This window comes from Scylla paramamosain, chromosome 19 (genome assembly GCF_035594125.1).
Source record: "Scylla paramamosain isolate STU-SP2022 chromosome 19, ASM3559412v1, whole genome shotgun sequence".
NCBI classification, from domain to species: Eukaryota; Metazoa; Arthropoda; class Malacostraca; order Decapoda; family Portunidae; genus Scylla; species Scylla paramamosain.
The window spans coordinates 5,394,958-5,467,046 of NC_087169.1; the positions used below are offsets into that span (position 1 = coordinate 5,394,958).

The 72,089-nt window shown below is 38.9% G+C and overlaps 1 long non-coding RNA gene across 1 annotated transcript; it reads right to left on the reverse strand.

The window, feature by feature from the left end:
- Positions 1-22,815: 22,815 nt before the first annotated feature.
- On the reverse strand, positions 22,816-55,399 carry LOC135110047 (uncharacterized). The gene is made up of 3 exons (XR_010273060.1): positions 55,355-55,399; positions 37,907-38,111; positions 22,816-23,196 (listed from the first exon to the last, which is right to left on the reverse strand). It is a non-coding gene; the product is annotated as an uncharacterized LOC135110047 (long non-coding RNA).
- Positions 55,400-72,089: the final 16,690 nt, after the last annotated feature.

Below are 72,089 nucleotides of genomic sequence, written 5' to 3' on the forward strand. Positions count from 1 at the left end.
TCTAATGAGACGAGGCAAAGATCTTCACGGTGAAGAAGAAAAAAGAAGAGGAAGAGAGAATAGGTGAAGCACGCACACACACAAGAAAAAAAAAAAAAAACATTTTTTATTGGTAATGGTTCTCGCCTTCATCGTCATGGCCAGAGGGTAGGGAGAGGTTAATTATCACACAGTACCTACAGTGTGGCTTTATTATGAGGAACGAAAAATATAAAAAAAATAGCAAAAAAATAATTAAATGAATAATACTGATGGGATTCTTTGGGTTGACTGACCCACTATGACACTTTATCGAGTGGTTAATCTAGAAAAAAAAAAAAGGCACTTGAAATTCTGGTATGGCATATACACTTATACTCCGTTACTTAACACTACGAATACACAAGAAAATAATTACTTTTATAACTCCTCAAGAGTACCATTGATTCTGGGCACCGTTATACCCCTAAATAGCGTCACAGCCTTCATCCATCACTTCTCTGTGGCAATAATATTGCTCACAACACATTCACAGTAGACTATATTTGACTAAAGAAACATTACATGGCTAACACTTTCCCAAGACTCTGTGGCCTGTCTCCACGTGGGACCAACACCGGCTATTTTATCTGTTGCCAGAGGGAAGGGAGACGCCATTCTCTCAACACGTACAGTCACTATATCTTCACTAGAGACATGAATAATAAACATGAACACAGTAATATTCACTTCTAAATAAAGGAAAAATAAAATATTTCAGAGCTACGAGACCCACCTGTTGCCAGAGGGAAGGGAGACGCCATTCTGTGCTCTCCCCCTCAACACCCACCCCCAGGCCTCTGAAGTTATTGGAACCTTAGCTAGTTCTCTCTCTCTCTTCTTTCACAAATAATTTTACTAAACCGTGAGTTTAAATAAAAATGCAGGAATAATTGGCTAGCAAGGTGAGCATATAGGCTGGACATTAGTTGAAGTTAATAATTGAATTCTAAATCACTAACATATTTTATAAGCTAGGGAATGACACCTTATGAGTTACTGGTAGGCTGACGCAACATGATGTAATCCTATTATTCGTATTACCACTGATTAGAGAAAACCACAGTTGAAATAAGTAAAGACTATTTATAACAAATGTTTCAAGACTTCTAAATCACTCCCACGAATACACGCCTTATAAATATACTTTTTTCATATAATCACTAAACCTTTAATTACCGCTATTATCCTCCTCTTCACCGCAAGCTACAAAAGAAAACAATTATTGGGGAGACTCAAAGAAACACAGAAATAATAAAAAGGAGCGTTACATAGCCAAAAATATCTCTAATAACTTTGCTTCCTCTTCTTTCCCTCCTCTATTTCAACCAGATGGCACCACTGCTATCACATCTATTTCTAAAGCTGAACTCTTTGATCAAACCTTTGCTAAAAACCCTACCTTGGACAATTCTAGGCTTGTTCCTCCCTCTCCTCCACCCTCTGACTACTTTATGCCACCTATTAAAATTCTTCACAATGATATTTTCCATGCCCTCGCTGGCCTAAATCCTTGGAAGGCTTATGGAACTGATGGGGTCCCTCCTATTGTTCTCCGAAACTGTGCCTCCGTGCTTGTACCTTGCCTAATCAAACTCTTTCAGTTTTGTCTGTCAACATCTACCTTTCCTTCTTGCTGGAAGTTTGCCTACATTCAACCTGTTCCTGAAAAGGGTGACCGTTCTAATCCCTCAAACTACCGTCCTATTGCTTTAATTTCCTGCCTATCTAAAGTTTTTGAATCTATCCTCAACAGGAAGATTCTTAAACATCTATCATTTCACAACCTTCTATCTGATCGCCAGTATGGGTTCCGTCAAGGCCGCTTACTGGTGATCTACTGGCTTTCCTTACTGAGTCTTGGTCATCCTCTTTTATAGATTTTGGTGAAAGTTTTGCTGTTGCCTTGGACATATCAAAAAGCTTTTCATAGAGTCTGGCACAAAGCTTTGATTCCCAAACTACCCTCCTACGGTTTCTATCCTTCTCTCTGTAACTTCATCTCAAGTTTCCTTTCTGACCGTTCTATTGCTGCTGTGGTAGACGGTCACTGTACTTCTCCTAAATCTATTAAAAGTGGTGTTCCTCAGGGTTCTGTCCTGTCACCCACTCACTTCTTATTATTCATTAATGATCTTCTAAACGAAACTTCTTGTCCTATTCACTCCTACGCTGATGATATCACCCTGCACTTTTCCACGTCTTTTATAGACGTCCAACCCTTCAGGAGGTAAACATATCACGCAGTGAAGCCACAGAATGCCTGACTTCTGATCTTTCTAAAATTTGTGATTTGGGCAGAGCAAACTTAGTATTGTTCAATGCATCAAAAGCTCAATTCCTCCATCTATCAACTTGACACAACCTTCCAGACAACTATCCCCTCTTCTTCAATGACACTCAACTGTCCCCCTCTTCTACACTGAATATCCTCGGTCTGTCCTTTACTTATAATCTGAACTGGAAACTTCACATCTCATCTCTAGCTAACACAGCTTCTATGAAGTTAGGTGTTCTGAGACGTCTCCGCCAATTTTTCTCACCCCCCCAGCTGCTAACTCTGTACAAGGGCCTTATCCGTCCATGTATGGAGTATGCTTCACATGTCTGGGGGGGTTCCACTCATACTGCTCTTCTAGACAGGGTGGAATCAAAAGCTTTTCGTCTCATCAACTCCTCTCCTCTAACTGACTGTCTTCAGCCTCTCTCTCACCGCCTCAATGTTGCATATCTAGCTGTCTTCTACCGCTATTTTCATGCTAACTGCTCTTCTGATCTTGCTAACTGCATGCCTCCCCTCCTCCCTCAGCCTCACTGCACAAGACTTTCTTCTTTCTCTCACCCCTATTCTGTCCACCTCTCTAACGCAAGAGTTAACCAGTATTTTCAATCATTCATACATTTCTCTGGCAAACTCTGGAACTCCTTGCCTGCTTCTGTATTTCCACCTTCCTATGACTTGAATTCCTTCAAGAGGGAGGTTTTAAGACACTTATCCACCAATTTTTCACTACTGCTTTGACCCTTTTATGGGACTGGCATTTCAGTGGGCATTTTTTTTATTAGATTTTTGTTGCTCTTTGCCAGTGTCCTTCCTACATAAAAAAAAAAATATTCGCTGTCTAAGATCTAATTTTCAATCAGTAGAACATCACCTCTCTTCTTCTAAACCTCATCTTCTTTTCCTCACTGAAACTCAGGTGTGTGAGGCAACTGACAGTAGCCCCTTTTCTGTTCCCTTCTACTTTCTCTCATTTTCATTTTCTCTCATCCTCATTTTCGATCCAAAGCTGGATGCTGCGTTTATGTGCGCAATGACTTAACCTGCTTTCGTGCCCACGCTGTTGAATCTTACAAGTTTTCCACCATCTGGTTACGACTACAGAGTCACTCTCAAACTAAATATATCTATGTTGTATACCTCTCACCTAACTCCTCTGACTATAAGAAATTCTCTGACTACTTAAATTCCAAAGTGGAGAACATTCAGACCCTCTTCCCTTTTGCAGAGATCTCCATTCTTGGAGATTTCAATGTTACCTAGTCATACACTTTCAGCTCTGTCTGTCAACATCTACCTTTCCTTCTTGCTGGAAATTTGCCTACATTCAACCTGTTCCTAAAGAGGGTGACCGTTCTAATCCATCAAACTACCGTCCTCTTGCTTTAATTTCCTGCCTATCTAAAGTTTTCGAATCTATCCTCAACAGGAAGATTCTTAAACATCTATCACTTCACAACCTTCTATCTGATCGCCAGTATGGGTTCCGTCAAGGCCACTTTACTGGTGATCTTCTGGCTTTCCTTAGTGAGTCTTGTTCATCCTCTTTTAGAGATTTTGGTGAAACCTTTGCTGTTGTCTTGGACATATCAAAAGCTTTTGATAGAGTCTGGCACAAAGCTTTGATTTCCAAACTACCCTCCTACAGCTTCTATCCTTCTCTCTGTAACTTGATCTCAAGTTCCCTTTCTGACCGTTCTATTGCTGCTGTTGTAGACTGTCACTGTTGTTTTCCTAAATCTATTAACAGTGGTGTTCCTCAGGGTTCTGTCCTATCACCCACTCTCTTCTTATTATTCATTAATGATCTTTTAAACGAAACTTCATGTCCTATTCACTCCTACGCTGATGATACCACCCTGCACTTTTCCACGTCTTTTCATAGACGTCCAACCCTTCAGGAGGTAAACATTTTATGCAGGGAAGTCACATAACGATTGACTTCTGATCTTTCTAAAATTTATGATTGTGGCAGAGCAAAACTTGATATAGTTCAATGCCTCAAAAACTCATTTCTTCCATCTCTCAACTTGACACAACCTTCCAGACAACTATCTCCTCTTCTTCAATGACACTCAACTGTCCCCCTCTTCTACACTGAACATCCTCAGTGTGTCCTTTACTTATAATCTGAACTGGAAACTTCACATCTCATCTCTAGCTAAAACAGCTTCTATGAAGTTAGGTGTTCTGAGACGTTTCCGCCAGTTTTTCTCACCCCCTCCCCAGCTGCTAACTCTGTACCTTATCCGTCCATGTATGGAGTGTGCTTCACATGTCCCGGGGGTGGGTTCCACTCATACTACTCTTCTAGACAGGGTTGAATTGAAAGCTTTTCGTCTCATCAACTCCTCTCCTCTAACTGACTGTTTTCAGCCTTTCTCTCATCGCCGCAATGTTGTATCTCTAGCTGTCTTCTACCGCTATTTTCATGCTAATTGCTCTTCTGATCCTGCTAATTGCATGCCTCCCCTCCTCCCGCGGCCTCGCTGCACAAGACTCTCTTCTTCCTCTCACCCCTATTCTGTCCACCTCTCTAACGCAAGAGTTAACCGGTATTCTCAATTATTGATTCCTTTCTCTGATAAACTCAGGAACTCCCTGCCTGCTTCTGTGATTCCACCTTTCTATGACTTGAATTCCTTCAAGAGGGAGGTTTCAAGACACTTATTCATCAACTGTTGACTACTGCTTTGACCCTTTTATTGGACTGGCATTTCAGTGTGCATTTTTATTGGATTTTTGTTGCCTTGGCCGGTGTCCTTCCTACATTAAAAAAAAAAAAAAAGAAAAAAAGGAGAACAAATTTTGAGGGATTGAAAAGGTATCTCGAAGGAATTGACTAGCAACTGATGCAGGGTGAAGTCAGGTCCGGGACGGAAGTGAGAGAGATAAGGCAGGATAAGGGAGGTGTGAGGTGTGAGGGTGTAGGGCAAGAGGAGGGAAGAAGTGTTCAGAAGGATCGGAGGAGGGAGAGAGGGGAAGATATGTGTGACTATGTTGGAGAGTCAGGTCATGATGAGATGAAGAGGTGAGGTCGAGGCGAGTAGATGAAGGAGTGGGGAGGATGGAAGGGACCGAGATGAGAGGTTTGGGTGAGGTAAATGTAGATGAATTGTATAAATATTTCGTAGATAAATTCCATACAAGACAGTTAGCAAACATCCCATATAGAGCAAAAAGATCACAGAAAAATGACACTAAATTGATGACTGTTAGGTTAAAAACACTATATAGAGTGGAAGAGAAATATATATAATAGATTAAAGGCAGGGGAAAAGGTTTTAAGGCCTCAATATAATGATTTTTTTTCTTTATTTAGGAAGGACATTGGCCAAGGGCAACAAAAAAATAAATAAATAAATAAAAAAAAAGCCCAATGAGATGCCAGATCCAAAAAAAGGGTCCAAAACGGTAGTAAAAAAAATTGAAGGATAAGTGTCTTCAAACTTCCCTCTTGAAGGAATTAAAGACATAGGAAGGTGGAAATACAGAAGCAGGCAGGGGGTAGCAGAGTTTAACAGAAAAAAAGGGATGAATGATTGAGAATACTGGTTAACTCTTGCATTAGAGAGGTGGACAGAATAGGAGTAAAAGAAGAAAGTCTTGTGCAGCAAGGCCACGGGAGTAGGGGAGGCATGCAGTTATCAGGATCAGAAGAGCAGTTAGCATGAAAATAGCGGTAGAAGATAGGTAGAGATGCAACATTGCGGCGATGAAAAAGAGGCTGAAGACAGCCAGTTAGAGGAGAGGAGTTGATGAGACGAAAAGCTTTTGATTCCATCCTGTCTAGAAGAGCGGTATAAGTGGAACACCTCCTCCCTTCCCCCCAACATGTGAATCATACTCCATACATGGACGGATAAGGCCCTTGGACAGAGTTAGCAGCTAGGGAGTTGAGAAAACTGGCGGAGACATCTCAGAATACCTAACTTCACAGAAACTGTTTTAGCTAGAGATAAGATGTTAAGTTTCCAGTTCAGATTATATGTAAAGGACAGACCGAGGATTTTCATGTAGAAGAATATGGGATAGTTGTCTAAAAGGTTGTGTCGAGTTGATAGATGGAGGAATTGAGTATTTGAAGCATTGAACAATACCAAGTTTGGTCTGCCCCAATCAGAAATTTTAGGACCCCATCAGTTCCATAGGCATAGAACATTCAGGAAATTAATGAGGAAAGCTAAAAGCAATTATGAATTAAAGATAGTCAGCAGATGAAGACGAACCCCAAGGTATTTTATCAGGTATATAGGATGAAGAATAAGGATACAGTAGATCCATAAAAGGCAGCAGATGGGGAGCTGGTTAGTTTTTTGGAGATTAGTAAATTTCTAAATGAGTATTTTTTAACTGTCTTCACTCAAGAAAACACACAGTATATGCCGAATAGTAAGTATATGTTTAGAGCAGATGAGAATGAGAAGCTGACGGATATTTTCATCAATAAAGAGATACTGGAGCAGGAGATAAATATACTAAAAAGTTCGAAACACCAGGACTAGATGAAATATATTCCAGAGTACTTAAGAAATGCAGAGAGGTTATTAGTGAGCCGTTAGTTTCTGTCTTTAGGAAATCACTTGAGTCAGATGAGGTACTAGTAATGTGGAGGTAGGCTAATGTAGTACCCATCTTTAAGAAATTAGATAAAACTTTAACTTTTAATTACAGACCTCTCAGCGCAACTTGTGTTGTAAGTAAAATAATGCAGTCAATAATAGCACAGAACATTAGGAACCATTTACACAAACATAACTTGATAAATCAGTCATAGCATGGGTTCACGAAGGGGAAGTCTTGCCTGACGAACATAAGTTTTTATAGTAAAGTGTATGAGGCAGCAGATAATGGTGATAGTTATGATATCCTATATCTGGACTTTAGTAAAGTGTTTGACAAGGTACCCCATCAGAGGTTCCTGAGAAAGGTGAGGACACACGGGATGTATGGGAAGGTGTTAGGCTGGATAAGGTCATGGCTAAGCGACAGGCGACAGAGAGTTGCAATAAACCGGTGTAAATCCGAGTGGGGTCATGTAATTAGTGGGGTGCCACAGGGATCAGCATTAAAGCCATTGTTGTTTTTTAATATATAGCAATAACTTGGATAGTGGAATTAGTAGTGAGGTTAGTAAATTTGCGGATGACACGAAGATAGGTAGATTAATTAGGTCAGAATCGGATGCTATCGCCTTGCAGGCAAATTTAGATAGGATGAACGAATGGACGGACAGATGGCAAATGCAGTTTAATATTAACAAATGCAAAGTTCTTAGCGTAGGTAGAGGAAACCCACACAGTAGGTACACAATAAACAACGAAACTGGTAGCTTCAGGGTACGAAAAAAAAGGAGTTATAGTTAGCTCTGAAATTCGTCTAGGAAAGCAATGCATAGAGGCCAGAAACAGGGTAAATAGAGTATTAAGATGCATTTTTAGGAATATTGAAAGTAGAGGGCCCGAAGTAATATTAAAATTATATTTGGCGCTGATCATACCTCATCTAGACTACGCTGTGTAGTTCTAGTCCCCATATTACAGGAAGGATATAGGTCTATTAGAATCAGAACAAAGACTAAAGGACTAAAAGGACACAGGGGATGAGAAGTATTCTTGCAGCTTCCTTTATTTCTTATGTTCTTATGTTCTTATCAATCGAAAACAATGAGACTGTGGAAAGAAACAGACTAAGATGGTACGGACACTTAATGAGACAGACACTGGAATGGATACCACAGGGGAGAAGACCAGTGGGAAGACAAAGGAGGAGATGGATGGAAGGTGTCAAGGAGACGGTTAAGAGAGGACGACGTGAATAGATAAGAACTTTACTTGGACCGTAAGAGATGGATAGACTATGCAGGGAGAGCTACGGTGACTGACCGGCTGTGATCTAAGAGGCGCCGGGTAAGAAAGGTGAGGAAGACCTGTTCTCCAACCCAACACTGTGGCGGGGTATCCTGCAGGCCCAGCACTAACATTGCCTCCCGACCATTTATTCCGGCTTCTTTAACTCCAGCATCCCCTTGGTGAGACACATGGTGATGGGCCAACACATGATCATCAGCCAAAGTACCTGCCTCCTTTAGGCTTTTAATCCTTTTCTCTCGGAGCAACGGTACAGGTTATTTCTCGTCCACATTCACAAATTGCCCCTTTATCATGAGCTCTTTTAACTGACGATAGGAGGTGGCCTGCTTGCTAGCAATCCACTTATCTAGTCTCTTCGAGATAACGAGCACATTCGAGGCAAGCATCCCCAAGCCTCTTATTCCCTCTTCGAAACTGTAGCCTATACGCCACCGTGCGCACCTCATATGCTCTCAGGTGGTCAACTCTTCATAATCCTCTTAATCCTCCATTAACATCCTTCAAGGGGCTTACCATTCAACATTCTACCGACAAGGCCAGAATGTATCTTTTTTTATTTTACTTATTTATTTATTTAATTATATATTATTTTTTTTCTTTCTTTCTTTATTTATTTATTTATTATGTAAGAGAGGTGCCGACCAAGCACAACAAAAAATACAACAGAAAGAGGCCGACTGAAAAGCCGATCCTGGAACAAGTTCAAGTCATAGGAAGGTTGAAATACAGGGAGTTCCAGAGTTTACCAGAGAAAGGGATGAATGACTGACAATGACTGAGAATAGTTTTGTATTTTAGAGGCAGACAGAATATGGGTGAAAGAAAGAAATTCTTGTGCAGCGAGGCTGTAGGGGGAGGGAGGTAGGCAGCAAGAAAGATCAGAAGAGCAGTTGGCCTGGATATAGCAGTAGATGACAGCAAGAGATGCAACATTGCGGCGATAATAGAGAGGCTGAAGACAGAGGAGAGAAGTCAGAGGAGAGGAGTTAAGAAAACGAAAAGCTTTTGATTTCATCCCGTCTATTAGAGCGGTATGAGTGGAACCTCTCCACAGATGCAAAACATCCTCCATACATGGACGGATAAGGCCTTTGTAATGAGTTAACAATTTGGGCGGGAGATGAGAAAAAATGACGGAGATGATTCAGAACTCCTAACTTCATAAAACCTGTTTTAGCTAGAGATGAAATGTGAAGTTTCCAGTTTAGATTATAAGTAAAGGACAGACCGAGGATGTTCAGTACAGAAAAGAGGTACGGTTGAGTGATATTTAAGAAGAGGGGATAGTTTTCTGGAAGGTTGTGTCTAGTTGATAGATAGAGAATTTGAGTTTTTGAGGCATTAAACAGTACTAAGTTTACTCTGCCACAATCAGAAATTTTAGAGAAATCAAAACTCATACGTTTTGTGGCTTTCCTGCATGAACTGTTTACTTCCTGGAGAGTTGGAAGTCGACGAAAAGAGGTGGAAAAGTGCATGGTGGTATTATCAGCGTAAGAGTGGATAGGACGAGAAGTTAAGTATAGAAGATCATTAATGAATAATAAGAGAGTAGGTGCTAAGACAGAACAGTGCAGGGCACATGTACGCTTATACAGGGTCCTTCTGATCTCCTGTAACGATTAAACAAATGAGGTCGTCAACCTGTTTCACCCACCTACCGGTAAAGGAGTATTACAACTGCCAAATCACTTCAATTTGGTGAGAAAGAGTCGCAAACCATGTTGCACGGTCTCACAGCTATGACAAAGGACACAAACCTATGAGGTTTATAATAATCTGTAACTTACCTCCCACAATAAAACGGAGCCTCCTACACCGGCAGACTGTTATATCCTCCTGTTAGCGAGCACTATATTTACAGTCTCTCAGAGGATAGGCAATTACCACCAGTATATTGTGAAAGCCCAGGGAGAAAGGAACCGACCACTGCTCAACAGAGAATCTCTATAATATAGAGCAAGAGTATATTATACTCTTGCTCTTAAGCTCCCAACAGAACTCTGAATCCCAGAACACTTAACGGTGCATAACGACGATGACTCAAACACAATACAGTACAGCGTCCAAGGTCAGAAAATCACACTCGACTCTCAAATGCCACACAATTACAGCAGACGCAGTGACAGGCAAGAAGACTTGTTGTCTCCACGAGTCTAACTGGAAGAAAACATTCATTAAGTTCAGTAAATGCTGTTCATCCTACTTAATCGACAGGGACTTACTGTCGCTAATCCATATGGAATACTAGCTAATAAGAGCCCTCTAATATATATCTCCAAACTCCGTGCCAATGCTATGACCCTCGCAACTATCTAAGTACGTCCATCTTACATGACAAAAGAGCCCCAACTAACAATGGAAGCAGCATATCTCCCCGCACACTCTCATTGAGTCGCATGACAAAGGAAAAGGAGAGGCGGGGGTGGGGGGTAGGAGAGGGACGAAAGGGTGGGAGGAGGGACACGCTGTCGTTCCCTTCGCCACCCTTATGCACTAGCTCGCTTCACAAAGACGATTTTCTTGCAAAAATTATTATGGGCTAGCTACAGGGGTTGGGTGAAATCTGATTATGTTACAAGAAAAGTCAACTCTTCTACTGTATAATATATCGGACACCATATGACGGAACAAAAACAAGTACTGACATTTAACTAGGGAAGGAGGTTAAGCAGATGTTTGGAGTTTTTTTTTTTTTTTTTAAGTAACCTGGGCAAGGGCGGGCAGGCACTTATCACGCCTCAGGCATCTTTTGTCTTCTCTTGCTCTGCGTCCTTCTCTCGCTCTATTTCTTACTAATTCTGCAGCTCATTACACACACACACACACACAGATATATATATATATATATATATATATATATATATATATATATATATATATATATATATATATATATATATATATATATATATATATATATATATATATATATATATATATATATATATATATATATATATATATATATATATATATATATATATATATATATATATATATATATATATATATATTAAAACCATACATACCTCATCACTTATGCTTTCATGAAGAATCAAAGATTACTACTTTACCTGCGAATGACCATCCTCCTTCAACTTGGTTGATAGTATCATAGATAACCCAGAGACAAGGTAGAAACAGGTACATTCTGAGAAGAAAGAATTAATGGCATTAAATTATATGAATATTTTGAGAAGTTGACTGACTGCATGAACATGCTGAGCTTGATAAAATAAAGTTTGAAGCCTGTCGGAAGCTGGTCATTTTTAAACTATTGTTGAATTATAAACATGAATCTCTCATTAACTCTTTTGGGTACGAGTGCATGAGAAAACTCTATTAAGTAAGTGGACGACATGAGCTCCAGTGTATTCAGAGACACTCGGGTAATTAGTCATTTATTATCAAAAGTCGTTGCCGACCAGTAAAAGTAACATTATTGTATTAGTAAAGTGAAGTGAAACATTGTTTATTATTGATTTTTCTTCTGGAAATAAAAAAAAAATTATAATAATAAAATACCAGTACTACAGACAGAGTAACGATATTTGTGCTGAGGCCACGTTCTCGGCGCCACTGTCCTTATGCCAGAATAATGAATGTTGATGTTAGTGACAGGAATGACAAAACTCAATATTGACCACAAGTTTATTCACACAGAAAATATGATATCCAGAAACATTTCAGTACCATGTCCAATTATCTTCCACGCAAGCACTACCTCAATATTAACAAATGAAAAAGAAGTATAAAATCATACACGTATAACCAAACCGTTACCATACAGCAGAGAGAAGCTGCAACTCTTTCTTCATGGACGAAGTCAAAGTCAGTCATTGACAAGTGATAGATAAAACTCCATCAGAGACTCACTTCACACGAACAGCATAAGGTAAGTACGGAGAGTTGTTGCTGCCAGAGAGATATCTAGTAAGCAAAAGCTTCTTCCAGCATTAAAGTACTAATGCTGGAACCTTGAGTCGTGACGCTAGGTAGACGAAAACAACGGTGAAGAAGCTTAGAATCGTCTGAGCTGTTTTAGGTGTGTCTAAGCATGTACAGCTAGGTGAGAGAGAGAGAGAGAGAGAGAGAGAGAGAGAGAGAGAGAGAGAGAGAGAGAGAGAGAGAGAGAGAGAGAGAGAGAGAGAGAGAAGTAAATAAGTGAAGTTATGAGAAACCATCAGGCTTAAACGTGTCAGTTCCTGTATGAAACATACCTAGCTATTTCGACCTACCATCACTATCAATAAATTTGTCTAATCTTCTTTTGAAGCTCTTTAATTACTCAGCACTAACGCTGATTACTAAGTCTATTCCAATCACTTGCCTAATTCCTTCTTATCATTTTCTTAAATTTAACTTTTTTTCTCAAGTTTTTAACCCAGTACTTTTTGTTTTATTCCGATTCTGTTCCTCACAGTTCTGCTTACGACGCTTTTATATCCTGTATACCACTTAAAAACCTCTATCAGCTCCCCTCTTAACTTACGCCTCTCTAAGGAATGTAAATTCAAAAGCTTCAGTCTCCTATAATATGGAATACCCCACATTCCATTTATCTTTTTAATCGTTATCCTTTGAACTGATTTTAATAGACCTATATCTTTCATGTTATATGGGGACAAGAACTACACAGCATAATCCAGATGAGCTGTGACCAGCGACAAAAATATCTTTAATATTACTTCTACTTTTAAACCTCTTAAAATTGAATCCTAATAACTGAGTTGTTTTATTTCTGGACGCTACGCATTGTTTCCTTTCACCTTACATTTGTTAATATTACAGTGCATTTACCATATACTTACAGTGCCAGCGGATGAAGTTGTGACACACCATTTAAAATCGCATGGAAAAAGTGGGATTTTACAGGGATTTCATCCCTGTAAAACCCCACTGTGGAGAGTCACCTTGCTGCAGTGGAGGGGCTTGTAGTCGGCGGTGCCACATTCTTTGATGGCTCGCCTGTCGATGGAGGGTTCCGTGCCCGTTGGTTCGGTGGACCAAGCGCTCCCTATTGGGCGCCATATGACCAAGATGTTGCAGCACCCCCTCCCGCGCCGCAAAGGTCTCTCTCTCTCTCTCTCTCTCTCTCTCTCTCTCTCTCTCTCTCTCTCTCTCTCTCTCTCTCTCTCTCTCTCTCTCTCTCTCTCTCTCTCTCTCTCAGTTAATCAGTCAATTAACCAAATCATCTACAAAACCTACATGTTTTCGTCCAGCTCTAAGTAGTGAGCGATGGCAAATCTCCAACATTAATGTGATAACACAATGACAACATCACTTCAGTCCCTCAAGCCTCAAGGCCACACGAAACTACAAGGATAAAATTTTCCAAATCTGCCCGCCAACGGGTTTTCCCCTCGGTGGAGTATAAATATCTACAAAAAAAAATAAAAAAAGAATAAATAAATAAAAATAAAATGATGGGCCACCAAAAGCAAGGCAAAGAAGGCCCATATCGCCGTTCTGGGCCAAGTAGGAGTGGCGATTAACAAGATTGTTGCATTTTTTTTTCAATGTAGGAAGAACACTGGTCAAGGGCAACAAAAATCTATTAAAAAAAAAACGATATGCCAGTCACAGGAAAGTTTCCAAAGCAGTAGTAAAAAAATATATAAGTGTCTTCAAACCTCCCTCTTGAAATAATTCATATCATAGGAAAGTGGAAATACAGAAGAAGGCAGGAATTTCCAGAATTTACAGAGAAAGGGATGAATGATTGAGATTACTGGTTAACTTTTGCATTAGAGAGGTGGACAGAATAGGGGTGAGAAAAAGAAGAAAGTCGTGTGCAGCGAAGCCGCGGAAGGAGGGGAGGCATGCAGTTAGCAAGATCAGAAGAGCTGTTAGCATGAAGAGAGCGGTAGAAGATATCTAGAGATGCAACACAGAGGCAATGAGAAAGAGGCTGAAGACAGTCAGTTAGAGGAGAGGAGTTGATGAGACGAAAAGCTTGACGAGTTCGAGGAGAGGAGTTAATGAGACAAAAAGCACAGATAAATTTAGTTTGAGAGTGACTCTGTAGTCGTAGCCAGATAGTGCAAAACTCGAAAGATTTAAAAGTGTGAGCACGAGAGCAGGTTAAGTCGTTGCGCACATAAACTCAACATCCAGCTTTGGATTAAAAATGAGGATAAAGAAAGTAGCATGACAGAAGGGGGCAATAGGCACCTATCAAAACGATAATTACTCCCAGTGAGGTCTAAAGCACGGGATCAGGGGGTGCTGTGAACTTATCATTAAACCCACCTGTCACCTCACTGACCGTTCCCCTTTGTGTCTCACAACACAAGGGGACACTCACAGCCTGACCTCTAAAGACAACTCTCTTCCACACACAAAAAGCCCCACACAAGCACCTAATAGCACACACACACCCTTCACTCAAAATTTCAAAATTCATGGCGAATCCTACACCAGCCTCGGAGTCCCCATATGGGAAGGGGACCACCAATGTCCCCAGGTCTGACTGCCCTTCTGACGACGACCCTAAGTGTCTTGACAGCTCCGTCAACTTTTTCTTCATTAACTTCTGCAACATTCATGGTCTAATACCTAATTTTCAATCTGTAGAACACCACCTCTCCTCTTCTAAACCTCATCTTCTTTTCCTCACTGAATCTCAAGTGTCTGATATAACTGACAGTAACCCGTTTTCTGTTCCCTCCTACTTTCTTTATCCTCATTATCGATACAAAGCTAGATGTTGCGTTTATGTGCGCAACGATTTCACCTGCACTCATGCCTACGCTCTTGAATTTTCCGAGTTTTATACCATCTGGCTACGACTAAAAAGTCACTCTCAAACTAAATTGATCTGTGCTGTATACATCTCACATAACTCCTCTGACTATGAGAAATTCTTTGACTTTTTTTTTTTATGTAGGAAGGACACTGGCCAAGGGCAACAAAAATCCAATAAAAAAATATGCCCACTGAAATGCCAGTCCCATACAAGGGTCAAAGCAGTGGTCAAAAATTGATGAATAAGTGTCTTGAAACCTCCCTCTTGAAGGTATTCAAGTCATAGGATGGTGGAAATATAGAAGCAGTTTACCAGAAGAGTTTACCAGAAAAAGGGATGAATGATTGAGAATACTGGTTAACTCTTGCGTTACAGAGGTGGACTGAATAGGGGTGAGAGAAAGAAGAAAGTCTTGTGCAGCGAGGCCGCGGGAAGAGGGAAGGCATGCAGTTAGCAAGATCAGAAGAGCAGTTAGCATGAAAATAGCGGTAGAAAATAGCTAGATATGCAACATTGCGGCGGTGAGAGAGAGGCTGAAGTCAGTCAGTTAGAGGAAAGGAGTTAATGAGACGAAAAGCTTTTGATTCTATCCTGTCTAGGAGAGCAGTATAAGTGGAACCCCCCCAGACATGTGAACCATACTCCATACATAGACGGATAAGGGCCTTGTACAGAGTCAGCAGCTGGGGAGGTGAGAGTAACTGGCGGAAACGTCTCAGAACATCTAACTTCATAGAAGCTGTTTTAGCTAGAGATGAGATGTGAAGTTTCCAGTTCAGATTATAAGTAACGGACAGACCGAGGATGTTCAGTGTAGAAGAGGGGGACAGTTGAGTGTCATTGAAGAAGAGGGGATAGTTGTCTGGAAGGTTGTGTCGATAGATGGAGGAGGTTGTGTGATAGATGGAGGAATTGAGTTTTTGAGGCATTGAACAATACCAAATTTGCTCTTCCCCAATCAGAAATTTTAGAAAGATCAGAAGTCAAGCGTTCTGTGGCTTCCCTGCATGAAATGTTTACCTTCTGAAGGGTTGGACATCTATGAAGAGACGTGGAAAAGTGCAGGGTGGTATCATCAGCGTAGGAGTGGATAGGACAAGAAGTTTGGTTTAGAAGATCATTAATGAATAATAAGAAGAGAGTGGGTGACAGGACAGAACCCTGAGGAACACCACTGTTAATAAATTTAGGAGAACAGTGACCGTCTATAACAGCAGCAACAGAAAGGAAACTTGAGATGTTACAGAGAGAAGCTTAGAAACCGTAGGAGGGTAGTTTGGAAATCAAAGCTTTGTGCCAGACTCTATCAAAACCTTTTGATATGTCCAAGGCAACAGCAAAAGTTTCATCAAAATCTCTAAAAGAGGATGACCAAGACTCAGTAAAGAAAGCCAGAAGATCACCAGTAGAGCGGCCTTGACGGAACACATACTGGCGATCAGATAGAAGGTTGTGAAGTGATAGATGTTTAAGAATCTTCCTGTTGAGGATAGATTCAAAAACTTTAGATAGGCAGGAAATTAAAACAATAAGACGGTACGAAGGCAGAGTTTCGGAGAACAATAGGAGGGACCCCATCAGGTCCATAAGCCTTCCGAGGATTTAGGGCAGCAAGGGTATGTAAAACATCATTGCGAAGAATTTTAATAGGTACCATGAAGTAGTCAGAGGGTGGAGGAGAGGGAGAAACAAGCCCAGAATCATCCAAGGAAGAGTTTTTGCAAAGGTTTGAGCGAAGAGTTCAGCTTTAGAAATAGATGTGATAACAGTGGTTCTGGTTGAAATAGAGGAGGAAAAGAAGAAGAAGCAAAGTTATTGAAGATATTTTTTGGCTATATGCCAGAAGTCACGAGGGGAGATCTTGAAATGTTTTGACATTTTCTGTTAATAAAAGAGTTTTTGGCTAGTTGGAGAACAGACTTGGCATGGTTCCAGGCAGAAATATAAAGTGCATGAGATTCTTTTGATGGAAGGCTTAAGTACCTTTTGTGGGCCACCTCTCTATCATGTATAGCACGAGAACAAGCTCTGTTAAACCAAAGTTTAGAAGGTTTAGGACGAGAAAAAGAGTGAGGAATGTACGCCTCCACGCCAGACACTATCACCTTTGTTATGCGTTCAGCACACAAAGACGGGTCTCTGACACGGAAGCAGTAGTCATTCCAAGGAAAATCAGCAAAATACCTCCTCAGGTCCCCCCAACTAGCAGAGGCAAAATGCCAGAGGTACCATCGCTTAGGGGGATCCTGAGGAGGGATTAGAGCGATAGGACAAGATAAAGATATGAAATTTTGATTGGAGGAGCCCAACGGAGAAGAAAGGGTGACAGCATAAGCAGAAGGATTAGAGGTCAGGAAAATGTCAAGAATGTTGGACGTATCTCTAAGACGGTCAGGAATACGAGTAGGGTGTTGCACCAATTGCTCTAGGTCATGGAGGATAGCAAAGTTTTAGGCTAGTTCACAAGGATGGTCAGTGAAGGGAGAGGAAAGCTAAAGCTCATGATGAACATTAAAGTCTCCAAGAATGGGGATCTCTGCAAAAGGGAAGAGGGTCAGAATGTGCTCCACTATGGAAGTTAAGTAGTCAAAGAATTTTTTATAATCAGAGGAGTTAGGGGAGAGGTACACAGCACAGATAAATTTAGTATGAGAGTGACTCTGTAGTCGTAGGCAGATGGTGGAAAACTCGGAAGATTCAAGAGCGTGGGCACGAGAGCAGGTTGAGTCATTGCGCACATAAACGCAGCATCCAGCTTTGGATCGAAAATGAGGATAGAGAAAGTAGGAGGGAACAGAAAAGGGTCTACTGTCAGTTGCCTCAGACACCTGAGTTTCAGTGAGGAAAAGAAGATGAGGTTTAGAAGAGGAGAGGTGATGTTTTACAGATTGAAAATTAGATCTTAGACCGTGAATGTTGCAGAAGGTAATGAAGAAAAAGTTGAGGGGGGTGTCAAGACACTTTGGGTCGTCGACAGAAATGCAGTCTGACCTGGGGATATTTATGGTCCCCTCCCCAGATGGGGACTCCGAGGCTGGTGTAGGAGTCGTCATGATGATTTTTAAATTTTGAGTGAAGGGTGTGTGTGCTATTCGGTGCTTGTAGTTTTGTGTGGAGGAAGAGAGTTGTGTTTAGAGGGCAGGCTATGACTGCCCCCTTGTGTTGTGAGACACAAGGGGAAACGTTTAGTGAGGTCACAGCTGGGGTTCAGAGCAACCCCTGAACAGTGCTTTAGACCTCACTGGGAGTAATTATCGTTTTGGCAGGTGTCTACTGCCTCGTCCTACTTAACTTCCAAAGTGGAGCACATTCTGACTCTCTTCCCTTTTGCAGAGATTTCCATTTTTGGAGACTTCACTGTTCACCACCTGCTTTGGCTTTCCTCTCCTTTCACTGATCATCCTGGTGCCTTTACTATCAACTTTACTATCCTCCATGACATAGAGCAATTTGTGCAGCACACTACTTGTATTTCTGACCGTCTTGGAGATACGCCAAACATTGTTGAACCTTTTCCTGACCTCTAATCCTTCTGCTTATTCTGTCACCCTCTTTTCTTCGCTGGGATCCTCCGACCACAATCTCATACCTGTATCTTGTCCTATCGATCCAATCCCTCCTCAGGATTTCCCTAAGGTAAAGATGCCTGTGGCGCTTTGCCTCTTCTACGTGGGGGGACCTGAGGAGGTATTTTGCTGATTTTCCTTGGAATGATTATTGCTTCCGTGTCAAAGACTCGTCTTTGTGTGCTGAGCGCATTACAGAGGTGATAGTATCTGGCTTTTTTTTTATGTAAGAGTAACACTGGCCAAGGGCAACAAAAATCCAATAACTAAAAAAAAAAAAAACACTGAGATGCCAGTCCTATAAAAGGGTCCAAAGTGACAGTCAAAAATTGAATGCTAAGTGTCTCCCTCTTGAAGGAATTCAAGTTATAGGAAGATGGAAATGCAGAAACAGGCAGGGAGTTCCAGAGTTTACCAGAGAAAGATATGAATGATTGAGAATACTGGTTAACTCTTGCATTAGAGAGGTGGACAGAATAGGGGTGAGAGAAAGGAGAGTCTTGTGCAGCGAGGCCGCTGTAGGAGGGGAGGCATGCAGTGAGCAAGATCAGAAGAGCAGTTAGCATGAAAATAGCGGTAGAAGACAGCTAGGGATGCAACACTGCGGCGATGAGAGAAAGGCTGAAGACAATCAGTTAGAGGACAGGAGATGATGAGAAGAGTTATTGATATTAGTGGAACCCCCGAGAAATGTGAAGCATACTTAATACGTGGACGGATAAGCCTCTTATACAGAGTTAGCAGCTGGGGTGAGGGGATGATAAAAACTGGCGGAGACGACTCAGAACACCTAACTTTATAGAAGCTTTTTTAGCTTGAGATGAAATGTGAAGTTTCCAGTTCAGATTATAAGTAAAGGACAGACCGAGGATATTCAGTGTAGAAGAGGGGGACAGTTGAGTGTCATTGAAGAAGAGGGGATAGTTGTCTAGAAGATTGTGTCGAGTTGATAGTTGGAGGGATTGAGTTTTTGAAGCATTAAACAATACCAAGTTTGCTCTGCCACAATCTGAAATTTTAGAAAGATCAGAAGTCAGGCGTTCTGTGGCTTCCCTTCGTGAAATGTTTACTTCCTGAAGGGTTGGACGTATGGGAAAATACGTGGGAAAGTGTAGGGTGGTATCATCAACGTAGGAGTGGATAGGACAAAAAGTTTGGTTTAGAAGGTCATCCATGAATAATAAGAGAGTGGATAACAGGACAGAACCCTGAGGAACACCACTATTAATAGATTTAGGAGAAGAACTGTGACCGTCTACCATAGCAGCAATAGAACGGTCTGAAAGGAAAGTTGAGATGAAGTTACAGAGAAAAAGATAGAAGCTGTAGGAGGGTAGTTCTGAAATGAAAGCTTTGTGCCAGAGTCTATCAAAAGCTTTTGATATATCCAAGGCAAAAATTTCAACAAAATCTCTAAAAGAGATTTCACGCAGGTAAGCCATAGAACGCCTGATTTCTGATCTTTCAAAAATTTCTGATTGTGGCAGAACAAACTTGGTATTGTTTAATGGCTCAAAAACTCAATTCCTCCATCTATTAACTCGACACAACCTTCCAGACAACTTTTCTTCAGTAACACTCAACTGTACTCCTCTTCTACACTGAACATTCTCGGTCTTTCCTTTACTTATAATCTGAACTGGAAACTTCACATCTTACCTCTAGCTAAGACAGCTTTTATGAAGTTAGGTATTCTGAGACGTCTCCGCCAGTTTTTCTCACCTTCCCAGCTGCTAACTCTATAGAAAGGCCTTATATGTCCATGTATGGAGTATGCTTCACATGTCGGGGGGGGATCCACTCATATCGCTCTTCTAGACAGGGTGGAATCAAAAGCTTTTCGTTTCATCAACTCCTCTCTTCTAACTGTCTGTCTTCAGACTCTGTCTCATCACCGCATTGTTGTATTTTTAGCTGTCTTCTACCGCTATTTTCATACTAACTGCTCTTCTGATCTTGCTAGCTGCATGCCTCCCCTCCTCCCGCTGCCTCGCTGCACAAGACTTTCTTCTTTCTTTCACCCCTATTTTGTCCACCTCTCTAATGCAAGAATTAACCAGCATTCTCAATCATTCTTTCCTCTTTCTGGTAGACTCTGGAACTTCCTGCCTGCTTCTGTATTTCAACCTCCCTATGACTTTAATTCCTTCAAGAGGAAGGTTTTAAGACACTTATCCTTCAATTTTTGACTACCGCTTTGGACCCTTTTATGGCACTGGCATCTTAGTGGGCTTTTTTTTTATTTATTGGATTTTTGTTGGCCTTGGCTAGTTTCCCTCCTACACACACAAAAAAAAAAAAAAAAGAGGGAACAGAAAAGTGGCTACTGCCTGAGACACCTGTGTTTCAGTGAGCAAAAGATGACGAGGTTTAGAAGATAAGAGGTGGTGTTCCACAGATTGAAAATTAGATCTAAGACCGCGAATGTTGCAGATGTTAATGAAGAAAAAGTTTAGGGAGGTGTCAAAACACTTGGAGTCGCTATCAGAAGAGCAGTCCGACCTTGAGTCATTTGTGGTCTCCTCCTCAGATGGAGACTCCGAGGCTGGTGTAGGAGTCGCCATGATAATTTTGAATTTTTTGAGTGAAGTGCGTGCGTGTAATTAGGAGCTTGTAGTTTTGTGTGGAGGAAGAGAGTTGTCTTTAGAGAGCAGGCTGTGAGTGCCCCCTTGTGTTGTGAGACACAAAAGTAAACGACCACTGAGGTCACAGCTGGGTTTTTTTGGGTACGTTCACAGCACCCCCTGATCCAGTGCTTTAGACCTCACTGGGAGTAATTAAGGTTTCGGCAGTTGCTTACTGCCCCCTCCCCCTACATGTTGGCTGCTATTGGCCCACTACATTTCGCCTCCTTGTAGTAGGGAAAGACTCCATTGAAGACTGATGCTCTCATAAAGCGTACTTTAATAATAATAGTAATAATAATAGTAATAATAATAATAATAATAATAATGGTAATAATAGTAATAATAATAATAATAATAATGATAATAATAATAATAATAATAATAATAATAATAATAATAATAATAATAATAATAATAATAATAATAATAATAATAATAATAATAATAAAATCATTACGTTTTAGAAAATCAAGAAGGAAAACTCAGAACTCATGCATAATATCACAATTTGAGTGCCTTCACCTCAACCACAACTTTCTCCTTCCTGGCAGCCAACATAACCAGCAACATCATTTAATTTGACCCCAATTTCCCCAGAGAAATGATACGGGCCTTCTCCACCTTGTTTGTGGTGGCCCAGACCATTTTTGTATTTTTGGTAAAAAAAAAAAAAAAAAAAAAAAAAAATGTGAATCTTTACACTCCACAGGCCAAAACCCGCGGGCAGGTAAATTCAGAGACAAATTTTATCCCTGCAGTCTCGAGTAGCCTTGGTGTATTGAGGCGTACTATTTGGAACTGGGCGAAAACATGCAGGTTTTATAGAAGACAGAGTTCAGAATGGTTTACTGGCGTTTGTAAATGGTGGGTCGCAACTTCATCCGTAGACATTGTATCTGTCATTTCGTTCTTTTAATCCAAATCTCCATGCAGGGTGATGGCATACGAATCCGAAGTAAATAATCTACCTGTCTTAGTATCGTCCACAAATTTACAAATATTGTCACTTATCCCGCTAAGTCATTAATATCTATTAATGCCCCTAAAGCTGATCCCTGTGATGCCTCACTAACTACTTGACCCAACTCAGCCATTTATTACAACTCTGTCGCCTGTCGAATAGTCAAGACCTTATCTAACCTAACATCTTTCTGTCGTCCTTCTACAGTATGCTGGACGATTTTGTTGCATCCCTGGATTTTTAAGACAATCAGTTATCGGTTCAAGTGATCGCGCTGAGTGTTTTTTTTTTTTTTTGTGTGCATTATTTACATATATTCACAGTCACTCGATCATATACAAGTACCAGCCGTTAAATACAGCATCCTACCACAAAAATACATAAATAGATAAATAAATAAATGTAAGTCGGATTCTTCTCTCTTCAAATAAATTTAATTAAATATAATTTTATTACATAAACTTCTGGCACATATTAAGGAAAAGTTAAAAAACATTTTATTTAGTTATATTACATGCATCATTTATCTGTTGGTGCTGCTTCACAGAAGAGAGGTCAAAGGTGAATAAATTATTGTAAAATTTTATATTTATTGCAATGTAAAGCAAACAAGAATATCGTTGTAATTTCGACAACATTTTCATTCCTTCTTGGTTTACTTATGAATATAAAATCCATTATTTTCATTCGCTTTATTAATAATCATACCAGGCATATAGTCAAAATCCTTTCAAATTATATGTAATAATCTACTAAACTTTCTTAACATTACAGGGAGTTACGTAAGTAAAGCCTGTTTCTTAGAGATAAGTAATAATGTTTAGTTGATTGTAAAAACAGTTATAATTATTTATTAATTTATTAGTGTTAGACTAATTTACACCCCGAAGCCTGGCCGTGCTGACCAAGGTGTCTGTAAATTTTACTGTGGACAAATTAGATGCTGATAAGATACGTGGCTTGGAAAAATTATTTGACCCTATTTGAGAGTTGTTCATTGTAATGAGAACGATTGCACTGAATCGTCCTGGAAGAAGCGTTTGTAAATTGTGTCAACATGTGGGTTAAGTAGCAGGATCGACGGAGTGTGCCCATTGTTAACGTAGACCGATGATGTATCTATTTAGTGGGAAGAAAAGAGAAATAAATTAAATGAAAATAAATAAATGAATAAAAAAGTAAATAAATAAATAAAAAAAATAAATAAATAATAAAGTAAAACTTTAATGCCACAATATAACATTTCTATTGTAACTAGGTGGAAAGGTGTAAAAGAGAAGTGTAGTAAATTCGCAGTTCAATTTCGAAAAAAAAAGTCAGTTAGTAATTATGATAATTGTTGAAAAAAAAATACGAAAAAAAATATTAAGGAATACAACGGAAACTTATTCTTGATGTTTTCTCAAAAAGAATATATATATATATATATATATATATATATATATATATATATATATATATATATATATATATATATATATATATATATATATATATATATATATATATATATATATATATATATATATATATATATATATATATATATATATATATATATATATATATATATATATATATATATATATATATATATATATATATATATATATATATATATATATATATATATATATATATATATATATATATATATATATGTATATATGTATATATTGTATACACAGCCACAGTGTCATTACTTACAACAAAAGAAGAAAAAAAAAGGGGTCGAAAAGATAGACCAATGAACAAAATACGCATATGTGCAATTTCATATGTAAATATTATATGCAGATGTACAAGACAACTAAGATCCATTCTGAACCCATCATTCACTACAACTACAGATTAGTCAGGACATAAATTATCTTCATAACTTGAGAGAAATTTAATTGAAATATATTTTCTCTGTCTTTAAAAACGTGAGGCTAAGAGAGGTAGAAAGTGACGATTATGTGTTACATTATTAATAATGATGATGATGATGATGATGATGATGATGATGATGAAAATAATGATAATAATAATAATAATAATAATAATAATAATAATAATAATAATAATAATAATAATAATAATAATAATAATAATAATAAGTATTATTGTTATTATTATTATTATTATTATTATTATTATTATTATTATTATTATTATTATTATTATTATTATTATTATTATCATTATTATTATTATCATTATTATTATTATTATTATTATTATTGTTATTATTATTATTATCATTATTATTATTATTATTTTATTATTATTATTATTATTATTATTATTATAATTATTATTGTTATCATTATCATCATTTGTTGCTGATATTACTATTATTATTATTATTATTATTATTATTGTTATTTTATTTATTTTTTTTTATTATTTTTTTTTTTATTATCATTATTATTATTAACAATATTAGTACTGTTTTTTTTTTTTTTTATTTATTCTAATACAGAAACCTGCTGACTTATGATCCATAAAGATATAAAAGGGATTTGACGGTTCTGACGTCTGAACATCATAAAGTTTCCTCTTAGTTGCACACACACACACACACACACACACACACACACACACACACACACACACACACACACACACACACACACACACACACACACACACACACACACACACACAGACACACACATACACACACACATTTTTTTTTATGGAAGAGGCCCACAGTTCGAAAAAAAAAAAACACTACCAGAAAAGAAAAGTCAGATGACAGAATAAGTTTCTTTTCCTTCAATATTTTACTACCACTTTGGACGCTTTTCTGGGACATGGCATCTCATTGTTTTTTTTGTTTTTTTTTGGATTTTTTGTTGCCCTTGGCCAGTGTCCCTCCTACATAAAAAAAATAAAAAATACTTGAAACCTCCCTGTTGAAATAGTAAGTCATAAAAACGAGAAAATATAGAAACAGGTAAAGAGTTCCTGAGTTTACCAGAGAAAAGAATGAATGATTGAAAATACTGGTTAATTCTTGCATTAGTGAGCTGAAAGAAGAAAGTTTTGTACAGCGAGGCCGAAGGAGGAGGGAAGGCATGCAGTTAGCAAGATCTGAAGGGCTGTTATCATTAAAATAGCGGTAGAAGACATGCTATATTGCGATGAGAGAGCAACTGATAATGGTAATTTGAAGAGAGGAGATGACAAGACGAAAATCTTTTGATTATATCAAGTCTAAAATAGCGGTATGAGTAGAACCCCCATACATGTTGAGCATTCTCCATTCATGGAAGGATAAGTCCCCTGTACAAAGTTAGGTGTAAAGGGTGAGCAAAAACTGACGGAGATGACTCAGAACGTCTAACTTCATAAAAGTTGTTTAGTTAAAAATGAAATGTGAGGTTAAAAGTTTTGATTATATGTAAAGGACAGACCTAGAATGTTCATTGCATAAGAGGTGGACAGTTAAGTATCATTGAAAAAAGAGCTGATACCTATTTAGAAAGATGTGTTGAGTTGACAGATGGAGGAAATGAGTTTTTGAGAAATCGAAGAATACCAAGTTTGCTCTGCTCCAATCATAAATTTTAAAGAGATCAATTAAACAGTTCAATTAGAGTTAGATCATTTAGACGTTGTTTGGCTTCCCTGCGTGAGCTGTTTACTTCCTAAAGGGATAGATGTCTACGAAAAGACGTGGAAAAGTGCAAAGGTGTATCATCGGCATAGAAGCGGCTATGAAGAGACATTTGGTTTTGAAGATTATTGAAAATAATAGGAAGGCAGTGGATGATAGGAGAGAATACTGTCAATAGAATAGTGACTGTCTACAACAGCAGTATTAGATCGGTCAGAAAGGAAACTTAAGATGAAATTACAGAGAGAAAAATAGAAGCCGTAGGAGAGTAGTTTGGAAATCAAAACTTTGTGCTAGACTATATCAAAAGCTTTTGATATGTCTAAGGGAACAAGAAAAGTTTCACCAGTATCCCAAAAGATGATGATCAGGTCTTAATAAAGAAAACCAGAAAATCACCAATAGAGAGGGCTTGACAGAACCCATATTGGTGATAAGATTTAAGGTTGTGAGCTGATAGATGTTTCAGAATATTCCTCTTGAGGATAAATTTGAAAACTTTTCAGAGACAGGAAAGTAAAGGAATAGCACGATAGTTTCAGGGATTAGGAACAATTTGAATATGAGCAAACCTCCAGAATGAAGGAAAGGCAGATGTTCATATTGTGAATCACAATTTCGGGGAACAACAGGAGGATCCCATAAAGGTCCATAAGCACCGGAGGGTTAAGGCCAGAGAGGGCATGGAAAATATCAACGCGAGGTATCTTAATGGGTAGCATAAAGTAGTCACAGGTTGGAGGAGATGAAGGAACAGGCCCTCAACCATTCAAGATTTTTAGTAAAGTTTGAACGAAGAATTTAGCTTTAGATGGCATTAGATGGCAGTGGTACCACTAAGCTGAAATAAAGGAGGGGAAGATGAAGAAAAAAAGTTATTGGAGATTTTTTTCTTTAGGTGCCAGAAATTACGAGGGGAATTAAATCTTAAAAGGAATTTTTGGTCAGTTGGAGAACATATTTGGCATGATTTCGGACAGAGATATAAAGTGCATTAAGTTCAGGTGATGGAAGATCCAAGTACTTTTTGTGGGCCACCTCTCTATAATGTATAACACGAGAACAGATTGTGTTAAACCAAGATTTGGAAGGTTTAGATCGAGAGTGTGCCAGACACTTACGTGGTCGGTCAACAAAGACGAGTCTTTGACACGGAAATAGTAGTCATTTCAAGGAAAAGCAGAATAGTACCTCCTCAGGTACCCCCAATTAGCAGAGGGAAAACGCCAGAGGCATCTTCTCTTTGGGGGATCCTGACGAGTGAGTGACTGGAGCGATAGGACAAGATACAGATATGAGGATGTGATCAGAGAAGCACAACGGAGAAGGTAGGGTGACAGCATAAGCAGGTTTAGAGGTTAGGAAAAGGTCAACAATGATAGGCGTATCTCCACGACAGTTAGGAATGCGAATATGGTGTACCTAACAGTTCCTCTAGGTCGTGAAGGATAGGAAAGTTAAAGGCTAGTTCACCAGTATAGTCAGCGAAGAGAGAGAAATGCCTGAGTTGGTGGTAAACATTGAAGTCTCCAGGAATGGAGAGCTCCGCAAAAAGAAAGAGTCAGCATGTGCTCCATTTTGGAAGTAAAGTAGTCAAAGATTTTTTTTTTTTTTTTTTTTTTTTTGTAGCCAGAGGAGTTAGGTGAGAGATATACAACACATACATTTATTTTAAGAGTGACATTGTAGTCGTTGCCAGATGGTGGAAAGCTGCAGCTGATCCCACCTGTTTCCACTATGCATGTATTCTTTTCTTTGTGTATCAGTGACATAGAGAAAAGTTTTAGTCTACACTTCAAAGACATCTCATTTGCTATTAATAATACACTACACATTACAAACATCTATACGTATCACCACCAATCGAAGATAAGATAATTTATTCGTCAAGTTGTAATACAAAATGTAATACAAATTAAATTTATTTTGGCTTAAGAGCTCCCTAGTAGTTGCTTATACATAACATTAAAAAGTAAATAAAATCAGTAAAACAATAAAACAATAAAACATTAAGAAAAGAGTCATTACATGGGCTATCGTATACATGCAATATCGGGCTATTTCTGCCCTCATCATCAACCATCACATACAGTAACCATGAATACTTAAATCTAAAAATTATAGTGATGATAGATGATTGAAAAGGAGAATGCTTTTAGGTACAAATGACTTCCTATATCTGTCAGTACGCTGCATGGGCAGAGCTAACCTTCTACCAGATTTTAGATATGTGTAACAGTTATGTAGCGGATGAGTGATATCTTTCATTATCCTGTCCACTTGTTTCATTGTAGCTGTCTGATAGAGCTTATCTAATGATATGGTCTGTGCACCTAATTTTCCTGCCTTCTTAACAATCCTTCCCAGCTTATTATTATTTTTTTTTTTATCTTTACAGGTAAGCTTTCCATAACAGGCAGTGATCGAAAAGTTTAGGACTGGTTCCAACAACGATTTGTAGAATAGGCTAATGATCACTTTATCTACATGTAAGTTGCGCAAAATACGTACAAAGTGTAGTCTTTGGTTACATTTCCTTAACACCATATCTGTATTGACACTGCCCTTCATCTGGTCATCGATCATAAAGCCCAGATACTTATACTGGTTTACTCTTTCTACGTTTTCTTCTCTAATTGTTAATAGGTCCGGTACATGTTTATTTTTAGTTCTGAAATCAAATATCATCTTAGTTTTCTTTACATTGTGCTCCAACAAATTTTGTTTATTCCAATCAACATTTTTTTTTTTACCTGAGTTAAATAGCCTTCATAATTATAATTTACAATTTTTCCTAAGATAACTGTATCATCAGCATATTTCACAATTGTACAGTCATAAATTCCACTTCTACAATCATCTGTGTACAAAGTGAAAAGAACAGGGGACAACACACACAACATTGTGGGGTTCCTGTGTTAGTTAATATCACATCAGACTTAACATTGTTTACATTGGTATACTGGGGTCTCTGGGATAAAAAGTTAAAATCCATTTTAAGATATTTCTATTTACACCCATTTCTAGCATTTTATTGAGCAGAATATGAGGTTGCATTCTATTAAATGCTGAACTAAAATCAATAAACAGTGCTCTAATTTGTGATTTGGGCTTATTTAAATGTTTGTTAACATCATTCAATAATGTAAGTGTCGCATCCTGTACAATCCTATTATTACAATAAGCAAACTGCATAGGGTCTTTTATATTATTATTTATTATTTTTTTCACAGATGTAATTCTTCAATAGACTTTCTAGACATTTCATAATATTAGATGTTAATACTACAGGTCTAAAATCTTTGGGATCTTTTGGACAGTTAATTTTTGCAATAGGCTTTACTTCAGATTCCTTCCATTTATAAGGTACCACTCCCTGATCTACTGAATCCTGAAATAATGTTGTCAGTACGGGTGTCAGTTGTTATGCACAATGTTTAAGTACCATAGCAGGCATTCCGTCTGGCCCTGTAGCTTTACCTGCCCGTATATTCTGCAGGGACTTCTGCACGTCTTCTTGCCTAATTATTATTCTTTCATCATTATGAGATTGAGATTGAATTTCTGTCATGATAAAGTAAGACCAATATCACCCTTGGAATCCCCATGGCCACGGTTTTCATGGCCACGCTCTTGAATCTAAAGATGCCTCCATCATCTGACATAGGCTTCATTGGCTGTCTTACTAAATTTCACTTCCGTGAAATTCACATCACTTACCGAACTCCTCCGGCTTTTTTTTTTTTTTTTTTTTCATGCAAGAATAGCACTGGTCAAGGGCAACAAAAACGTCCGAAAAAAAGCCCCAATAAAGTGCCGGTCCCAAAAAGATGGTAAAAGAATTATAAAAAAAAAAAAAAAAACAGAGAGCAAGTGTCTTAAAACCTGTCAAGTCAAGGGAAGGAGGAAATACAGAAACAGGCAGGGAGTTGAAGAGATCATCAAGAAAAAGTAATAAATAACTGAGAATACTGGTTAACTCTTTCATTAGAGAGATTGACAGTGTAGAGATGAAAGCAACTTGTGTAGAGTGGCGAGGGAAGGAGAGGAAGCATGCAGTTAGCAAGATCATTAGAGCAATCAGCATAAAAATAGCGGTAGAAGATGGCAAGAGATGCACCATTGCGACGATGAAAGGGAGGCTGAAGACACGAAATGTTGAATTAAAGAGCAGTATGAGCAGAGCTCTCCCATAAATGTGAAGCGTTGTTCATACGCAGTAGACACCTGTCGCAACGATAATTACTCCCTGTGAGGTTTAAAGCACTGTTCAGGGGGTGCTGTGAACTTATCATTAAATCCAGCTGTGACCTCACTGAACGTTTCCCTTTGTGTCTCACAACACAAGGGGGCAGTCACAGCCTGCCCTCTAAAGACAACTCTCTTCCTCCACACAAAACTACAAGCACCTAATTACACACACACCCTTCACTCAAAAATTTAAAAATAATCATGGCGACTCCTACGCCAGCCTCGGAGTCCCCATCTGGGGAGGGGACGATAAATGTCCCCAGGTCGGACTGCCTTTCTGTCGACGACCCTAAGTGTCTTGACACCCCCTTCAACTTTTTCTTCATTAACTTCTGCAACATTTGCGGTCTAAGATCTAATTTTCAATCTCTAGAACACCACCTCTCCTCTTCTAAACCTAATCTTCATTTCCTCACTGAAACTCAGGTGTCTAAGGCAACTGACAGTAGCCCCTTTTCTGTTACTTCCTACTTTCTCTAACCTCATTTTCGATCCAAAGCTGTATGCTGCGTTTATGTGCACAATGACTTAACCTGCTCTCGTGCCCACGCTCTTGAATCTTCCGAGTTTTCCACCATCTGGCTACGACTACAGAGTAACTCTCATACTGAATTTATCTGTGCTGTATACCTCTCACCTAACTCCTCTGACTATAAGAAATTCTTTGACTACTTAATTTCTAAAGTGGCGCACATTCTGACCCTCTTCCCTTTTGCATTTTCCATTCTTGGAGACTTCAATGTTCACCACCAGCTTTGGCTTTCCTCTCCCTTCACTGACCATCCTGGTGAACTAGCCTACAACTTTGGTATCCTCCATGACCTAGAGCAATTGGTGCAACACCGTACTCGTATTCCTGACCGTCTTGGAGATACGCCCAACATTCTTGACCTTTTCCTGACCTCTAATCCTTTTGCTTATGCTGTCACCCTTTCTTCTCCGTTGGGCTCCTCCGATCACAATCTCATATCTTTATCTTGTCCTATTGCTCCAATCCCTCCTTAGGATCCCTCTAAGCGAATGTGCCTCTGGCGTTTTGCCTCTCCTAGTTGGGGGGACCTGAGGAGATATTTTGCTGATTATCCTTGGAATGACTACTGCTCCCGTGTCAGAGACCCGTCTTTGTGTGCTGAACGTATAACAGAGGTGATAGTGTCTGGCATGGAGGCGTACATTCCTCACTCTTTTTCTCGTCCTAAACCTTCTAAACCTTGGTTTAACACAGCTTGTTCTCGTGCTATACATGATAGAGAGGTGGCCCACAAAAGGTACTTAAGCCTTCCATCAACAGAATCTCATGCACTTTATATTTCTGCTCGGAACCATGCCAAGTCTGTTCTCCAAATAGCCAAAAACTCCTTTATTAACAGAAAATGTCAAAACATTTCAAGATCTAACTCCCCTAGTGATTTCTGGCATATAGCAACCTTCTATCTGATCGCCAGTATGGGTTCCGTCAAGGCCACTCTACTGGTAATCTTCTGGCTTTCCTTACTGAGTTTTGGTCATCCTCTTTTAGAGATTTTGGTGAAACTTTTGCTGTTGCCTTGGACATATTATAAGCTTCTGATAGAGTCTGGCACAAAGCTTTGATTTCCAAACTACCCTCCTACGGTTTCTATCCTTCTCTCTGTAACTTCATCTCAAATCTCCTTTTTTGACCGTTCTATTGCTGCTGTGGTAGATGGTCACTGTTCTTCTCCTAAATCTATTAACAGTGGTGTTCCTCAGGGTTCTGTCCTGTCACCCACTCTCTTCTTATTATTCATTAATGATCTTCTAAACCAAACTTCTTGTCCTCTCCACTCCTATGCTGATGATACCACCCTGCACTTTTCCAACCCTTCAGGAGGTAAACATATCACGCAGGGAAGCCACAGAATGCTTGACTTCTGATCTTTCTAAAATTTCTGATTTGGGCAGAGCAAACTTGGTATTGTTCAATGCCTCAAAAACTCAATTCCTCCATCTATCAACTCGACACAACCTTCCAGACAACTATCCCCTCTTCTTCAATGACACTCAACTGTCCCCGTCTTCTACACTGAACATCCTCAGTCTGTTCTTTACTTATAATCTAAACTGGAAACTTCACATCTCATCTAGCTAAAACAGCTTCTATGAAGTTTAGCGTTCTGAGACGTCTCCGCCAGTTTTTCTCAACCTCTCCCCCAGCTGCTAACTCTGTACAAGGGCCTTATCCGTCCATGTATGGAGTATGCTTCACATGTTTGGGGGGTTCCACTCATACTGCTCTTCTAGACAGGGTGGAATCAAAAGCTTTTCGTCTCATCGACTCCTCTTCTCTAACTGACTGTCTTCAGCCTCTCTCTCACCGCCCCTGTGTTGCATATCTAGCTGTCTTTTACCGCTATTTTCATGCTAACTGCTCTTCTGATCTTGCTAACTGCATGCCTTTCCTCCTTCCGCGGCCTCGCTGCACAAGACTTTCTTCTTTCTCTCACCCCTATTCTGTCCACCTCTCTAACACAAGAGTTAACCAGTATTCTCAATCATTCATCCCTTTCTCTGGTAAACTCTGGAACTCCCTGCCTGCTTCTGTATTTCCACCTTCCTATGACTTGAATTCCTTCAAGAGGGAGGTTTCAAGACACCTATTCATCAGTTTTTGACCACTGCTTTGACCCTTGTATGGGACTGGCATTTCAGTGGGCATATTTTTTTTTATTGGATTTTTGTTGCCCTTGGCCAGTGTCCTTCCTACATTAAAAAACAAAAAAAAAAAAACATGGATGGATAAGCCCCTTGTACAAAGTTAGCAGTTGTAGGATTAAAATAAAAAAAAAATAAAAAACGTACACAGGCATCTATGAACGCCAAACTTCATAGAAGCTGCTTTAATTATAGATGAGGTGTGAACTTTTCAGTTATGATTATTAGTAAAGGACAGAACGGGATGTTCAGTGTAAAAGAGTGGGACAGTTGAGTGTCACTGTAGAAGAGTTGAGAGTTATCTGGAAGGTTGTGCTGAATTGATGGCTGGAGGTATTAAGTTTTTGAGACATTAAACAATTGTAAGTTCGCTTTGTCCAAAACAAATATGTTAGATGAGATGTCAGGCCTTATGAGGCTTCTCTGCGCGAGCTCTTTAATTAACTATTGAATACTGAAGGCTTGAACTTTAATGAAAAGACGTGGAAAGTGCAGGCTGGTATTATCAGCGTAAGAATGGATAGGACAAGAAGTTTGGCTTAAGAGACTATTGATGAAAATATAAGAAGAGAGTCGGTGACAGGAATGACCCCTGAGGAACACCCATTTTAATAGATTTAGGTCTCAGTAAGAATAGCCAAAAGATCACCAATTCAGCGACGATGACGGAACCCATGCTGCCGATCAGATATAAGATATATAAGATAGATGTTTAAAAAATAATCTCCCGTTGCGGATATATTCTAAATCTTTAGGAAAAAAAAAAACATAAAAAAGTAAAAAGTAATACGACGCTAGTTTTAGGGCTTAAACATGTCACCCTTTTAGGAACAGGCTGAAAACAGGCAAACTTCCAGCAAGATGGAAAGGTAGATGTTGATAGACAGAGCTGGAAAAGTATGACTAGGGAAAGTGCAAGCAAGGAGGCACAGTTACGAGAAACAATAATATGAATTCCTTCAGGTCAAAAAGCTTTTCGAGGATTTCAACCAGCGAAGACATGGGGAACATCATTGCGAAGGATCTTCATGGGTAGCATGAAATAGCCAATGGTGGAGGAGAAGGAGGAACACGCCACAAATGATCCAAAATAGCATCTTTAGCAAATATTTGAGCGAATATTGAAACTTTAGAGATATATTAGATCGCAGTGGTACTATCAAATTTAAAAACAGGAGGGAAAGATGAAGAAGGAAAGTTATTAGAGATATGTTTTTTTGGGGCTAGATGCCAAAAGTCACGAGGGGAGTTAGATCTAGAAAGATTTTGACATTTTATTGATGTAAGAATGTTTGGCAAGTTGGAGAGCTAACTAGGCATGATTCAGGGTAGAAATATAAAGTGTATTATATTTAGTTGATGGAAGGCTCAAACACCTCTTGTAGACTACTTTTCTATCATTTATAGCAAGAGAACATACTGTAATAGCCAAGGTTTGGGTGGTTTAGAGAGAAAGAAAAAAATGAAGAATGTACGCCCCCATGCCAGACACTGTCACCTTTATTTTACGCTCAGCACACACACAGATAGGTCTCTGACACGGAATCAACAATCATTCCAAGAAAAATCAGAATAATACTTCCTCAGGTCTTCCAAAATGTGCAAATTCAAAACGCCACAGGCACCTTCGCCTTGGGGGATCTTGAGGAATAAAGTGGTAGGACAAGGCACAAGTATGAGGATGTGATCGGAGGAACCGAACGAAGAAGACAGAGTGGCAGCATAAACAGAAGAATAAGATGTTGGGAGAAGGTCAAGAATTTTTTGGCTTATCTCCAAGACGGTCAAAAGTACGAATGACAGTGGCAACATAAGTATAAAATGTTAGGAAAAGGTCAAGCATTTTGGGTGTATCTCCAACACTGTCAAGGGTACAAGTAGGATGTTATAGAAATTGCTCTAGGTCGTGCAAGATAGCAAAGTTAAAGTTGAATGTGAAAGTTAGGCACATTTTCATATTTCTCCATTTGCTGAAATTTCCATACTTGAAGATTCCAGTTTTCACCACCAGCTACGGCCATCACTTTCTTTTGTCCTAGGTTCGGTTAGTAAAGCATCCTGTCCACCTTCCCTACTCCATTAAGATGCACCCAACGTTCTCGACCTCCTCCTAATTTACAACTCCTCAGCTTATTCTTTCAAAATACTACCTTAGATGAGCTCAGTAACGTGTGTGCATCCACCAATGCGGAAGTGCCTCTGGCCTTAGAAAACTATTAATTGTGAGGAATTGAGACGGTATTACTCTGATTACCTTGAGAGCAGTGTTTCTCAAAGTAACCCTTAAAATAAACTACATGTCTCAATGATCCCAGCACAATATATATATATATATATATATATATATATATATATATATATATATATATATATATATATATATATATATATATATATATATATATATATATATATATATATACGAGTATAAATATGACTTCATGTTGTAAAGGTCTTCTTGATAACTTTTCAGGGTAACTCCGAAGTTTTCTTCTTTTTTTTTTTCTTTCGCTGTTTCGCCTCTTTCTACACGCATCTTCAGGCTAAAAAAAAATAATAAAATAGATAAATAAATAAATAGATAAATAAATAAATAAATAAAATAAAACACTAAGTAAAATTTGTATAAAACTCAACATTACATGGCACTGCACGGCACTACACAGTTTTTGCGTGTAGTGCCTTGTAATGTTGAAATTTTCTACAACTTTTACTTAGTGTTTTATTGTTTTTTAGCCTGAAGACGCCTACAGAAAGAAGCGAAACTCAGCAAAATAATAAAGTTTAAAAAAACTTCGGAGTTTTCCTGGAAAAAAGTTTATATATATATATATATATATATATATATATATATATATATATATATATATATATATATATATATATATATATATATATATATATATATATATATATATATATATATTCAGATCATCTGTAATGAACTATTTAAAGACCATGACACTTTTTTAAACTAAAAACCAATGTATCATCTTATTAGACTTAGCAATTAAGACTCCCATTTTTTTTGTTTTAATGAGAAATTATATGTTGAAATTGATGGCGTGGTCATGGGTTCTTGTCTTGGTCCCACTTTTGCTAATGTTTTCTTATGTCACCATGAAACCAATTGGCTGAAAGATTACCTTAGTGAATTGAAACCTATGTTTTACTGAAGAAACGTTGATGATACCTTGCTTTTATTCAAATGATTTCGACACAAACCTAAATTTTTCAGTTATATTACTTCAAAACATCCCAATATTGAATTCCCATGCGACACAAAAAACAATGGCTTTATCGTGTTTTTAGACGAACTACTGACTCGTAATAATAATCAGTTGCACACAGCAGCTTACCGCAAACCAACCCTCACTGGTTTGGGGATTAATTATCTTCCTTTTATTCCTAAATTATTTAAGTTTAATGCTATTAGAACTCTCCTATATCGTTGCTGCAGTCTGTCTTCAAATTGGTTTACATTTGACCATGAGATTAACTTTTTACTTATTTATTTATTTTTTTTCATAATAACGGGTTTTCACTAAGCTTCATCTATAATACTATCAATAACCTTCTAGGCAGTAAGTTTAGTAAGCCTTCCTCTAATGACACCCAGGTGACACCTAAGAAATACATAATTACCTTACTATTAAAAAAAAAAGACTTAAAACACAATACCCGGACATTAAATTCAATTTCATCTCCACTAATAACTTTTCTATTGACTCTTTCTTTAAATTTAAAGACAACATTCCTATTGGACCTATCTCCAACATCATTTATGAATTTAATTGTTCGAGCTGTATTTGACGTGTTGGAGAAACCAAGAGGAATCTCACACAGAATTAGTGAACATGAAAGTAATTCGACAAGTGGACAGAAATAATTAGCTCATCCCCCTTTCTCTGCAATAAGAACATACTCACACGAACATGATCACCCCTTTTCGGAAATACACCAGAATATAAATAATATTCACATACAGACATCAAAATTATATTAAACCAGTTATCATCATCCCAGCTGTATCTTTTTATAAACCTTTGCTTGGAGCTTCGGTTTCTGAGCTAGTAGTCAATCTCTCAGAACACCACCCTCTGTCAGTTTTCACCTTTCTACAAGGGAGTGCACACCAGATTTTACTAAGATACTTAGTTTTTAAACCATAGATCTTAACTCCTCTATACATTATTTTTTGCTGTTTTTAATCATTATTATTATTTTATTTACTTATTTATTTATTTTTTTTTAGTTAACAATATGACCCATCGTCATACATATGTCGACTTTTTTTCTACTTTTTTATTTTGCTACTTATATTATTATATTTTGCTCTTAGTTTTATTAATTTACATCTTTTTAATATTGTACTAAATATAATTATATATTTTAGTTTCAAGATGCCTTCTGTGAAGATGAAACGTTGCAATTAACAAAGTGAAGAAAATTGAAGAATTCTGGATGTTATCCTGGTTCATTCTCTCTCTCTCTCTCTCTCTCTCTCTCTCTCTCTCTCTCTCTCTCTCTCTCTCTCTCTCTCTCTCTCTCTCTCTCTCTCTCTCTCTCTCTCTCTCTCTATATATAAAATGTGTGTTTTTTTTTTTCTTATGTAGCAGGAACACTGCTCAAGTGCAACAAAAGTCCAATAAAAAATGCCCACTGAAATGCCAGTCCCATAAAAGGGTCCAAAGTGATAGTCAAAAATTGAAGGATAAGTGTCTTGAAATCTCCTTGAAGGAATTCAAGTCATAGGAAGGTGGAAATACAGAAGCAGGCAGGGAGTTCCAGAGTTTACCAAAGAAAGGGATGAATGAATGAGAATACGGGTTAACTTGCGTTAGAGAGGTGTACATAATAAGGATAAGAAAAAGAAGTAAGTCTTGTGCAACGAGGCCGCTGGAGGAGGGGAGGCATGCATTTAGCAAGATCAGAAGAGCAGTTACAAGCAGTTATCGGTACAAGACAGCTAGAAATGCAACATTGCGGCGATGAGAGAGAGGCTGAAGACAGTCATTTAGAGGAGAGGAGTTGATGAGACGAAAAGCTTTTGATTCCAACCTGTGTGTGTATGTGTGTGTGTGTGTGTGTGTGTGTGTGTGTGTGTGTGTGTGTGTGTGTGTGTTTGTGTGTGTGTGTGTGTGTGTGTGTGTGTGTGTGTGTGTGTGTGTGTGTGTGTGTGTGTGTGTGTGTCCAAACACTTAATAAAGTGCATTAGAGAATGAATAGCTTAAAGTCGAAGTGAGTGGAAGGAATGATAAACTGAATGAATCAAAAATACTCAGCTAACATTTTGCTTACGTGCCCTGCCACATCTTTGTCTGTCCTCTACATGTCCTTCATTCTTCCACCGACTGATCCAGCGGCAGACAGTGGTGACACTGGTGCCGGTATTCTGTGCTATGGCGCGGGCTGACATGCCTCCCACCCACATCCACACGAACCTTGACCTCAGTGCCGTGCTGGTGGCGCGCCGTTTGATCATTGGTCTCAAAATTATTTGGTCCTGTGATCCATTTGTTAAATGTCCATAGTTAGTCCTTTATTTTTTTTCAAAATACTCATTTAATTTATAATGAAATGATAAATGCATTAAATTTGAGAAAGTGAAATGAAAACTCTAGAAAGCTTACAGTTGTCGTGTACTTATTTTAGGGCAATACAAAAAAAAAAAAAAAAAAGAATATATATATATATATATATATATATATATATATATATATATATATATATATATATATATATATATATATATATATATATATATATATATATATATATATATATATATATATAGTTAAGAACGCAGACGAGTTTAAAGGCTAGGACACCCTCAACATTAATTTTTTTTTTATTGTGCTTTTCTATTAGTGTAGTTCATTTTCTTTTTGGAAGTGGCAGAGTTCCAAAGATATTTAAAAAAAATATATAGTAAATGCGACTGTTCGTTTCTCTTGGAACATCTTTATTCTAAAAATGTTCTCAGTAGGGTGAAGCTTAGAAATAAAAAGGAAAACACGGAGAAGCGTGAAGTTTACTGATAAGAATAAAAAGGTAGCGGGCTCTTTTTTTTTTTTTTTATCATTTGTATACTTATTATTGACCTGCTCTTAGAAGGGCATCCCACACTCTCATGCCAGGCAAGAAAAGCTAAATGTACCTTTTAATTAACTTGTCTATTTTATTTGTTTGTTTATTTATTAATCGATTTATTCATTTATTTTTTTGTTTTCCTTTCCTTTGCACAATATTAACTTTTTTGTTATCAATGTATTAGTTTCCTTTCAAATTTCACCTTTAACCGCCTATATATATATATATATATATATATATATATATATATATATATATATATATATATATATATATATATATATATATATATATATATATATATATATATATATATATATATATATATATATATATATATATATATATATATATATATATATATATATATATATATATATATATATATATATATATATATATATATATATATATATATATAAAAGGGGGCAGTCACAACCTGCCCTCTAAAGACAACTCTCCTCCTCACAAAACTACAAGCACCTAATAACACACACACCCTTCACACAGAAATTTTAAAGTCATCATGGCGACTCCTACACCAGCCTCGGAGTCCCCATCTGGGGAGGGGACCATAAATGTCCCCAGGTCGGACTGCCTTTCTGTCGACGACCCTAAGTATCTTGACACCCCCCTCAACTTTTTCTTCATTAACTTCTGCAACATTCGCGGTCTAAGATCTAATTTTCAATCTCTAGAACACCACCTCTCCTCTTCTAAACCTCATCTTCTTTTCCTCACTGAAACTCAGGTGTCTGAGGCAACTGACAGTAGCCCCTTTTCTGTTCCTTCCTACTTTCTCTATCCTCATTTTCGATTCAAATCTGGATGCTGCGTTTATGTGCGCAGTGACTTAACATGCTCTTGTGCCCACGCTCTTAAATCTTCCGAGTTTTCCACCATCTGGCTACGACTACAGAGTAAATCTCATACTAAATTTATCTGTGCTGTATACCTTTTTCCTTACTCCTCTAACTATAAGAAATTCTTTGACTACTTAACTTCCAAAGTGGAGCACATTCTGACCCTCTTTTGCATTTTCCATTCTTGGAGACTTCAATGTTCACCACCAGCTTTGGCTTTCCTCTCCCTTCACTGACCATCCTGGTGAACTAGCCTACAACTTTGGTATCCTCCATGACCTAGAGGAATTGGTGCAACATCTTACTCGTATTCCTGACCGTCTTGGAGATACGCCCAACATTCTTGACCTTTTCCTGATCTCTAATCCTTCTGCTTATGCTGTCACCCTTTCTTCTCCGTTGGGCTCCTCCGATCACAATCTCATATCTTTATCTTGTCCTATCACTCCAATCCCTCCTCAGGATCCCCCTAAGCGAAGGTGCCTCTGGCGTTTTGCCTCTGCTAGTTGGGGGGACCTGAGGAGGTATTTTGCTGATTTTCCTTGGAATGACTACTGCTTCCGTGTCAGAGACCCGTCTTTGTGTGCCGAGCGCATAACAGAGGTGATAGTGTCTGGCATGGAGGCGTACATTCCTCACTCTTTTTTCTCGTCCTAAACCTTCTAAACCTTGGTTTAACACAGCTTGTTCTCGTGCTATACATAATAGAGAGGTGGCCCACAAAAGGTACTTAAGCCTTCTATCACCAGAATCTCATGCACTTTATATTTCTGCCCGGAACCATACCAAGTCTGTTCTCCAACTAGCCAAAAACTCCTTCATTAACAGAAAACGTCAAAACCTTTCAAGATCTAACTCCCCTCGTGATTTCTGGCATCTAGCCAAAAATATCTCCAATAACTTTGCTTCTTCTTCTTTCCCTCCTCTACTTCAACCACATAGCACCACTGCTATCACATCTATTTCTAAAGCTGAACTCTTTGCTCAAACCTTTGCTAAAAACTCTACCTTGGACGTTTCTGGGCTTGTTCCTCCCTCTCCTCCACCCTCTGACTACTTCATGCCACCTATTAAAATTCTTCGCAATGATGTTTTCCATGCCCTCGCTGGCCTAAACCCTCGGAAGGCTTATGGACCTGATGGGGTCCCTCCTATTGTTCTCCGAAACTGTGCCTCCGTGCTTAAACCTTGCCTAGTCAAACTCTTTCACCTCTGTCTGTCAACATCTACCTTTCCTTCTTGGTGGAAGTTTGCCTACATTCAACCTGTTCCTAAAAAGGGTGACCGCTCTAATCCCTCAAACTACCGTCCTATTGCTTTAATTTCCTGCTTATCTAATTTTTTTGAATCTATCCTCAACAGGAAGATTTTTAAACATCTATCAGATAGAAGGTTGTGAAGTGATAGATGTTTAAGAATCTTCCTATTGAGGATAGGCTCAAAACTTTAGATAGGCATGAAATTAAAGAAATAGGACGGTAGTTTGAGAGATTAGAACAGTCACTCTTTTTAGGAAGAGGCTGAGTGTAAGCAAACTTCCAGCATGAAGGAAAGGTAGATGTTGGCAGACAGAGCTGAAAGAGTTTGACTAGGCAAGGTGCAAACACGGAGGCACAGTTCCGAGAACAATAGGAGGGACCCCATCAGGTCCATAACCCTTCCGAGGATTTAGGGCAGCAGGGACATGGAAAACATCATTGCGAAGAATTTTAATAGGTACCATGAAGTAGTCAGAGGGTGGAGGAGAGGGAGGAACAAGCCCATAATCGTTCAATGTAGAGTTTTTAGCAAAGGTTTGAGCGAAGAGTTCAGCTTTACAAATAGATGTGATAGCAGTGGTGCCATCTGGTTGAAATAAAGGAGGGAAAGAAGAAAGAAAATTATTGGAGACATTTTTGCTAGATGCCAGAAGTCATGAGAGGAGTTAGATCTTGAAAGTTTTTGACACTTTTTGTTAATGAAGGAGTTTTTGGCTAGTTGGAGAATAGACTTGGCATGGTTCCGGGCAGAAATATAAATTGCATAAGATTCTGGTGATAGAAGACTTTGTGACCTTTTGTGGGTCACTTCTCTATCATGTATATCACGAGAAAGGTCGACAAAAAGAGTGAGGAATGTACACTTCCATGCCAGACACTATCACCTATGTTATGCGCTCAGCTTACAAAGACAGGTCTCTGACGCGGAAGCAGTAGTCATTCCAAGGAAAATCAACAAAATATCTCCTCAGGTCCCCCTAACTAGCAAATGCAAAACGCCAGAGGCACCTTCGCTTAGGGGGATCCTGAGGAGGGATTGGAGCGATAGGACAGGATAAAGATATGAGATTGTGATCGGAGAAGCCCAACAGAGAAGAAAGGAGAAGGATTAGAGGTCAGGAAAAGGTCAAGAATGTTGGGCGTATCTCCAAGACGGTCAGGAATACGAGTAGGGTGTTGCACCAATTGCTCTAGGTCATGGAGGATACCAAAGTTATAGTTTAGTTGACCAGGAAGGGAGAGGAAAGCCAAAGCTGGTGGTGAACATTGAAGTCTCCAAGAATGGAGATCTCTGCAAAAGGGAAGAGGGTCAGAATATGCTCCACTTTGGAAGTTAAGTAGTCAAAGAATTTCTTATAGCCAGAGGAGTTAAGTGAGAGGAATACAGCACAGATAAATTTAGTGTGAGAATGACTTTGTAGTCGTAGCCAGATGGTGGAAAACTCAGAAGATTCAAGAGCGTGGGCACGAGAGCAGGTTAAGTCATTGCGCACATAAAAGCAGCATCCAGCTTTGGATCGAAAATGAGGATAGAGAAAGTAGGAGGGAACAGAAAAGGGGCTACTGTTAGTTGCCTCAGATACCTGAGTTTCAGCGAGGAAAAAAAGATGAAGTTTAGAAGAGGTAAGGTGGTGTTCTACAGATTGAAAATTAGATCTTAGACCGTGAATGTTGCAGAAGTTAATGAAGAAAAAGTTGAGGGGGGTGTCAAGACACTTAGGGTCGTCGACAGAAAGGCAGTCCGACCTGGGGACATTTATGGTCCCCTCCCCAGATGGGGACTCCGAGGTTGGTGTAAGAGTCGCCATGATGATTTAAAATTGTTTTTGAGTGAAGGGTGTGTGTTATTAGGTGCTTGTAATTTTGTGTGGAGGAAGAGAGTTGTCTTTAGAGGGCAGGCTCTGACTGCCCCCTTGTGTTGTGAGACACAAAGGGAAACGTTCATTGAGGTCACAGCTGGGTTTAATGATAAGTTCACAGCACCCCCTGAACAGTGCTTTAGACCTCACTGGGAGTAATTATCGTTTCGGCAGGTGTCTACTGCCTCCTCCATCAAGTTAAAAACATCGCTCTTTGATAATTATAATTGAACAATATTTAACGTACGTGTGTACTGTTATGTCTTACTACAATTTATTATAATATTTAGCAGAATTACTGAAGCCTTTAGAACAATGTGGGTGTGCGTTTGAGACCGGTTCCTAAGGGGTGCGAAGATGACTGTAGAAATTTAGAGTAAAATATATTTTTGCACTCATGTCATAATTTATTTACTTATTTATTTATTCATTTTTGGTACAGAAAGAGAAAAACAGAGAGAGTCAGACATAGAAAGAGAGAGAGAGAGAGAGAGAGAGAGAGAGAGAGAGAGAGAGAGAGAGAGAGAGAGAGAGAGAGAGAGAGAGAGAGAGAGAGAGAGAGAGAGAGAGAGAGAGAGAGAGAGAGAGAGAGAGAGAGAGAGACTGACAGACAGACAGAGAAAGAAAAGACTTTCAGGAAAATGCTGGCACTGTTCTCTAAGGAGATCATATGCACAGGGAAAGAGATAATTTCCTAATGAAATGACACACACTAAGAAATGTAATGTTTATTTATAAATGTTATTAGTTATTAGTTATTAGAAGGTTATTAGTACAAAACATCAAATTTGTATTATAGCATTTGTTTGGATTTCAGCAGTTCATTGGGTGTGGGTACTTACTGCCCTCCCCCATAGTGGGAGCCGCCTTGTCGTGGGGGGCGGGTCCTTGTGTTTCCTTATGACATGGCGAGTGAGGCTAGAGGGGGCTCCGGTCCCTTCTCCTCCCTACTTAGGAAGAGAGGGCTACCCATGCTAGCAAGGTCGCCAATGAGGGACCAGACTAAATGGTTCCCAGAGTTAGACTACCAGTACAGATCAACGGTGCCTCTCACCAGAGGGGCCACCTTTTGAGGTCGTCCTGTGTTGAATGGTTGGGTGTCTGGGCTGGGATGCGTTGTATGGGAAGGTCTTAGCTCCGTCGTGAACAACCTTACGAGTTATGAGTCCACTTTTTAAAACGAGTGTCCTCCATGGGGACGAGGTTCCCCGTTCACGGCGGCCAGCGCTCACTCCCTTCGTTGTCTATGTAGGCAGTTTCCCTTGGTCCCTGGAGTCGATTTATTTTTATAGAATCCATATGGGTAAATATAAAGACTCCTCGGGTCCTCGAGGGGCAGTCAACCAAACCCTCAAGACGTCACCCTCTGGTCGTGATTGTGTTGTGCAGGCAGGAACTTGTACTCCCCCTCCTGTTGTCTTTAAGTCCTGTCTTCACACTCTTATGATCATTAATGTCTATGCCTCCATGTCATACCGTGCTATTCACTCTGTTCTCAAACTTTTCGGAATAGTTCTCCGTATCCATAATATGATGGTGATTGTCTCTCTAATCGGTGTTACGTGACATTTATATCAGATGTCGCTGCCAAAATTGCTCTTGAGGCAATATTTTATTTATTTATTTATTTATTTTATTTTTTTTGCGTCTTGGAGAGAACAACTTAACTGAAGAAGTCATTCAATCAAGCAATGAAGCTGATAGTGAGAATGATTATTGTTCTAATATCTTTGATAATGCAGAAACTTTATTCACTTTGCCAAGTATCTAGAAAGGGAGACTGGAGTACTCCCAACAAATAACATCAAGAAATATGGCAAAGGTGTCTTGATGCAAGATAAAGATTTAACACAGACGATGATGCTCATCCATGCCCTTCCGATGAAGTCTTTGAATCTATTAAGTCATACCGAACCTTCAATCACTGTAAAGGACGTATCTACAACGAGGACTTGTACCAGCTCTCAGAAGATGATATCCTTCAGTTATGTCTAGTTAATATTCAACGACTGGCCAAGATTAAAGGCAATGGTAATATGATAATGCTCACATTTTATGGTTCTTTTCACCCTGACCGTATTAAGATCGGTCCTCTCTCTCTCTCTCTCTCTCTCTCTCTCTCTCTCTCTCTCTCTCTCTCTCTCTCTCTCTCTCTCTCTCTCTCTCTCTCTCTCTCTCTCTCTCTCTCTCTCTCTCTCTCTCTCTCTCTCTCTCTCTCTCTCTCTCTCTCTCTCAGTAGAGGCTTTCATCGATCGTCCATTGCAATGTTACAGGTGTTACGAGTTCGGTCATGTGAGGAACAACTGTACAAGTACTCCGCGGTGTGGTCACTGCTCTGGCCTTGACTCCCACCCTACCCATCAATGAGAATCCGACTGTTATTGCTTCTTCTGCAGGGAAACTCATCCACTACGCTCTCGGCTATGTAAGAGGTACCGCCTTGAGCAAGACATCCTTCAACTGGCTAATTCTCAATTAATTAGTATTGGTAGTGCCAGGCGGGAACTTCTTTTAAGACAGAAAGATGGTAGGACAAATACATACGTCTCCTCCTTCAACTCTAGTTCCTCTACCTCTACCAAACATAATAAGGCTGCAGCACCTTCCTGCCTTTCTTAAACATCAAATGTTTCTTCCCGTTCCTGAGAAAATGTCGCTCCTTCAGTTACTGTCTGCAACAGGTTTTCTGTTTTGGAAAGTGTCACCTCCTCTGCATCTTCAACCAAGCCCTCCACTACTTCTTCAACAAAGCCTTCCTTTGAATCTTCACTAGCTACATCACACACTCCTCTTACAAAAGTACATATTGTTGAAGTCCACGCCCCCATGGATTACCAACCACGAACGACTTCCAAGAAATTTAAACCGCCACAGCAACATATTAACAATTTTCCTACGCTTCCTGTTCAGTACTACCAGAAACATTCCTTGGGATCTGCTGAGTCCCTAGACTCAACGGGCGTCCCACCTAGGAAAATCACTGTGGGAACGTCAGATGTCCCTGAGCCAGACGTAATCAATCAAAGTGATTCATCCAATTCTGATATGGATATAGAGGGTTTCTTTTCCCATCTTCCAAATAAGACTCCTTCCAAGAGCGATACCGATACGTCTTTGTCGAGGAATTCTCCTCCTCTGGTCTCTTCAGGAGTTTTGGAGACTCGTGTGCAGGTAGCTATCCCCACACCAGTTACAAAATCTCAGGTCTGCGCCTACATATAGCATAGGGTCAAATAAGTCTTGCCGCCCGAGTAACGTAAGTAGGCAGGTTGGCAAACGGGAGCTTCTAACTTTGGCTTCCTTGAAAACACCCTCAAAATAGTAAATTTCAAGATCCTGCAGTGGAACTGTCGCGGTTTGCGTGCCTCCTGGGAGGAACTGCGGGTGTTGATCTTTAAATTGTCTCTGTTTGCATTTATTTGCAAGAGACATTGCTCGGAGAATAAGCTCTCTTTGGTCCTCTTGGTTATCGTGTTTTCTTCTCGACTCCAGTTCCTGATCAAGGCCACCACGGTGGCACTCACGTCTTTATTTGCAATGATATTCCTTTTATCCACCTACAGATTCACTCGCCTCTGCAGGTTGTTGCTCTTAAGGTTTTCATAAATCGTTTTTATTCATTGTACAGCCTGTATCTGCCTCCTAGTCTTCCGATCGAGAGAAATGAACTTGATAATCTTTTAAATAATCTTCCTCCTCTTTTTATTTTACTGGAAGACTTCAATGGTCGCCATCCTTTGTGGAATGATGACGCTGTTAACCCTCATCGTCTTTTAATTGCTTCTTTAATCGAGGATTCAGGATTGGAGATTTTAAACTGTGGAGACGTGACCCATTTCCACAGTTAAACCGGTACTTTTATAGTAACCATAATTCTTCTTTAGATTTTAACTGGAAAGTTTTACCAGATCTACATGAGAGCAATCACTTCCCAATTTTATTGGAGTCAACTGATTCTGCACCACAGTCACTCATTCCCCGATGGCGGCTAGATAAGGCGGATTGCCACCTATTCAAAGACCTCACCAACTCTGCCAGCTCAATGGATGAGATAGGAAACTGTAATGAGGTTACAACATACTTTACTGATGTCTTACACTCCGATGGTATTTAGTCCATCCTTAAGACCTCTGGCCAGTTTCCTAAACGTCCTGTTTCCTGGCGGAATGCGGGGTGTACAGCCGCTTTTCAAGAAAAGAGTGCCGCCTTTTCTCGCCTTCGACGGCATCGTGGGGACGTCCACTGTTTGGAGGCTTTTCGACGAGCGCATCCCTGTGCTCGCCGCACGGCAGGAGTCTTCGAAGAGTTATATCTCTTCAGTCACAGCTCGCACACCATTCACCGAGGTCTTCAACAGTCTGCAAAATACGTGGGAAGTACTTTGCTCCTTCCCCCCACTGTTTTATCTCATGATGGGGCCACGGTGGCAGACCCAAAGGCAGTTGCCGACCTGTTTCCTGAGTACTTTGAAAGTGTCTCTAGAATGGATACAACAACACCTATGGCACTTCATCGTCGACATTTGGAATCTGTTGGTGTTAATTTTGCCTCCCCTGGTGGAAAGTCTTATAATGTCCCATTTTCTCGGTCTGAGCTACGCATGGCTTTGTCCAAGTGCCATGATTCATCCCCGGGTCCCGATGACATCCCATATTCCTTTTTGTGTCATATGTTCGATGAAGCTTTTACTTTTTTACTCAACATCTATAACTGTATTTGGAATAGCGGAAATTTTTTTTTCCTCTTGAGGTGTGGTTGTAATTATTATTATTCCAAATCCTGGAAAAGATCATCGGCCACCGATTAACTATCGCCCCATTTCTTTAACCTCATGCATCTGTAAGTTGCTGGACAACAAGGCGAATATCAGGCCTACGTGGTACTTGGAGAGAGGCAATTACTTGTTTCCAGTTCAGTATGGTTTCCAGAAAATGCGATCTACGATTGATGTTTTATTGTCTTTGGAATCTTTTATTTGTGAGGCATTTGCTATTGAGCAACACCATGTCACAGTTTTTTTTTTTATTTAAAGAAAACTTACGACACAGCCTGGCGTCATGGCATTTTACTTAGTTTGTTTGAGTTTCTCCTTCGTGGCCAACTCCCTATTCTTTATTAAAGTTTTTATCTCTTTTTTTTTTTTTTTCGAGTACGGGGTAGAGTCTCTCAGAAGTACACGCGCTAGAAGGCGGCGTGCCACAAGGAAGTATATTTAGTGTCACACTTTTCTCTGTAGCTATAAACAATGTCATTGGTGTAATTCCGGAAGGAGTTCTTGGTAACTTATATGTCGATGACTTGTCTGTCTTCATTTCTGCAGCTCGGCTGCCACTGATTGAGAGGAAGCTGCAGGTGGCACTCAATAGGATTTCTCAGTGGGCCGCAACACGAAGATTTCGTTTCTCGGCTTCAAAGACTGTGGCCATGCTTTTTTGCCGCCTTCTTGGTGTTCACCCTGACCAAGACTTGTATTTATATGATAAATGAATCTCTTGTGTAGATGAAGCTCGTTTCCTTGGACTTATATTTGACAGCCGGCTACCATGAGTACCCCACGTTCGTTATATTAAGGCAGCATGCATGAAGGCGCTGTCACTTCTAAGAGTTTTGGTTCATACTTCTTGGGGGCGCTGACAAAACCCTCTTAGCCCTGCACCGAACTCTTATTATTTCTAGATTAGAGTGACGGTTGTGAAATCTATTCATCTGCTACTGAGGCTCGTCTTCGTGTGCTGGATTCGGTGCACCATGCTGGTATTCATTCGCTTGGCAACTGGTGCGTTCCGCTCATCCCCAATCCCTAGCTTACTGGTGGATGCTGGTGTCCTGCCATTGGACCTACGCCATCAGTCTCTAGTAAATGAGGTGTTGGTATCTAATACACCGCCTTCCTGAGTCTGTCAATTGTACAACAGTTTTTTCATGATGCATGTTCTCCTTTACAAAATGTTCGGCCTAGTTTTCCTAAGCCTTTTGGATATCGGGTGAGGTCTGGACTGACCGAATTTGATGTATCCTCCATCTCCATTTCCCCCTATCGCCTTCCAAGCGTCGGGTACTAATAGTTTTTTGCGGGTATCGATCTGTTCTCCTGTTGTTGATAATACAACTTTATTATCACAATACGACTCTCGTGCTTTATTTTTTAAACATTCTTCGACACATTCTAGTTCCGTTCCTGCCTACTCTGATGGTTCAAAGTCTAATGCAGGAGTGGATATAGTGTTATATTCCCTTCCTTCTGTCAAGGCGGTAGCCTTCCGAGAGTTGTCTCTGTTCTTATGGCAGAATTATCTGCCATTATATTTATGCCCTAAAAATAATTTTTACTTCACCGGTTTCAATTTTTACTGTTTTTAGTGACTCCCGTAGTGCGTTGTCTCCCTTGGACCATTTTACTTTCTCTCCTCCTCCTCTAAACTTATCTATTTTAAAGTGGATTCACCTGTTTTAGCGCAGAGGATATCACATAATATTTTGTTGGGTATCCACACATGTAGGAATTCATGGTAATGAGAAGGTCGATAGGCTGGCTAAAGAGGCGGCAACTTTATTTTCTCCTTCCACCCTCATTCCCTTTAATGATTTACACTCCAGTATAAGGGTGGCATTTCTTGCTAGTTTGCAGAACAGGTTGGGAGATATGTTTGCCACCACTAAGATGGGTGAGATAACTTTTGTAAATTTCCTCCCGTGGACATATGTCCATGTGCAGGGGTGAAGCTCAGAGACTGACTGCACTGGCCTGTCTCCGGACGAATCACACATGTCTCACTTTTGATTACCTCATGTCCCAGGAATCTCAACCATTCTGTGATGACTGATTAGTTCCCCTTGCAGTGCGACACTTTCTAATGGAGTGTTCCAGTCTCGTGGAGCTGCGGGAGCGATATCTTTTCCGCTGTCGCGATGAAGATTGGACCTTCCAATGTTGCGGATACTTGGAGAGAGGGCCCTCTCCCCATGATATGAGGTTCTTATGTTTGTGGAGAAGGCTGGTCTTTTAAACAAATTATAGATAAAATTTAAAGTGCTACTATATTTATTTCAAAAGTAATATAATATTAGACGGAATCATATTTCTGCACGGGGAGAAGAACATGAAGTGAAGAAGACACATAACGAACAATGCTGGGTCTTGTGGCCTGGGTCAGTGGGGTCAGTCTTGGGCACGTAACGAACAACGTCAGATATCTTGGTCAGTAGGGTCAGTGTTTTGGGTATGGAACGAACAAAGATAGAAAGTGGTCTGGGTCAATGGGGTCAGTACCCCCTCACTTTAAATGAAATGAAATTAAATGAAATTAAATTAATTAAGTAACTGAAATATTACTATACCAACACTCATTTTTATCACTTAACAATATTTTAATAATTGCAATCTTTGTAGCTTATAAAGGTTTGTATCGGCGCCATATGTCCGCGATGTTACGGCGGCATAAATAAAAAAAAATCAGTCAATTCCTTGGGTACTGACTGCTGATTTGAAAGCTGTGCGTACTATGAAAAAGTTAGGAACCAGTGCTTTGGAAGAATTATTGTGCCCTCAGTTTATTTTTAACATTACTTGTCTTTTTTTTATTATTATCTGTTATTGTACTTATTTCTGTTATTATTATTATTATTATCATTATTATTATTATTATTATTATTATTATTATTATTATTATTATTATTATTATTATTATTATTATTATTATTATTATTATTAATATTGTTATTGCTGTTGTTGTTGTTATTACTGTATTGTTTTATTCATTGTTACACAATGATAATAATAATGTTGTATATAACTATCATATTGGTATATAACTCTTGTTATATAAATATTTTTATATTACCAATATATTACTAGAATATATATATATATATATATATATATATATATATATATATATATATATATATATATATATATATATATATATATATATATATATATATATATATATATATATATATATATATATATATATATATATATATATATATATATATATATATATATATATATATATATATATATATATATATATATATATATATATATATAAATAAACTTAGCCCCACAACATACCTCAGTTTTCTCCTGCAAAAAATGAAACTTAAATTCAAGGTAAAAAAAAAAAAAAAAAGACTTAGCTCAATTGATCTAGACTGCAAAGTTCGCTATATGTATATATGTAATATATGTACATGTGGACAATAAACAATATCCACATATAAATGTATCTCTCTCATGCACACACACACACACCCACCCACACACACACACACACAGTTGACACCTGCCGAAACGATAATTACTCCCAGTGAGGTCTAAAGCACTGTTCAGGGGGTGCTGTGAACTTATCATTAAACCCAGCTGTGACCTCACTGAACGTTTCCCTTTGTGTCTCACAACACAAGGGGGCAGTCAGAGCCTGCCCTATAAAGACAACTCTCTTCCTCCACACAAAGCTACAAGCACCTAATAACACACACCCTTCACTCAAAAACAATTTTAAATCATCTTGGCGACTCTTACACCAGCCTCGGAGTCCCCATCTGGGGAGGGGACCATAAATGTCCCCAGGTCGGACTGCCTTTCTGTCGACGACCCTAAGTGTCTTGACACCCCCCTCAACTTTTTCTCCATTAACTTCTGCAACATTCGCTGTCTAAGATCTAATTTTCAATCTGTAGAACACCACCTTACCTCTTCTAAACTTCATCTTTTTTTCCTCAATGAAACTCAGGTATCTGAGGCAACTGACAGTAGCCCCTTTTCTGTTCCCTCCTACTTTCTCTATCCTCATTTTCGATCCAAAGCTGGATGCTGCGTTTATGTGCGCAATGACTTAACCTGCTCTCGTGCCCACGCTCTTGAATATTCCGAGTTTTCCACCATCTGGCTACGACTACAGAGTCATTCTCATACTAAATTTATCTGTGCTGTATACCTCTCTCCTAACTCCTCTGACTATAAGAAATTCTTTGACTACTTAACTTCCAAAGTGGATCACATTCTGAACCTCTTCCCTTTAGCAGAGATCTCCATTCTTGGAGACTTCAATGTTCACCACCAGCTTTGGCTTTCCTCTCCCTTCACTGACCATCCTGGTGAACTAGCCTACAACTTTGCTATCCTCCATGACCTAGAGCAATTGCTGCAACACCCTATTCGTATTCCAGACCGTCTTGGAGATACGCCCAACATTCTTGACATTTGTCTGACCTCTAATCCTTCTGCTTATGCTGTCACCCTTTCTTCTCCGTTGGGCTCCTCCGATCACAATCTCATATCTTTATCTTGTTCTATCACTCCAATCCCTCCTCAGGATCACCCTAAACGAAGGTGCCTCTGGCGTTTTGCCTCTGCTAGTTGGGGGGACCTGAGGAGGTATTTTGCTGATTTTCCTTGGAATGACTACTGCTTCCGTGTCAGAGACCCGTCTTTGTGTGCTGAGTGCATAACAGAGGTGATAGTGTCTAGCATGGAGGCGTACATTCCTCACTCTTTTTCTCGTCCTAAACCTTCTAAACCTTGGTTTAACACAGCTTGTTCTCGTGCTATACATGATAGAGAGGTGGCCCACAAAAGGTACTTAAGCTTTCCATCACCAGAATCTCAAGCACTTTATATTTCTGCCCGGAACCATGCCAAGTCTGTTCTCCAACTAGCCAAAAACTCCTTCATTAACAGAAAATGTCAAAACCTTTCAAGATCTAATCCCCCTCGTGATTTCTGGCATCTAGCCAAAAATATCTCCAGTAACTTTGCTTCTTCTTCTTTCCCTCCTCTACTTCAACCAGATTGCACCACTCCTATCACATCTATTTCTAAAGCTGAACTCTTTTCTCAAACCTTTGCTAAATGATGTTTTCCATGCCCTCGCTGGCCTAAACCCTCGGAAGGCTTATGGACCTGATGGGGTCTCTCCTATTGTTCTCCGAAACTGTGCCTCCGTGCTTGCACCTTGCCTAGTCAAACTCTTTCAGCTCTGTCTGTCAATATCTACCTTTCCTTCTTGCTGGAAGTTTTCCTACATTCAACCTGTTCCTAAAAAGGGTGACCGCTCTAATCCCTCAAACTACCGTCCTATTGCTTTAATTTCCTGCTTATATAAAGTTTTTGAACCTATCCTCAACAGGAAGATTCTTAAACATCTATCACTTCACAACCTTCTATCTGATCGTCAGTATGGGTTCCGTCAAGGCCGTTCTACTGGTGATCTTCTGGCTTTCCTTACTGAGTCTTGGTCATCCTCTTTTAGAGACTTTGGTGAAACTTTTGCTGTTGCCTTGGACATATCAAAAGCCTTTGATAGAGTCTGGCACAAAGCTTTGATTTCCAAACTACCCTCCTACGGTTTCTATCCTTCTCTCTGTAACTTCATCTCAAGTCTGACCGCTGCTGTGGTAGATGGTCATTGCTGCTGTGGTAGACGGTCACTGTACTTCTTTTAAATCTATTAACAGTGGTGTTCCTCAGGGCTCTGTCCTGTCACCCACTCTCTTCTTCTTATTGATTAATGATCTTCTAAACCGAACTTCTTGTCTTATCCACTCCTACGCTGATGTTACCACCCTGCACTTTTCCACGTCTTTTCATAGAAGTCCAACCCTTCAGGAGGTAAACATATCACGCAGGGAAGCCACAGAACGCCTGACTTCTGATCTTTCTAAAATTTCTGATTGGGGCAGAGCAAACTTGGTATTGTTCAATGCCTCAAAAACTCAATTCCTCCATTTATCAACTCGACACAACCTTCCAGACAACTATCCCCTCTTCTTCAATGACACTCAACTGTCCCCCTCTTCTACACGAAACATCCTCCATCTGTCCTTTACTTATAATCTGAACTCGAAACTTCACATCTCATCTCTAGCTAAAACAGCTTCTATGAAGATAGGTGTTCTGAGACGTCTCCGCCAGTTTTCTCACCCCCCCCAGCTGCTAACTCTGTACAAGGGCCTTATCCGTCCATGTATGGAGTATGCTTCACATGTCTGGGGGGGGTTCCATTGATACTGCTCTTCTAGACAGGGTGGAATCAAAAGCTTTTCGTCTCATGAACTCCTCTCCTCTAACTGACTGTCTTTAGCCTCTCTCTCACCGCCGCAATGTTGCATATGTAGCTGTTTCCTACCGCTATTTTCATGCCAACTGCTCTTCTGATCTTGCTAACTGCATGCCTCCCCTCCTTCCGCGGCCTCGCTGCACAAGACTTTCTTCTTTCTCTCACCCCTGTTCTGTACACCTCTCTAACGCAAGAGTTAACCAGTATTCTCAATCATTCATCCCTTTCTCTGGTAAACTCTGAAACTCCCTGCCTGCTTCTGTATTTCCACCTTCCTATGACTTGAATTCCTTCAAGAGGGAGGTTTCAAGACACTTATCCACCAATTTTTGACCACTGCTTTGACCCTTTTATGGGACTGGCATTTCAGTGGGCATTTTTTTTTTATTAGATTTTTGTTGCCCTTGGCCAGTATCCTTCCTACATAAATACACACAGACACACACACACACACACACACACACACACACACACACACACACACACACACACACACACACACACACACACACACACACACACACACACACACACACACACACACACACACAAATAATAGCAACATGATTTTATAATTGTGTCTATATACGAGTATGTTGGTAAAAAGAACGTAATAAGCCACTTGAAAGATCTGTCATGTGAAGAAGGTTAACCATAAAACCATGCACGTCAGATAAAGAAGCGCAGCGAATCAAATATAAGGTCTTGATTTAACTTGAATAATATTTGTGAAAAAGTGATAACATGTACTGTTTGAAAACATTATGCATTAATCAACACAGTTTCTATACACAAGCCTAAGTGATGAAGCAGAAATTTTAGCAAAGGTATCCGAGCATCAATTACTAAAGGTAAAGTAGAATAAATCAGTAAAGAAAATAAGTGGAACGTACCGACACGGTGAAAATATTCGCTGAGACATGGAAATCAGGAGATTTGAGTTATACAAGCAGGGTGGAAATTGATCATGATGCTCATCCTGTTGATAAGTTAGCTATATTTTGTTGGTACTATTGTGTGTGTTATGTGGGTGCATGAGTGGGTGACTGTAAGTGTATTTTAGTAAAAGCTCTTATTGCAGCTAATAGCTTTTAATACTTCCTTACCTAATAATACAGCCAAAATATTGTTCAATCATATAATAAACGATGCGCTTTGTCATCTACTAAAAGGTAATGACATCCATGTACAAAAGAAAAAAAAAATAATGTATTTAGAATTTCCCAAATAAAAATACATTTATTTTTTTATTTTTCGAATTTACCTAATACTTTTTTTTTCTTTATAATTTTATAATAAGGTTTCCTTCTTCATACTGATAGCTGTCAATGATTATTCTTTTACACATATTTTCTTTTTTTTTTGGGGGGGATTTATTCTACGTTTTATTTTTTTTTATTTTTGTAATTGTTGTTTCGTTGAAAACAGCGACTATTTTCTAGATAAATCACAGCAAAGTGTAACACTTCCACACACTAAATGATTAAAGAAATATAACACATTATTACTGTCCATACATAACTATCTGTACTTAGATATATGCTTTAATAAAGAGGGAAAATTTATATATAACATGAGAAAAAAACTGCATTTCCATTATTATTGTACGTACTTGCATTAGGATTGCCACGCTGTGCACCTCTAGTATGAAAACTAGTCCCACGCTGCACTGAGATCGCAGTTTTTCGCCAAATCTTTTATAATAACTGTGGACCGATCGCGCCGCCGTACTGAACATCAGGGGGGGCAAACACACACATACACACACACACACACACACACACACACATATATCGTATATATATATATATATATATATATATATATATATATATATATATATATATATATAGTATATATATATATATATATATATATATATATATATATATATATATATATATATATATATATATATATATATATATATATATATATATATATATATATATATATATATATATATATATATATATATATATATATATATATATATATATATATATATATATATATATATATATATATATATATATATATATATATATATATATATATATATATATATATATATATATATATATATATATATATATATATATATATATATATATATATATATATATATATATATATATATATATATATATATATATATATATATATATATATATATATATATATATATATATATATATATATATATATATATATATATATATATATATATATATATATATATATATATATATATATATATATATATATATATATATATATATATATATATATATATATATATATATATATATATATATATATATATATATATATATATATATATATATATATATATATATATATATATATATATATATATATATATATATATATATATATATATATATATATATATATATATATATATATATATATATATATATATATATATATATATATATATATATATATATATATATATATATATATATATATATATATATATATATATATATATATATATATATATATATATATATATATATATATATATATATATATATATATATATATATATATATATATATATATATATATATATATATATATATATATATATACTGAGAGAGAGAGAGAGAGAGAGAGAGAGAGAGAGATCCCCTTTTCTTTTCCCTACTACTTTCTCTATCCTCATTATAAATCCAAAGCTGGATGTTGCGTTTATGTGCGTAACGATTTATATTGCTCTCGTGGCCACGCTGTTGAATGTTACAAGTTTTCAACCATCTAGCAACGAGTACAAAGTAACTCTTAAACTAAATTTGTCTATGCTGTATATCTTTCACTAACTCGTCTGACTATGAGAAATTTTTTGACTACTTAACTTCCAAAGTAAAGCACATTCTGATTCTTTTCCCTTTTGCAGTGATCTCTTTTTCTTGGAGACTTAATTGTTCACCAACAGCTTTGGTTTTCCTCTCCCTTCTCTGACCATCCTGGTGAACTAGCCTTCAACTTTCCTGTCCTCCACGACCTAGAGCGATTGGTGCAATAACCTACTCGTATTCGTGACCGTCTTGGAAATACTCTTGACCTTTTCCTGACCTTTAATCCTTCTGCTTATGCTGTCACCCTCTCTTCTTCGTTGGGCTCATCCGACGACAATCTCATATCTGTTATATTCTCCTATCGCTCCAATCCCTCCTCAGGATTCCCATAAGCGAAAGTGCCTCTGGCGTTTTACATCTGCTAGGTGGGTGAATCTGAGGAGGCATTTTGCTTATTTTCTTTTGAATGATCACTGCTTCTGTGTGAGAGACCCGTCTGTGTGTGCTGAGCGCATATCAGAGATAAAAGTGTATGGCATGGAGGCGTACATTCATCACTCTTTTTCTCAACCTAAAACTTCCAAACCTTGGTTTAACACAGGTCGTTCTCGTGCTATACATGATAGAAAGGTAGCTCAAAAAAGGTACTTACGCCTTCCATCACCAGAATTTCATGCACTTTATATTTCTGGCCGTAACCATGCCAAATGTGTTTTCCAAGTAGCCAAAAACTCTTTTATTAACAGAAAGTGTCAAAATCTTTTAAGATCTAACTTCCCTCGTGACTTCTGACATGTAGCCAAAAAAATCTCCAATAACTTTGCTTCGTCTTCTTTCCCTCCTTTATTTCAACCAGATGGCACCACTGCCATCACATCTATTTCTAAAGCTACACTTTTCGCTAAGACCTTTGCTAAAAACTCTGCCTTGAACGATTCTGGGTTTTTTCTACCCTCTCCTCCACTCTCTGACTACTTCATACTATCTATTAAAACCTTTGCTAAATGATGTTTTCCATGCCCTCGCTGGCCTAAACCCTCGGAAGGCTTATCGACCTGATGGGGTCTCTCCTATTGTTCCCCGAAACTGTGCCTCCGTTCTTGCACCTTGCCTAGTCAAACTCTTTCAGCTCTGTCTGTCAACATCTATCTTTCTTGTTGGAAGTTTCCCTACATTCAACCTGTTCCTAAAAAGGGTGCCCGTTCTAATCCCTCATACTACCGTGCTATTGCTTTAATTTCCTGCCTATCTAAAGTTTTTGAATCTATCCTCAACAGGAAGATTAGTAAACATCTATCACTTTACAAACTTGTATCTGATCGCCAGTATAGGTTCCGTCAGGGCCGCTCTACTGGTGACGTTCTGGCTTTCCTTACTGATTCTTGGTCATCCTCTTATAGAGATTTTGGAGAAACTTTTCTCTTGCCTTGGACATATCAGAAGCTTTTAACAGAGTCGGGCACAATGCTTTAATTTCCCAACTTTCCTCCTACGGCTTCTATCCTTCTCTCTGTAACTTTATCTCAAGTTTCCTTTCTGCCCGTTCTATTACTGCTGTGGTAGACGGTCACTGTTCTTCTCCTAAATCTTTTAACAGTGGTGTTCCTCAGGGATCTCTTCTGTCACCCACTCTCTTCTTATTATTCATCAATGACCTTCTAAACCAAACTTCCTGTCCTATCCACGCCTACGCTGATAATACCACCCTGCACTTTACCACGTCTTTTCCTAGGCGTCCACCCCATTTCATTCATGCAGGGAAGCCAAAAAACGCCTGATTTCTGATCTTCCTAAAATTTCTGATTGTGGCAGAGCAAACTTGGTATTGTTGAATGCCTCAAAAATTGAATTTCTCCATCTGTCAACTCAACACTACCTTCTAGACAACAATCCTTTCTTCTTGAATGACACTCAACTGTCCCCCTCTTGTACACTAAACATCTTCGGTCTGTCCTTTACTTATAATATGTAATGGAAATCTCACGTCTCATCTCTAGCTAAAACAGCTACTATGAAGGTGTTCTGTGACGTCTCCGACCCTTTTATGGGACTGGCATTTCAGTGGGCATTTTTTTTTATTAGATTTTTGTTGCCCTTGGCCAGTGTCCTTCCCACATAAAAAAAAAAAAATGACTGTCTTCAGCCTGTCTCCCATCGCCGCAATGTTGCATCTCTAGCTGTCTTCTACCTGCTAACTGTTCTTCTGATCTTACTAATTGCATGCCTCCCCTCCTTTCGCGGCCTCGATGCACAAGACTTTCTTTTATTTCTTACCCCTATTCTGTCCACATTTCTAAGGCAAGAGTTAACCAGTATTCTCAATCATTCATCCCTTTCTCTGGCAAACTGTGAAACTCCCTGTCTGCTCCTGCATTTTCAGCTTCCTATGACTTTTGGATGTTCTGGGAGCAGCATCTAAGTGGCCTTTTTTTTGGGGGGGAGGGGGATTTTTGTTGCAATTTCCAACAAGAGAAGGAGAGAGAGAGAGAGAGAGAGAGAGAGAGAGAGAGAGAGAGAGAGAGAGAGAGAGAGAGAGAGAGAGAGAGAGAGAGAGAGAGAGAGAGAGAGAGAGAGAGAGAGAGAGAAGGAAGTTTCACTACCTTGTCCCTTATCGTTAATAAAGAGGATAGGAGGTGACAAGGAGGGAGGTTTGAGACAAGACAAAAAATGGAGAGGAAAAGAAAAAAAAAAGGGAGGAAAGGACACGGAACGGATAGATAAGCAACGGCTCATCCTTCTTCCTTCTCTCACCACTATTCTGTCCACCTCTCTAATACAGGAGTTAACCATTCATCCCTTTCTTCATTAACTTCTGCAACATTCGCGGTCTAAGATCTAATTTTCAATCTGTAGAACACCACCTCTCCTCTTCTAAACCTCATCTTCTTTTCCTCACTGAAACTCAGGTGTCTGAGGCAACTGACAGTAGCCCCTTTTCTGTTCCCTCCTACTTTCTCTATCCTCATTTTCGATCCAAAGCTGGATGCTGCGTTTATGTGCGCAATGACTTAACCTGCTCTCGTGCCCACGCTCTTGAATATTCCGAGTTTTCCACCATCTGGCTACGACTACAGAGTCATTCTCATACTAAATTTATCTGTGCTGTATACCTCTCTCCTAACTCCTCTGACTATAAGAAATTCTTTGACTACTTAACTTCCAAAGTGGAGCACATTCTGACCCTCTTCCCTTTTGCAGAGATCTCCATTCTTGGAGACTTCAATGTTCATCACCAGCTTTGGCTTTCCTCTCCCTTCACTGACCATCCTGGTGAACTAGCCTACAACTTTGCTATCCTCCATGACCTAGAGCAATTGGTGCAACACCCTATTCGTATTCCTGACCGTCTTGGAGATACGCCCAACATTCTTGACCTTTTCCTGACCTCTAATCCTTCTGCTTATGCTGTCACCCTTTCTTCTCCGTTGGGCTCCTCCGATCACAATCTCATATCTTTATCTTGTCCTATCACTCCAATCCCTCCTCAGGATTCCCCTAAGCGAAGGTGCCTCTGGCGTTTTGCCTCTGCTAGTTGGGGGGACCTGAGGCGGTATTTTGCTGATTCTCCTTGGAATGACTACTGCTTCCGTGTCAGAGACCCGTCTTTGTGTGCTGAGCGCATAACAGAGGTGATAGTGTCTGGCATGGAGGCGTACATTCCTCACTCTTTTTCTCGTCCTAAACCTTCTAAACCTTGGTTTAACACAGCTTGTTCTCGTGCTATACATGATAGAGAGGTGGCCCACAAAAGGTACTTAAGCCTTCCTTCACCAGAATCTCATGCACTTTATATTTCTGCCCGGAACCATGCCAAGTCTGTTCTCCAACTAGCCAAAAACTCCTTCATTAACAGAAAATGTCAAAACCTTTCAAGATCTAACTCCCCTCGTGATTTCTGGCATCTAGCCAAAAATATCTCCAATAACTTTGCTTCTTCTTCTTTCCCTCCTCTACTTCAACCAGATGGCACCACTGCTATCACATCTATTTCTAAAGCTGAACTCTTTGCTCAAACCTTTGCTAAAAACTCTACCTTGGACGATTTTGGGCTTGTTCCTCCCTCTCCTCCACCCTCTGACTACTTCATGCCTCGTATTAAAATTCTTCGTAATGATGTTTTCCATGCCCTCGCTGGCCTAAACCCTCGGAAGGCTTATGGACCTGATGGGGTCCCTCTTATTGTTCTCCGAAACTGTGCCTCCGTGCTTGCACCTTGTCTAGTCAAACTCTTTCAGCTCTGTCTGTCAACATCTACCTTTCCTTCTTGCTGGAAGTTTGCATACATTCAACCTGTTCCTAAAAAGGGTGACCGTTCTAATCCCTCAAACTACCGTCCTATTGCTTTAATTTCCTGCTTATCTAAAGTTTTTGAATCTATCCTCAACAGGAAGATTCCTAAACATCTATCACTTCACAACCTTCTATCTGATCGCCAGTATGGGTTCCGTCCAGGCCGCTCTACTGGTGATCTTCTGGCTTTCCTTACTGAGTCTTGGTCATCCTCTTTTAGAGACTTTGGTGAAACTTTTGCTGTTGCCTTGGACATATCAAAAGCCTTTGATAGAGTCTGGCATAAAGCTTTGATTTCCAAACTACCCTCCTACGGTTTCTATCCTTCTCTCTTTAACTTCATCTCAAGTTTCCTTTCTGACCGTTCTATTGCTGCTGTGGTAGACGGTCACTGTTCTTCTCCTAAATCTATTAACAGTGGTGTTCCTCAGGGTTCTGTCCTGTCACCCACTCTCTTCTTATTATTCATTAATGATCTTCTTAACCAAACTTCTTGTCCTATCCACTCCTATGCTGATGATACCACCCTGCACTTTTCCACGTCTTTTCATAGACGTCCAACCCTTCAGGAGGTAAACATATCACGCAGGGAAGCCACAGAACGCCTGACTTCTGATCTTTCTAAAATTTCTGATTGGGGCAGAGCAAACTTGGTATTGTTCAATGCCTCAAAAACTCAATTCCTCCATCTATCAACTCTACACAATCTTCCAGACAACTATCCCCTCTTCTTCATTGACACTCAACTGTCCCCCTTTTCTACACTGAACATCCTCGGTCTGTCCTTTACTTATAATCTGAACTGGAAACTTCACATCTCATCTCTAGCTAAAACAGCTTCTATGATGTTAGGTGTTCTGAGACGTCTCCGCCAGTTTTCTCACCCCCCCCGCTGCTAACTTTGTACAAGGGCCTTATCCGTCCATGTATGGAGTATGCTTCACATGTCTGGGGGGGTTCCACTCATACTGCTGTTCTAGGCAGGGTGGAATCAAAAGCTTTTCGTCTCATCAACTTCTCTCCTCTAACTGACTGTCTTCAGCCTCTCTCTCACCGCCGCAATGTTGCATCTCTAGCTGTCTTCTACCGCTATTTTCATGCTAACTGCTCTTCTGATCTTGCTAACTGCATGCCTCCCCTCCTTCCGCGGCCTCGCTGCACAAGACTTTCTTCTTTCTCTCACTCCTATTCTGTCCACCTCTCTAACGCAAGAGTTAACCAGTATTCTCAATCATTCTTACCTTTCTCTGGTAAACTGTGGAACTCCTTGCCTGCTTCTGTATTTCCACCTTCCTATGACTTGAATTCCTTCAAGAGGGAGGTTTCAAGACACTTATCCACCAATTTTTGACCACTGCTTTGACCCTTTTAAGGGACTGGCATTTCAGTGGGCATTTTTTTTTATTAGATTTTTGTTGCCCTTGGCCAGTATCCTTCCTACATAAAAAAAAAAAAAAAACTCTGGAACTCCCTGCCTGCTTCTGTATTTCCACCTTCCTATGACTTGAAGTCCTTCAAAAGTGCGGTTTCAAGACACTTATCCTTCAATTTTTTACTACTGCTTTGGACCCTTTTCTGGGACTGGTATCTGGTATATCTTTTTATTGTATTTCTGTTGCTCTTGGCCAGTGTCCATCCTACATAAAATAAAATAAAATAAATAACAAGGGGGACTTACACAAAATTCTCAGGATCAGTAATCTAGTTAGAACTAGAAATTACCGGCTGAAGCATGAAAGTTTTCGATTTAAAAAAAAGAGAAATGAAGAAACTGATTTTCAAGTAGAGTGATAAATGAATGGAACGGACTCAGTGATCAGGTTGGTAGTGCTGAGTCATTAGGGAGCTTTAAAAAAATTAGACACACTTATGGATATATAATAATAATAATAATAATAATAATAATATAATAATAATAATAATAATAATAATAATAATAATAATAATAATAATAATAATAATAATAATAATAATAATAATATAATAATGGATAATAATAATAATAAAGTATATAATACAATACCTAAGGCCTGTCCATACCATGAAACATTGTTTGGAAACAGTGTTTCCTTACTATTTGGAAACTGTTTGAAAACAGTTTGCAAACAATGCTTCCTAACTTGATGCAAACAATGTATCAAAACTGTTTGCAATCATTGTTTCTAAACAATGCTTCCTGGTGTGAATAGGCCTTAGATTAATGAAGAAAACGTTCCTACAGAACTGAGTAGTGTGATTGACTTGTAGCTGTCAACACTGTTAATGTCACCTTTATTCTTGTAGAGAGGCTTTGTAATGTTATTGTTCAGTAGGAATAACAACACAATTCGTTATGATATTAAATAAAGTTACTATGTAGAGCCAAAAATAACAGAGTAGGGCTAATAAATTTTTGCAAGATGTTATCAATTCTTGGTGATTTGGTTTATTATTATTCAATTTGCTTACATGCACCGTTAATTTTTCAAGTATAATAACCTTGTTAATCATATCATTACAAATATTCACATTGTTGTCTATATCAACATACTCGTACTCGTCAAATTGTGCTGCATTCTGCTCACCAAGCCCTTTAAAATGTGACTGAAAATCTGTTAAAGATATGTTACCTACTTGTAGGGTTGGGGTTTTGTCAGCATTTATTTAATTCCAGTAATCTTATGAACTCTTAATCTTCGAGGCTTTTATTTTTTTATTTATTTATCTATTTTTTTCAGGTAAGCCTTTATTTTATGACTATTTTATTGTTCTAAAGTCCCTTTTTTATCTCTCAGATCGTTATTTGCGCTCTTTCCAAAGTGCTTAATATATTGATTACAGTGCATATATTCTTGTTTTGATTTCCTACATATGGTGATTTGGTGATTTGGTGATTGGGTAATAATTAAAGGGTTGTGTTTATCAAACGCATCAACAGATAAATTTTTAATACTTGATAAAAAATCAGAAAAAAACAATCAGCATAGTATATCACACTAGCGTCATCACAGGTTACAATATCTATGTACCTGTCCTCACCTACTCTTACATCCTTTATTTATTATTATTATTGTTATTATTTACTATTTATTTATTTTCTTTATGTAGGGTCACCGGCCAAGGGCAACAAACTTATGATAAAAAAAAATAAATAAATAAATAAAAAAAAAACACATAGGTGCTGGCCCCTGAACAGTCAAAAGCGGTCGTAAAAAATGACCGGATAAACTTTCTCTCCCTCCATCTTGAAAGAGTTCAAGTCGTAGGAAGGAGGAAATACAGAAACAGGCAGGGAATTTTAGTCTTTTCCAGTGAAAGGGATGAATGACTGAATTAGATATTGGATACTGGTTAGAGAGAATTTGACATAACAGGAGTGAAAGAAAGAAGAAACTCGTGAGGTGAAGCTGCGGAAGAACGGGAGAAATGTAGTTAGCAAAATAAGAAGAGCAGTTAGCGTGAAAATTGCGATACAAAATAGCAAGAGATGCAACACTGCGCTATGAAAAGAGGCTGAAGACAGCAAGTTAGAGGAGAAGAGTTGATAAGGCGAAAAGTTTTGATTCCATCCAGTCCAAAAGACCGGTATGTGCTGAAACCCACATACATGAACGGATAAGGCCACTGTACAGTTAGCAGCTGAAGGGATGAGAAAACCAGCGGAGACGACTCAGACTGCCTAACTTCATAGAAACATCTTTAGCTAGAGATAAGATGTGAAGTTTCCAGTTTAGATTATGAATAAAGAACAGACCGAGGATGCTTATTGTAGAAGATGTGGAGAGCTGTCATTGAACAAGAAGGGATAGTGACTGTCAAAGTTGTGTCGAGTTTATAGATTGAGGAATTGAGTTTTTGAGCCAATGAACAATATCAAATGCCCTCTTCCCCAAAAAGAAATCTTAAGAGAGATCAGAAGGCAGGCGATCTGTGGCATCCCTGCGTGAATTGTTTACTTCCTGAAGGACTGGACGTCTATAAAAAGACGTGCAAAATTGCAAGGTAGTATCATTAGTGTAATACTGGAAAGAGCAAGACGTTTGGTTTATATCATTGACGATATCATAGGAAGAGAAGGGTGATAGGAGAAACACCACTGTTAATAAATTTAGAAGAACAGTGACCATGTACCTTAGGAGTAATTAAACGGTCAGAAAAGAATCTTGCGATGAAGATACAAATATAAAGATAGAAGCCGTAAGAGGGTTGGATGGGAATGAAAGATCTGTTCCAGACTCTTCCAAAAGCTTTTGATATGTCTAAGGCAAGAGCAAAAGTTTCAACATAACCACTAAAAGAGGATGACCAAGACTCAGAAAGGAAAGCCGGAATAAGATTATTGAATTTTCCACTATCTGGCTACAAGGACAGAGTCACTCTCAAACTAAATTTATCTGTGCTGTATACCTTTCACCTAACTCCTCTGACTATGAAAAAAAAAAAAAATGACTACTTAACTTCCAAACTGGAGCACACTCTCTCTTCCCTTTTGCGGAGATCTTCATTCCTTGTGACTTCAATCTTCACCACCAGCTTGGTTTTCCTCTCCCTTCACTGACCATCCTTATGAACTAGACTTCAACTTTGCTACCCTACACGACCTAAAGCAATTGGTGCAACACCCTAGTCGTATTTTTGACGGTCTTGGAGATACACAACATTCTTGACCTTTTCCTAACGTTTAATCCTTCTGCTTATGCTGTTACCCTTTCTTCTGTGTTGAGCTCCTCCGATCACAGTCTCATATCTGTATTTTGTCCTATCGGTCTAGTGACTCTAGTCCCTCCTCACGATCCCCCGAAGTGGAGGTGCATCTGGCAGGTTGCCTCTGCTGTTGGGGTGACGTGAGGAGGTATTTTGCTGATTTTCCTTGGAATGAATGCTTCCATGTCAGACACCCGTTTTTGTGTGCCAAGCGCATAACAGAGGTGATAATGTCTGGCATGGAGACGAACGTTTCTCACTCTTTTTCTCGACCTAAACATTCCAAACCTTGTTTTAACACAACCTGTTCTCGTGTTATACATGATAGAGAGGTGGCCCACAAAAGAAAGTTGAGCCTTCCATCATCAGAATCTCATGTGTTTTGTATTTTTGCCCGTAGCTATGCCTAGTCTCTAACTAGCCAAAACATCCTTCTTTAATAAAAAAAAAGTGTGAAAATCTTTCAAGATCTAACTCCCCTCGCGATTTCTGGCAACTAGCCAAAAACATCTCCAATAAAATTCCTTATTTTTTTCCTTTCTTTATTTCAACCAGATAGCACCACTGCTATAACAACTATCTCTTAGCTCAAACCTTTGCTAAAAACACTACCTTAGACGATTCACGGCTTGTTCCTCCCTCTCCTCCACTCTCTCACTATTTGTACTTCATGCCACCTATTAAAATTCTTTGCAATGATGTTTTCTATGCCCATGCTGGCCTAAACACTCGGAAGGCTTATGGACCTGATGGGTCCCTCCTATTATTCTCCGAAACTGTGCCTCTGTGCTTGCACTTTGCCTAGTCAATTTCTTTAAACTCTGTCAACATGTATCTTTTCTTTTTGCTTGAAATTTCCATACATTCAGCCTGTTTCTAAAAAGGGTGACCGTTCTAATCCCTCAAACTACCGCCCTACTGATTTAATTTACTGCCTATCTAAAGTTTTTTTTTTTTCAAGCTATACTCAACAGGAAGATTCTTAAACATCTATCACTTCACAACCTTCTATCTGATCGCCAGTCTGGCTTCCGTTAAGGCTGCTCTACTGGTGATCTTTTGGCTTTAATCACTGAGTCTTGATCATCCTCTTTTAGAGATTTTGGTGATATTTTTTTTTTTTTACTGTTGCCTTTGACATTTCAAAAGCTTTTGAGTCTGGCAAAAAATTTTGAATTTCGAACTTACCCTCCTATGATTTCTATCCTTCTCTCTGTAACTTTAACTCAAGTTTCTTTTGTTACGTTCTATTGCTGCAGTGGTAGACGGTCACTGATCTTCTCCTAAATCTCTTAACAGTGGTGTTCCTCAGGGTTCTGGTATGTCACCCACTCTCTTCCTATTATTCATCAATAATCTTGTAAACCAAACATATTGTCCTATCCACTCCTACGCTGATGATACCACCCTGCACTTTTCCACATCTTTTCTTAGACATCCAACCCTTAAATAAGTAAACAGTTCACACAGGGAAGCCACAAAACGCTTGACTTCTCATCTCTTTAAAATTTCTGACTGTACCAAAGCAAACTTGGTATTGCTGAATGCCTCAAAAAAACTCAAAACACAACCTTCCAAACAACTATCCCTTTTCCTTCAATGACACTCAACTGTCCCCCTATTCTTCACTTAATATCCTCCGTCTGTCCTTTACTTATAATCTAAACTGAAAAATTTACATCTCACCTCTAACTTCTATGGTATTAAGCGTTCTGTGATATGTCCCCTAGTTTTTTTTTTATACACTCCCCAAGCTGCTAACTCTGTTCAAGGGCCTTATTCGTCCATGTATGGAGTATGCTTCATATGCCCAGAATGGTTCCACTCATACCGGTCTTTTAGACAGGTTGGAATCAAAAGATTTTCGTTTCATCAGCTCCTGTTCTCTAACTGATTGTCTTTAGCCTGTTTGTCATCGCCGCAATGTTGCATCTCTAGCTATCTTCTACCGCTAGTTTCATACTAACTGATCTTCTGATCTTGCTAACTGCATGTCTCCTCTCCTCCTGAAACCTCGCTGCAAAAGACTTTCTTCTTTCTCTCCCCTATTTTGTCCACCTCTATAATACAAGAGTTAACCAGTATTCATAATCACCTATCCATTTCTCTGGTAAACTCTGGAACTCCCTGCCTGCTTATGTATTTCCATCTTCCTATGATTTGAATTCCTTCAAGAGGGTGGTTTGAAGACACTTATCCTTCAGTTTTTGACTACCGCTTCGGATCCTGTTCGGGACCTGGCATCTCATTTTTTTTTTTTTTTTTTTTTTTTGGGTGGGGGGAGATATTTTTTGCTTTGCGGGGTCCGGCATCTCACTTTTTATTTTCTTACTTTGGATTTTTGCTACCCTTGGCCGGTGTCCCTCCTTTTATATATATATATATATATATATATATATATATATATATATATATATATATATATATATATATATATATATATATATATATATATATATATATATATATATATATATAGATTCATCATTCATATATTTCACATGTGCTCACGTGGCCAGCATCAGTCTATTTTTTGTTAATGTTTCTCCTCTTTATCGTACTCTCAAAGGAATAACACATCTTCCTTCCCTATATCTCTGCCAATCTTTGGGGATAACACCTGGATCGCCTTTGTATCGACCTCCCTGTTCATTGTCTAATATAATGACCTCTACCATTGGTCTCCTAACCACAATTACAAGCATCTCATTGGTCATTTCTTCATCTCAGATCATGTATCCTGATGTTTCTTCTCACATAAACAGAGAGAGCACATCAGTATCATCACATCTGTAATCAATGTTGTCTCGGTATCACGCGTGTACATCCTGGCCATCATTAAATCAAGAAGAACTCTTACAAATTGTGTCTTTTACTTGCACAATCTAGCATAACTAAATCACTATCCACTACCTCCAAGCTGTCAACAATATTCACGGTACCACTAATATCCATCTGCCAAAAGGTCCTCCAGAACAGCCACCACCATATTAAGAAACTTCATTAATACAACGGAGTGGCAAGTACATAACTGGAAACAGTGGGAGGGGCCAACAACATGTCACGTCACTATTGTAGGCAAGTTGCGAGGCGTTATCATTTCTCACCTAGAAGAATGGGTGTATCGCATTTGCCGTGATATGTCGTGCTCCGACCTTGCCTGTTCCTCACCACGCTTCAGTCCTGGGTCACCACACACCCTACGTGCTCTCTATCGCTCCTGCCTAATCTCCGCCACTCCTACTTCATCTCCCTGTGTCCACACTTGTCTGCTAACACACCTGTTGCTGCCTGTTCCTGCTCATCACACCGCTCCTCTTCGCTGGTCGCCATTCCTGCTTTTTCCTGAGGTGTGGGTGTCCCTTGGCTCCTTCCCCAAGCCACCCCCACCCACCACCCTCTCCTATCCGAGTACTCATGTTCATGCCTCATCTGCCCTCGCCGCCACACTGGATCACCGCGTCTGTCTGTCACCGCCACTCCCCACCGAACCACACTCTCACTGCCAGGCACGTCCTAGGTCATCTCTACACATCTGCCTCCCATTTGTATTCCCAAACATTGCCGCCAAATTAAAGTATTCAATCTGATTGTATTTATTTTTGTCTTTTCCACTCTTACTTCTTCTGATATTATGTGGTGTCTATCTTTCTATCTATCTATCTATCTATCTATCTATCTATCTATCTATCTGTCTGTCTGTCTGTCTTTCTGACTGTCTGTCTATCTGTCTGTCTGTCTGTTTGTCTGCCTATCCATCTCCTGTCTGTCACTGTCTGTCTATGTCTATCAGTGTATATATTGAAGTAATCAATCTGATTTCATTTTTTTTTGCCTTTTCCACTCTTACTTCTTCTGATATTAAGTGATGTCTATCTATTTACCTATCTATCTATCTATCTATATTTCTTTATATTTATCTGTCTGTCGGCCTGTCTTTCTGTCGTTTGTCTGTCTGTCTGTCTGTCTGTCTGTCTGTCTGTCTGTCTGTCCGTCTCCTGCCTGTCACTGTCTGTCTGTGTCTATCAGTGTATAAATTATTTCCTTCTGTCTTTCATTATTAATCATTGTTGTCTGTGTTATCATATTGTGTGCCATTCTGTGTTATCATATTGTGTGTTATTCTATATTATCACATTGTGTGCTATTCTGTGTCTTCTATATTTATGTGCATATTATTCATTGATTACCTGTGCGATTGACGTCACTTATAAAAAAAAATTGGTCACAGTATGCACTATCTACATCAGTACCTGCCAAAAAGTGTACTGAAATCACTGCAACTCTTCACATCACTATCATTCATGAATCTCATCAACTTCAATTTTTTTTTTTTTTTTCGTAGCTGACACATAAACTGTTCAGTTTATTCAGATGATTGAGCAGAAATAAACTAGACGTTCAGTCACATCCGATAAGGAGAGCATATCCATTTTGAAATCACGTATATGTCACGAGCCCTCAACCCTCGCTGGCCTGGCCTGTTTGTGAAATCAGAAAAATTGGCTTCTTTTACTACCTTTGATGACTGTACCACTCACCTCAGAAATATTTTTTTAGAGCCATTCCAAGCTTGCAGCCACCCATTCTCTCCTCAAACTCTCAAAATTTATCAGAAAGCACGTCCGCGTACACACTAATCCTTACAAGGCAGAAAACATTCCTTCTTCTTTAAGCTCGGAACTGATCACTCAACTCTAACTTTCAAATTTGTTTACAGATGACTCACTGTCAAAGGATGAGTTAAAAAGTCTCGTAGCTTATCTCTTGTTCACCACCTTCCTTGATGCTCTCAGTTTCCAGCTTCCAAGTGACATCGAATTCAACAAAACAGATTACATATATGATATTTGCAAAGTCATATCTGATAAGCGTCCTCTTCCCAGCTCTGAGCCTGTTCAGGCATTTGATGCCTCTTCACCTGACTTTTCACCTCATCCCATCATCAACCTTCCCGTTCTTCTTCACCTTCTTGTGGACGTTACATTAGACGTACACCCCCTTCGCCTAGATATCAGTATACTCGATCTAAATCGAGATCAAGAAATATCACCTGCACCTGTTGCAACCTACTTGGTCATGTTCTGAGCTATCAAGTTCTTGATAGCTCAGAAAGACACTCATTCAATCCTGATGCATTTTGTTCCTTCCACAAAAGGATAGTTCATTTCTCTCAAGCATTATCATGCACGGTCTTAGGTTGTTCAACAAACATAGTCGGGAAACTCTTTGCGCCCTTCTCTGGCCAATCCATCATTATCATCATCGATCCTCAAATCATCACCTTCTTATGTATCTAAACAGCATACAAAGCACAAGGTATGTATCACTTATCATCCTAACTCAGCACTTCCTTAAATTTACATTAGATATGCTGGATCATTCAAAGGCATTGTCACAGATATTGTGTGTCACTCTGGATCATACAAAACTTTGTTTGACATGGGTCTTAAATATATCTATCATGATAGATGCATTTAGGAGACCCTTCCACTTTTCAGAATCTCTTCACTGCATTACTACCTGACATTAATCTTAATGTTATATCTGAGAAAATTATCTCACTTCATGGGAAAGTACTCTTATCACTGTCTTTATCACCCCAGGAACCAGACATATGTGATTATTTCTACATTGTATCAAAGGCATCTTTCAATGTTGATCTTCTCATAGGCTTCAACACCATGCTCAAGTATGACATCAGCCTTTTCCCTGCCATCAGTGAAATCGCTCAAGGAGATACTTATATTCCGACTGTTCTTCTCTCTGATACTTTCTCTCTTGCTGGTGTAGTAACATCTTTTGCTACTCTTTCTTCTACTAGCGATCAGATATTATTATGTGTTACATCATTTAGTTTACCTGTCTTATATCTTCCTTCTCAGTAATCTTCCCAGTCAGACCACGGTGTAACTCCTTGTAAACACATTTTGTAACTGTAACGCTATCTTAATGTGCTTTATATGTTGTAAACGCTAAGGTTAAGTCTGCTGCATCTGGCACTGATATACTCTCTTATGCACCATCATTTCAATGTAAAGGCGTTGTGTTAGAATCCGTAACCGTTCTTATCACAATCGATGACAATGGATTCTGCAAAATCGGGCTGAAAAAAATGACAAATCTACACCTGTCAAGCTCAAAGCAGGTCTGCTACTCGGAGAAGCCTTGCCTTACTCTAAGAAAGTTGCAACCTTGAATGACTTACATTTTTTTCTCTATCAATAATGCATTTGCATCTAACAACCATAACATGTCTTCTTAATTACATATCACGGAAGATCACGTAACTATTCTTGATTTCCAACAATTTCAACAAGAATTACTCGCTCTCGTAAACTCTTTTCAGGAATATTGTCTCGCTCCCTGGTGAACCTCTGGGCCACACAGACGTCATCACACACTATCCATATGACGCTTGGATCCAAACCATCTTACACCCCCAGGTACAGATTACCACACAGCCGTAGAATTCTGTTTGACGAGGCTGTGCATTCCTAAGCGTGTCGTTGTTGACCAGGAAATTTAATTCACAACCAGTAAGGC